General features: G+C 30.8%; 7 protein-coding genes across 11 annotated transcripts in view; 3 read left to right on the top strand and 4 right to left on the bottom strand.

Annotated features, from left to right (window-relative positions):
* LOC137832017 (endoribonuclease Dicer homolog 2-like) overlaps positions 1-4,157 on the bottom strand; it is a 15,854-nt gene extending 11,697 nt beyond the window's left edge. The window contains exons 1-5 of one of the 2 annotated variants that reach the window (XM_068639968.1): positions 4,022-4,157; positions 3,597-3,701; positions 3,289-3,466; positions 3,015-3,128; positions 995-1,129 (exon numbers count right to left, since the gene is read on the bottom strand). In XM_068639968.1, coding sequence (XP_068496069.1) covers positions 995-1,129; positions 3,015-3,128; positions 3,289-3,466; positions 3,597-3,679 — 510 coding nt within the window. In that variant the 5' untranslated portion in view covers positions 3,680-3,701; positions 4,022-4,157. Of the gene's footprint in view, positions 1-994; positions 1,130-3,014; positions 3,129-3,288; positions 3,467-3,596; positions 3,702-3,831; positions 3,876-4,021 lie in introns of those variants that run through there. The other variant, XM_068639969.1, reaches the window with a different exon arrangement.
* Positions 4,158-6,549: 2,392 nt separating this feature from the next.
* Positions 6,550-19,320, bottom strand: LOC137832015 (endoribonuclease Dicer homolog 2-like). Of its 3 annotated transcripts, none has more exons than XM_068639965.1 (23): positions 19,115-19,320; positions 18,504-18,610; positions 18,226-18,403; positions 17,973-18,086; positions 17,139-17,273; positions 15,816-15,900; positions 15,653-15,717; positions 15,010-15,150; positions 14,643-14,771; positions 14,430-14,550; positions 14,222-14,321; positions 13,180-13,375; positions 12,940-13,100; positions 12,545-12,763; positions 12,186-12,400; positions 11,821-12,092; positions 11,329-11,735; positions 11,139-11,242; positions 10,595-10,788; positions 9,916-10,125; positions 7,714-8,121; positions 7,197-7,475; positions 6,550-6,992 (listed from the first exon to the last, which is right to left on the bottom strand). In XM_068639965.1, exons 2-23 carry the CDS (start codon positions 18,584-18,586, stop codon positions 6,630-6,632), a joined length of 4,179 nt encoding a protein of 1,392 aa, XP_068496066.1. In that variant the 5' UTR covers positions 18,587-18,610; positions 19,115-19,320; the 3' UTR covers positions 6,550-6,629. The 3 variants fall into 3 exon arrangements, with proteins under 3 accessions (XP_068496066.1, XP_068496067.1, XP_068496068.1); XM_068639966.1 differs by having other exon boundaries at positions 18,935-19,278; XM_068639967.1 differs by lacking the exon at positions 19,115-19,320 and adding an exon at positions 18,755-18,893.
* A 6,735-nt stretch (positions 19,321-26,055) lies between these two features.
* LOC137832014 (protein POLLENLESS 3) lies at positions 26,056-29,329 on the top strand. Its single transcript, XM_068639964.1, has 5 exons — positions 26,056-26,467; positions 26,778-26,990; positions 27,338-27,486; positions 27,582-27,650; positions 27,744-29,329. Exons 1-5 carry the CDS (start codon positions 26,261-26,263, stop codon positions 28,981-28,983), a joined length of 1,878 nt encoding a protein of 625 aa, XP_068496065.1. The 5' UTR covers positions 26,056-26,260; the 3' UTR covers positions 28,984-29,329.
* Positions 29,330-30,423: 1,094 nt separating this feature from the next.
* On the top strand, positions 30,424-35,414 carry LOC137832013 (histidinol dehydrogenase, chloroplastic-like). Its single transcript, XM_068639963.1, has 13 exons — positions 30,424-30,742; positions 30,823-30,875; positions 30,977-31,049; positions 31,529-31,630; positions 32,035-32,136; positions 32,254-32,325; positions 32,397-32,459; positions 32,603-32,644; positions 32,950-33,009; positions 33,120-33,230; positions 33,939-34,109; positions 34,628-34,718; positions 34,909-35,414. The coding sequence occupies exons 1-13, from the start codon at positions 30,545-30,547 to the stop codon at positions 35,184-35,186; spliced, it is 1,416 nt and encodes a 471-aa protein (XP_068496064.1). The 5' UTR covers positions 30,424-30,544; the 3' UTR covers positions 35,187-35,414.
* Positions 35,415-36,761: 1,347 nt separating this feature from the next.
* Positions 36,762-40,541, bottom strand: LOC137832012 (pentatricopeptide repeat-containing protein At1g51965, mitochondrial). The gene is made up of 2 exons (XM_068639962.1): positions 39,677-40,541; positions 36,762-38,600 (listed from the first exon to the last, which is right to left on the bottom strand). Exons 1-2 carry the CDS (start codon positions 40,409-40,411, stop codon positions 37,395-37,397), a joined length of 1,941 nt encoding a protein of 646 aa, XP_068496063.1. The 5' UTR covers positions 40,412-40,541; the 3' UTR covers positions 36,762-37,394.
* A 760-nt stretch (positions 40,542-41,301) lies between these two features.
* On the bottom strand, positions 41,302-50,503 carry LOC137832011 (uncharacterized). Of its 2 annotated transcripts, none has more exons than XM_068639960.1 (11): positions 50,249-50,503; positions 50,057-50,134; positions 49,369-49,464; positions 49,189-49,264; positions 49,008-49,094; positions 48,816-48,889; positions 48,620-48,727; positions 48,393-48,530; positions 42,430-42,535; positions 42,006-42,211; positions 41,302-41,761 (listed from the first exon to the last, which is right to left on the bottom strand). In XM_068639960.1, exons 1-11 carry the CDS (start codon positions 50,315-50,317, stop codon positions 41,693-41,695), a joined length of 1,107 nt encoding a protein of 368 aa, XP_068496061.1. In that variant the 5' UTR covers positions 50,318-50,503; the 3' UTR covers positions 41,302-41,692. The 2 variants fall into 2 exon arrangements, with proteins under 2 accessions (XP_068496061.1, XP_068496062.1); XM_068639961.1 differs by having other exon boundaries at positions 49,369-49,461; positions 50,249-50,417.
* A 3,440-nt stretch (positions 50,504-53,943) lies between these two features.
* LOC137833134 (homeobox-leucine zipper protein HDG11-like) lies at positions 53,944-58,630 on the top strand. Its single transcript, XM_068641505.1, has 10 exons — positions 53,944-54,199; positions 55,696-55,813; positions 55,915-56,106; positions 56,214-56,630; positions 56,713-56,808; positions 56,902-57,102; positions 57,198-57,378; positions 57,465-57,739; positions 57,858-57,947; positions 58,120-58,630. Exons 1-10 carry the CDS (start codon positions 54,057-54,059, stop codon positions 58,501-58,503), a joined length of 2,097 nt encoding a protein of 698 aa, XP_068497606.1. The 5' UTR covers positions 53,944-54,056; the 3' UTR covers positions 58,504-58,630.
* Positions 58,631-71,426: the final 12,796 nt, after the last annotated feature.

The following is a 71,426-nucleotide window of genomic DNA, read 5'->3' as shown; positions in this document are numbered from 1 at the left end:
ACAAATACAGGTTTAATGCAATTATGTGACAATGTATAGCAACCAATGACATGCATGAGGAAATAGTTCAATTAAGTGGTTATTGATAACAGCTTATCACATAGGCTTATTTTGATAAGATTCACAGTGAGGATTACTCAAATAAGCCAGTAAAAACTATAACAAAGTTATAAGCTACTTTCATAGGCTTAACCAAACACCTGCATTTCTGTTTGATTTAATGCCCTAAGAAGCCTAATTTATGTAAAAACTTTCAAATGGAAAATCCATGAAGGGACTTAAATGTCATTTTTATTGAACAGTTTCCAAGGATGTGTGCACACTACATGCTTGGGGAAATGGTTCAATTAAGTATTTATTAATAACAGCTTATCACATAAGCTTATTTCTATAAGATTCACAGTGAGGATTATTCAAATAAGCCAGTAAAAACTATAAGAAAGTTACAAGATACTTTCATAGGCTTAACAAAACACATGCATTACTGTTTGATTCAATGTGCAAGCAAAGAAGCTCATCTTATGTAAAAAAGTCTTTCAAATGGAAAATCCATGAGTGGACCTAAACGTCATTTTTATTTCTAGGAATGTGTGCACACTGCATATATTACTGTATAAACCTTCTTAAAAGTTGTTCATAGGCCTAATAGCTGACCCACATAATGATGGACAGTCATTTGTTATTACTGGTATGCAAGAAGGAAAATATTTGAATGTCACCAATCATCCACAGCTCATACGCCAGTGCAATAGCCTGATGAAAGAATGCTTAGTTTTCCCCTTTACCCTTGTCCGCTAATATTTGGAACTCTTTGTATTTGTATTACCCGATAAAAATGAATCTTTAAGGTCAAAGACTTAGCAGAGGTAGAAGGTATATATATAACAACATATTAACAAAGGCAGCACAACGCAAACATATTGTAACAAGAATTAGAAAGAAATCCGAAGACACAACTAGTTAAGAGAGAAGACGGACAAGATGTAACACTTACAGTCATGATGCAGGCGTAAGGGTGTTTACCCCTAGCATGATGGCATTCATCCATTATTAAAACCTTGATCATATTCAGTTTGAAGAAGCTATGTCTCAAGCAATTCAGCAATATTACAGGAGTCATGACAAGCACCTATGCATTCAAAAGCATTAGTGATGGAAATTACCAATTATCCATGCAGCATACAGAAAATAAACGACAGAAACACCTTACTAAAATTAAGAAATGAAGCAATGCGCTTCATATTCAAGCCAATTGAATACTTTAAAAAAGAAAACAATTGTCTTCTTTTACATTTAATTCAAACATAAAGAAAGAAGACAAAATTATCTTTGACCATACTATAAGCTTTAACCCAGTACAAACCTCAAAAGTAAAGAGGAAAATGTCAAAATTAGACAACATACAAGAAATGAATTCCAAAACTAGCAAAAAAATTAGTGTGCCAAATGGCGAAATGTGCATCATATTCAAGCCAATAGAATATTGGGAAAAAAACAGTTTTACTCTTTTCCATTTGTTTCAAACATAAAGATAAAGACAAACCTAAAAAATAAATAGGAAAATGTCAAATTATACAACATGCAAGAAAGAACTCCACAATGACCAAGAAAAAGAGTGTGACCCAAGGCCACCAATTAAATCAATGAAGAAAGTTGAGTATTTCATATTCTCTTCAAAAGTGGCATGAGGTGTACAATAAGTTCAGAAACTAAAAACAACAGGCACCCAAATGGGGGGATGTTGTGTAGTATTGCCATTATTACTTAACTCCATGATTAGGACAGGATTATTTAGACTGATTTATACAGTTTTTATTGTCTAGCGATTCCTTCAGGTTAGACATACTCCATAATGGTTTTAAATAGCACCCCACTGTAGCAGTAGAGTGGAGCAGCCCCTATCCACCACAAGGGGTGCCATGGCAGAGTAGTTTAGTGTAGCAGCTGGAGCAGACTAAATACCTGGCTAGGCAGCAGCTGTAGTAGCACTATATATTGATTCCAAAAAACCCTTCTGAACAATGACATTAGAGCTTTTTTGGGGGTTATTTTAGGTATTTATTTTAAAATGGAAATAAATATCTATGTAGCAAAATTATAAAGAACCTTAGTCATTGATAATTGATTAATCCTACCAATGGAAGGAAACTTGTATTTGATTTTTGTTTAGTATTTACTTGTATGTTTTGTTAAAAACACCAATGAATTCTAATTGTTACTCCTGAATGCCACTGATTTCGATAATATCTGTCATTTTTTAGAATTTATAAGTATATATTAAACATTATTTAGATTATATAAAAAAATTCAAAATAGAGACTATTCCACTTTTTTGGACTGGCCACCAATGTCTGCATGGTGCGTGGCTTTTGTTTTATTGTGAGTTATTTTTCTTGTTTATCTTATGTTTAATGTATCTGCAGGTCTATAAACATAATTTTCCATGCATGCATAAGTCTTCCGAGCTGAGTGACAATCTTTGACAACCCACTCCAATCCTTGAGTTTTACAAAACTTCATGCATTGAATGAGTGAAACTAAAGTAGGGGAACAGTCAAACAAGATAATTTCAAACATGTTCCATCAAATCCCTTACATTTAATTTAAAATTGTTTGAATTTTCAATTTTTTCAATGGGAATGATGAAAGGGAAAAAATAAATAAAATAAAAAAAATATATATATATAAATAATAACAAATCATTGAATCATATGATTTGTATCATTACAAAATACCATGAATTCATTCATGTATTGTAAGATACAAAGTCATTTATGATTCATCTTATAATATAGATCAGTTGGTTGCTAAATTGTATCGAAACCAAGAGATTAAAATCATGAATCAAAAGATTCTGATAACTACTGATATAAACTTTCAGCTACCCTTTTAAGTGGGGCGAAACAGGAGTATCTCACGCATGACACAAACAGATGGGTTATGATTAAGCAAAAAAAGATCTGTAAAAAGAACAAGGCAACTTTCCATCTTGATAAAAATGCAAAAATCATTACCTCATGTTTCTCGGTTTCTTGTTTCCACGTAGCACCATCCCAATAGTCAACTCCCATATCACCCCAATACATTCCCACTTTCAAATCAGTATGCATTTTCACAGCTTCAGCTTGCTAAATTTACAAGTAAACAGCAATAAGTTAAAAATAACAAAGAAAAAAAAACGCACCCTGAAGCAGTGATCCATTCTATAACTCCTCAACCAGTACATGGCAATCAAAATAATGCATCTCAAAGTTGCAAAAGGCAATCATAAGATAGGGAATGGCATACTTGAGAGACCAACACAACTTGGGGAACCAAGAACACTGCAATGAAAGGAGAAGGTTTTCGTAGATGATGAGCATAGCTACGAAGAAGCATGATGGCTATCAAAGTCTTGCCTGAACCAGTCTCCAGGTACACTATGGTATTCTCCCGAATAGCTTTGTCCAATGCTTCAAGTTGATAGCTACAGAAAAACACAAAAAAAATCAATCAAACATCAATGCACAGAGAGATAATTATAACAATAATACATTCAACAATGCAAACACACTCAACACTAGACGTGTAATCAATAAGTCTGCATTTAAACTCACCTTCTAGCAAATGGAAGTACATCACACGTAGTCTCTTCCTGCTGAGAATGAGTATCCATTTCCATTGAGAGAACCTCTTTCATGGTTTTTTCCTCTTTGATCAACCTACACTCAAATTCCAACAAACCCATAAAAAAACGATCCCTCTCCCAGTCACAGAAGATGCAAAACAGCAAAACAACTACAAACCCAGAACTCACACACACAGATAGAATAAAGGGTAGTGCAAAAATACTCAAGGTTTCTCCTCTTAGAAGTGAGAGTGAGATGGGTAGCGTAAGTGCCTAGTTAACAGATTTTCCAAATCAAACAGTACAAAAGAAACCGTACATTAGAGTCATTCACATTGGACCATTTGGTATACAAAAAGAACAAATTGGAAAAGAATGAACAGATGAGAAAATGGAGAAAAGAGATGAATGTACCCCTGCTTCTCTTTTTCTTTTCTCTAAAGCTTGCAGTGGAAATGACCTCTTGTGGAGTTCATGATCGAATAAGAGACTGTGAAAAAAGGGTTCTATGCAAAGAAAAAGTTGAGCTGAAGAGCATTAAATTTAAAGTAAAACATTATTTTAGATTCTTATGGATGAGTGAACTTTGATTTAGGTATATGTATGTATTTTTCCTTTTCTTTATACAATTGAAATCATAATTTTTACTCTAAAAATTATTTTAAAATACATTTAAAATAGTATTAATAACAGAAAAATGGATAAAAATAAAATATTATTTTTGAAGTTAGATATTAGTAAAGTTGGGCATAAAGCTTACGAAATATATACCCTAAGCGGGAAGGTACCAGAATGCTCTCAGCGTGCACAGCGCTGCTGAGGAAAATAAAATATAAATTGCAAGTTTTTACTTAAAATAGAAAATGTTTATTTTAAAATTATCATAATAGATTATAAACTTGTATATATTTTTTTCTATATTTTTTATCTTTATATTCATGAATATTTTTTTATTTTCCAAAATAATTACTTATAAAATTATAAATGTGTTATCGTGTAATTATAATAATATTTTAAATAGAAATTAAAATATTCTATAAATATTTCATTATCATTTTACTTTTTATTTTAATGGAAAATTTACAAGTATCACTATTATATAACTATAAACATTACAAAATTTAATAAAAAAATATCATTATTTTTTATGCGTAGAATTTTTTATAATTTTAATGTGAATTTAAGTAACATTTTTAATTAATTTTATTATAATATTTTATTATTATTATTATTATAAAAAAAAAGGTAGACTCACCTTATACACAAGGAATTAATTATGTAAGTGGATTATGTTTTTAATTATATCATAATATTAGTAAGGTATTTATTTTTATTTAGTATATTGTAAATAATATATCTATTTATTTTATATTTAAATAAAAAATTGTGTACTTATTTTTATTTTATTTTACTTTTTATTTTTTCATTTCATCACTTTTCATTATTCAATCTATGTAAAGGCTTAATCTTTTTTTATTATTAGGAACAGATTTAAATAGTTAACAATGATAATAAGCTACATTATTTTAAATTGCACAAATTTTAGAGTGATACCAGAACGTGTGAGGGATCTCTGAAAGTAATAATATTCATGCATGCATTTTAAGTAATAATAAAGAGTCAAAAACGTAGTTTGAAACACTTATATTTTCAACATGCATTCTTCAAAAAATTAGGAAGTTGTTCCTTTGACTCATACACAATCTTTAATGTGTATGCACCAGTTGTTCTTGTATGTACCATAAGAGAAATTAATGTATATTTATAGAATCTAATAAATTTTAGTTATGAGTCTATATTAAAATAAACTATAAAGCTAATATCAGATTACAATATTTTTTATTTTTAATATATTTATTTTTTTATTTTTATTTTTATTTTTTTATTTTTTTTTATCAGCATAATATATATGTCCTACAGAAGATTAGTTTGTTAGTTTCTTAATAACCAATTAGATCATATTATTTGCCATGAAAATCCTATCAAAACTGAAAATGAAAATCATGAATTAATAACCTCAATTTATGTTAAAGTTTAATATTGTTCATGTTGAAAGATGATGAGGATGTGCATAGCATATAAAAACATCAAAATGTTGCATAAACATAAAGTGAATAACTATTATTTATGAACTTAAACTTGAAGCACTTTCTACTAGTAGAGAAATAAATGGAAAAAATACCTAACAATACATTAAAATTAGAATGACTTTATCATTTTATATTGTATTTTTTTCGGTTATATAAGTTAAAAAAAGGTTTAAACAAAGTAACCTATTTAACCAATTTATATAAAATCCTTATTTGTTTCATCATTACTTTACCAACACAAATACTACAACAAACTAACAACAAATAACAAAAATACTGCAACAAACTAACAACAAATAACAAATAAAGAATACTTATCACGTTTTTTTGACTTACAAAATCCAGGGTAAAATTAGTTCACATCTTCTATTCTCCTAATGATAGTTTTGAGTTTAAAAATCATTTTAACCAACTAATTTAACCTATCTTAAATTAAAAAAATAAACTAAAAAAAACTTTTTATTAATAAAATCTTCAAATTAATAATAATATTTTCTTAAAACATTATCATTGATAATAAATTTACAAAATTTAATAACAATAATAATGTTTATTTTATGTTATGTTTTAATTAATAAAAATAAATTACTAACTTCGAATAACTTTAATTTGATATTTTACAAATTTTAATTTTATATTAGCAAAAATTCAATAAAATTAATTTCAACATATTTAAATTAATAATAATATTTCTGTTATTTCTTTAATTTTCAATATGATAAGATAGTAATTTTATTACTTTAAATTTAAATTAACAACAGTTATAACTTTAGTATATTTTTAAATCAATAACAATTCTTAAAAACTTCTTTTGCATGTATAAAAAGGGAGATTAAAACTATACAATATGGGTTGATGATTAATTCTCACAGGACTTGAATCAAATAATAAATTAAGATTACAACATTTTACAGCCAACAGTAACAGTTTTTTCAAACTTGTTTACACAAATGTTCTCTTTCCTTAAGGGAATTCAAAAGTTTCTTGCAGACTATCTTCTTGGCTGTGTCCTTAAGAGCAGAACCTAAATACTCATACTCATGAATGACTCCATCAGCTTCTACCCCCATTTTGTAATTAGTCACACCATCTTTGCGAGATACCACACTTTGTATAATTCTATAGTTTCTTTTCTGACACAATTCATAAAACTCTCTGATAGGATGAAGCTTCAATGTTTCAGGTGTTACAAGGGGTTCCAAGAGTGGCCTGATGCTTTGCCACACAACCTCCTTATCATACCCTGAATCAACAAGAATAGCTCCAGCTAGAGACTCTAAAATGTCTCCCAGTACCTACCAAACCATAGAAAAAATCTCAAGAGTTTTGCTATAAACTGAAATTTATAGAATAGATACACCCTTAACTGTTTATACAGTCAAGTTCACTTTCAGTAAGCTCTTTCAACACAGCTAACCCTAATGATATATGCTAGCATAAACTCAATGCTTAGACAATAATAACCAAGTGAACCTATAAACCAAATGTCAACAACTAACCTTAGGGAGTGATGTCTCTGACTCGTATCCAAAAGTTGATGAAGAAGACAACTTCTCAAAATTGTCAAGTGTGACAGCAATATGCATATGCAGTTCTTGTGAGGCATGGAGTACATGCTTGTGCAATCCATGCTTAATGGTACACCATGCATAACAATCATTATTCACGGAAGCTGATCTCATGTCAGTTAACTGACCAGGGGACATGCCAGGATATTTATTGTACAAATGCCAAGTTATCAAATAATCAAGGACTGAATCTCCCAGAAATTCTAATCGCTGCAAGGAAGGGAGTATATCATTCACAAATTGTGATAAAAGAAAAAAACTTATCAAGAATATGAGAAAACAAGATTGATCATGAAGAATGTGTACAATTACTATTTCAGAGGTCCCACCTAGACTTAAAAAGATAGGCTAGTCACTATTGAATTGATGAAAGTTCATTCATACACAGTAAATAGACGCTAATGTCACTGTCTTGTTTCGATAAATGAATATTAATCACAGTATGTACCTGATAACATCTAGGAACTTCAGGCAGCATGTAGGAACCATGGGTTAGAGCTTCCACTAAAAGAGAACGGTCACGAAATGAGTACTTCAATTGAGATTCTAGAAATTTCACATTTACCAGTTTGTCTGGTTGAATGTCAAAGTGCCTCTCATAGGGTATTTTATCAAAACTCACTTTAATTCCAACCCAATCCATAAACATCAATGCAGCCTTTTCACCACCTGTGCTGAGGAAGGCGCCAATCAGTGCCTCCACAACATCAGCAACGATCTTCCGTTTTAATTTTCTTTTTCCATAAACATAATTCTTTTTCCCCTTGGTAACCAACTCTGTGCATTTAAAACTTCCAGAACTATCACCAGGAATAATCCAGACATTAGGATCAAAAGGCTCATTTCGTATGAAGCCCTGCCAATCAAAAGAATAAGGAATTCAGAATTCTGAAGTTTCAAAATGATGATGCAATCCTATCATGATGTAATGCAGAAGTCTAAAACCACACAAATTCATCTCAGAATGGATCAAGCAAAAGTTAACCAATACAATTCTGAAAACCAAGTTCTATTCCACTATGAGGAGCTCATAGTTCTTTGGGGAAAAAGATTCACACCAGTCCAGAGCCTAGCTCTCTGTACACACACTCAACATTTTTCTGCTTACTCTCCATACTAGTCTTTGCCCAAAAAACCATAGCATTTCACTGTACTCATGTGCCTGCACCACTAGTGAACAGATCACGGCACTCCTTTCTTTTTCAGTATACAAACAGATATTTTCTTCTCAAAGATAAGATAAAATACAAAACTGATAGAAACTGGATCAGATTTACAGCAAGAAAACTGTTTAACTTGCAGAACTCTGAGGGTCTGAATCTCCCAATAATGCCCAAAGGCCACAATGCTACCAAATGATAAGATGATCACTCCTTTCCCTTCCTCATATTAATTGGCAACATGCTTTATCTCTCTAATCATCCCAGTCACCAACTAACTCCTTCTTTAGTGATTTTACTAACTAGAGGGGGATGCATATCAAAAACTTGTACAAACATGACAATCACCCAATCAATCACAATTATAATATTCTATCAAACTGTTAGTAAAAAACAGTATTAATTAACTAACTAAACAGTGAACCACTCGTTACTTTTTGTCATTGTATCAGAAACCAAGTTCTTGTAATTTTTGGAGAAAAAAACGATCTTTATTATTCTCAATTTATCAGAAATTCATGAGATATAGGCAGGGATGGGAAGAAGAAAATATTCACCATCCTGATTAGGAAGTAGATATATGTGACGGGAATTTGGATTTAGGGAGATAATTCCGAGAAAACAAGTAACCAAGTGCAGGGAAATCAATAGCTGAATAATTTCCAGTGCAATTGGGAGAGTGACGAATGAAGTACTTTTTAGAGAAGATAGTTTGTTTGAGGATGAAAATGTGTATCCCATGGAGGCACCAGCCATGCTAATAGAATCAGTTTGTTACACAAAGCCAAGGAGAGAGAAAAGCCTCAAACAAATGTCCACGCTACACTGTCACATCAGTATAGTTTAATAACCCACTGAAAGGGAAAACGTGACATGAAAAAACTATATGTTGTAGAAATAGCATGCAATAACACTAAAGCATGGTATAATGGTATAAAATGGTACGGGTGGATATGGAGTCAGACAGAAAAGCAATGCATGGCGATGCTGACATATTATCATGTCCTCAAAAAATTACTTATAAAATTGGAAACAAGATAATATTAAATGGCTACACCTGCCTTTCACAGCAAATGATTTGTTTTTCAGTAAAAAATGTTATACTTGTAACACAGCATATTAATGCTGTAAGGTAAGGATAGAGAAGAATCTTCTATACCAGATTTCAATAATCTGATCTCGATGTTAACTATCCAAATGTTATAGAATAAAGGAGAATCAAATCAAATCAAATTGAATATTCTGTTTTCTATTTATCAACCTAAATCTCCTGAACCCTTATTTTGAAATTCAAATTTAAAATAAAAGAACATATATCAACACTTCTTCATTACTCATAGAGAATACGATTAAAGAAATAGAACTTCTAAAGCAGAATAAAGACAAAAACATACAATAAAATTTTAAGTGTAAATATGTAAAATGCTGAAAGACAGCATTCATAACAGACCGGAGGATACAAAAATGGAATAAAAAATATGAGAGAGTACCGGAAGTCCAGAACTACACCCTAACTTGCAGAGGGCAGCATTGGATATGATCTTTTCCCGCTTCACACTAAGAAGACCTTCATGGTGATTTTGATAGGTTTTAAACAGCTGTTGACTGGCAGCATATTTTAAAAAAGAATCACCAAGAGTCTCGAGCGACTCATAATGAAAGGCCTCTTTGCACCTTTTTGAGGTGATTGCTTCCAACACCTACAGTGTAAAATGCAAGTACCATTGGTGTAAACATCTTTAAAATATTTGACAGCTAGAAAAGAAAAATGAGAAAGAGAATCCACACATTCAGAGAACATAATACAAATTAACCAAAAGATGCTAACATAAAATATTTCATCCTGACAAGTTTCTTCTCAATCTATTCATTGTGTATCTGCTGAAGTAAAAGGGGGGTAAAGGGAGGGCAGGCCTGAAGGAATTAATTACCTATCTATTCAGAATGGCATGCTTTCTATATCAATTGCTTTCCACACAATTGATTCTACACATACATATATAAAAAGTATACAATAAAACATACAGTAAAATAATCCATTTTCACTACATTTTTTTAATCTAATGTCTATTCAGGACAAATGACAGAAAGATATATAATTGTCAATTCTGGAAAAAAACATGGAAATATAATAATTTCTAAATATAACAATGAGTAGTTGTAACACACCTTGATTGTTTGAATTTCATTCTTTGTGCAATGATCTGAATACATATTTTTTAAGTTGAAAGCTCCGAGCACTGACTCAAGCCGATGCATGATTGATGGAATAAGTGAGAAGGAATAAATTATACTATCTGTTATTGGTGACATTACTATAGAGCACAGTTCTGGGGGTAATTCAACAAAGGTCTGGCTTGCTTCTGAAACAGAACAGAAAACATAAAGTTGAGATTCAGATTGGATAATATATGGGTAGTATTTGAAGACAAGTACTAAACATAGCTGCAATTATTGGGGTACATAAAACAAGTATAGTTTGGCATCATGATATTGATAACTAAATACTCATTAATAGAAGCAGTGTGATACAAATCATATTCATATTAAGTTTATAACAAAACTTTTGTATTAATTAAAAAAGAAAAAGAAAAAACATCTTTCATTCATATTCGGACACAGCAAAGATAGAAACATATAATTGGTTCAATCTCACCAAGGAGAGAGTAAGGAACAAAATAAAATGAACAAATTGAAAAATCAAGGGTCAGACCTCTTTCCTTTCCTTGTCTCAGTCCATGAGAGTAATTTTTAACTTGAAACTTGTGTTTTGCTTTGAGAAGCCGCTGATGTTCAAATTGCAATTGAATACCATGACTGAAAATCGGAGGAAAGAAAAAAATAACACACTCTAGTGGATTAAGCAACAAGAGAATAAACATCAATCACAAATAAGTACTTACTGTTGTTCAAAGTACTTCTTGTATGTAGTAACTTCACCGTTCCTTACCATCATAGGCGAGTTTGTGTCCAGTTCCATTATACCAGTAGTGATATAGAAATAAACCTTGCCACCAGCATGTGAAGTACACACCAATGCATTTTGTAGCTTACAAGCGCAAACTAGACCACTTTTTGTACTTATGTGGGGTTGATGATACTTACACCTAATATTAGATGGATTTACAGAATTAACAATCAACCAATCAACAGTTGAATTTGGACGTTTACCAGTAGCTGGAAGCAGAAGATAATCAATCTCTAGATCATCTTTCAAAAAGCATTTGTCTAAACCAGTTGTGAACTTATTCATACAATTATCTATCAGAATTCTAAGCAGAGTGACCTGAAATTTTTTACACAAAAGAACCTGGAAAACAAAAACAAACAATAAATACAAAGACTTTTCTTAACACTTGCGAATATGCCAAATACAATTAAAGGACAACATATACCTGATCTGAGGAAAGATTAATGGTTCCTTTGTATCTTAATTTTACTGAGACACTACCTCTGTCAAAATCCAAATCAAATTGCATGCATCCAATTTCCGGATCAAGTTTAATTCTTATGGCAAGAAAAACATCTTGCACAGATGTATGATAGCAAAAATTTGGACTGAACTCCATCAAATAACAATGGTATGTTGTGTGACTACTATTTGACACACAATTTACCAATCCAAACGGGGCATAAATTGGTTGGTTTTCATCATAATGTTCATTCCCTGCAACAATTATTTGGTGAGAAATCCATTCAAAATGAACAAATAGGTTTAAAGGAATAATAGAAGGTGAAGAATGAATAAGTCATGAGTTACCAAATTCCTCCACCTCTGCTTCTTCAATGACAATATCAGGAACAAGATTATCTGTCAGAGCTCCAATCTTGTGAAGTTGTTTGCATGCTTCAAGGCATGCAATATTCTTTAAGATTTTGTTGTCACCTTCTACATGAATAGGCTTTAGAGGGCAGCTCTTAGGAAGATACAATGTTCCAGTCTCTTTGTCCCACCTTGGAGCTGGTTTAAAGTACCTGAGAGTTCAATCTAGATGGGATAAATGATGAAAAACAATACAAAAACAAAACAACCAGAATAATGCATAGAAAAGCATATCTTAGGTTTCTAAAATAAAGGAAGAGCGAACATGTAATAAGGGAAGAAATGAAATAACTAACCCATCAGCAGGGAGCCGTGAGCAATATAAGTGAATCAAACTAATGCTAGAACTAAGATTTGCAAAGGCATCAGTGCTTGCAACACGATAAGTTTCCTCGTCAAATTGATCACCTTCTAAAGGATCACATGGAAGGGAAGAATGACGTAATGCCTCCTTCCTCATAATATCCCCACTAGTAAGGTACTTTTCTAGTCGAGAACATGTAGCTGAATCCCCACTGCAATTTCAGAATAAATTAAAGAAGTTTAGGAAAATGTACTTTAACTTGTATAGATTTGACTTTAGAATTTTATCTCAGATTTGACTCTGTAATCGTGTCTCTCAGCTTGATAATTAGCACTGGTGTAAGTACTACAGCAATAATGATACTGAGAATTGTAAAAAAGGAATTACCTGTTAACCATTAATATGTAATCTGAATTTTGCATTCTGGCACGTCCTCGGGACTGTATAAAACTACACACTGTAGGAGATGGATCAAATCTAATGACTAGATTGCAGGTTTGAACATCTAAACCCTCTTCAAGAATTGATGTTGCAACAATGATGTTAACCTGCATATTCAAAAAAATTGTAGATAAGACCTTCATTTGGCTATTACAATACAGTGGATTGTTTAAGAAATCAGCATACCAATCCCATTTGAAATTCTTCCACAATTTTATTTTGTTTTTTCCTAGACTGATTTTGTAATCCAAAATTGTGTCCAGCAATGAATTTAGTCTTCCAGCTATTGATTGTTGGAAGTAAGGTATTCAATAGATCCTGAAGGACAATGGCAGTAATGACCCTTTGCACAAAAATTATGCATCTTATGTCAGTCAAACCCCTGCAATTGTGCATAAAAGAGTTAATCATCACGATGGCATAAAAAAGCTTATTATATTCAATCAAACAAAAACAATAGCGTTATCCCACTGGAACTGCATATATAATCAAAAGGTAAACTAGTTAGAGTAATGAATCTAAAAAAGATTAATAAGAATGGAGTTTAACATATAATGTCACAGTGCAAAATCTGAGAGGTAAGGTCACAATAAAAATGGAGTTTAACATATTAGGTCAAAATGCGATCATTGTGGCAAAATCAATACAGGGTAAAGTGTTCAACACTCATCCCAAACTAAAGCTAGTACTAACAGGCTTAGATTCCACAAACTAGTGTTATCCCAAACTCCACCTGGTGTCACACAACATTTTAAAACTCAACATTATTTCAACTTTATACACTTTCCATAACACATATAACTATTGTTTTCAAAGAAGTACAAGTATTCTAAAGATCCATCAGTTCTCTACCTTTGAATTTTTGTCATATAGCATAAAATATCCAATTTTTTACAAGTTGTCAAAATATTGAGTCAACCTAGTACTAGCCCAGTTATTTGTTAGGACATAATTGAGCAGAAGAATGAATTTCTGTGACAGGTTAAGAAGGTTAAATCCATCCAATGAACACAACTATCCAGAGCTGAAGAATAAAGGAGAAATATGAGACTTCACTGTCTAACCAAGCGACCAACCATAAAGGCATTTAACCATCCAATAAGCTTAAACCGTCTTAACAAGGACAAGGAGAGCCTAGAGGCCAAAACATCCATAAAAATAACCCATGTTACATGATTTCAGAACCACATTGTAAATCTTTAAAAAGAAACCTATTCATGATTATAACCTGTACTCAAGTAGAGAGTCAATAAGACAGCAAACTTTGGAGGTCAACAGCCCCATCTCCACATCAGATTTAATATTGCCACCAATAGACCACTGAGGACCTGAGCAGGAAGAGAGCATTGTGTAAAAATTAATTAGTGCTAGGAATGCAAGCAAAAGATTTATACTTGAAATTTCACCATGTTTCTCAATGGTTGTAGAATAGTTACCGCATGGTAAGTAAGTTTTCAGTGTCTGCACACAGGCCAAAATAAAGTTTTTAACAGTTCTATCCCCAGAATGTCCCCATGAAAATGATTCGAATTCATTTGATGATAAAGACTCTGCAGCCTGTCACATTAACAAACAGCTGTCATCAATTATATTTATGAAACCTTGAAGAATCACGAGTCATAAAGTATGTGCAGAAGAAACGTGAGAACCTTCAAAGTCAACCAAACACCAAGCTCATCCAGGCAAAACATTAAAGCACAAAAAATCTTTTCTATTCTTTTTTGTGCAGACTCAGCAGCTGATTGAGTGAAATCTGAACTTGTTAAAGTGGATACATGCTGAGAAGCAGAATATCCATTGTTAATAATAATAATAAATTCAAGAAATAATAAATTGACATAAAGAGAGTAGCACAAAATAAAAATGACAGTGATTCTGAACTTACAAATACAGAAAGATAATAAGACAGAACTTATAAAGGAGCAGACTCATAGTTCCATTTTTGACACATAGGGATTTTGCTTTTTCTTATTGTTCGAGTTTATATCAAAAGCTGTTATCCTTAAATGTACACACCTGCTCTTTTAATATCCTGATTTTCAATGCTAAGTCTCTAAACAATGCAATTTCAACTCCTTTGTCCCTATAAAACTTGAATTTTGGTGTTGATGATGGTATGAACTCTGCGAGGACAGCTTCACTTACACATGTATATACCTTCATTACAAAATAGATGTCAAAGAAATAATACATAGCAGGAGGACTATATGGTAGCACATCAACACAAATGAGTATTAATCACATGAGAATAAATTATTCCATATTGTCTTATTTCTTCAAATAAATAAAGAAATAACTTTCAAATATAGGTACAGGTTCAAATACCTCTAGGCATGTTAATACATTGAGTCATGGATGGCCACAATTGTTTCCTAAAAACTAGAAAAATAACTGCTAAAAATAACTACAAAGTACTAAACAAGTTAGCATAAATTTAATCATTTTGATACTTCCTCACATAAAACGTATCACTTGGAGGCTCAATCAATAGTATCTAGTCTGTACTGTATCTACATACATATGGTTATCTTTAATTACAATAATTATTTATAATTTACGCCAAGAAGATAGTGGATAACACTCAAACAACACAATAACATGAACAGAAAGAAGAAAGTTAAAAAACTGTACAACAGAGGGAGAAAATAAAAAAGGCAACCTTAGAATGCATTAATGTAATTAGTGTCCGAATATTCTCTGACCAGGATAATTCAGAATTTCCAACTGGATTAAAATAGAAAAAGAAAAAAGGAAATCAACATTAGAGAAAGAAAAAAACTCTGTCAATCCAAGGAGATACAAACTTTCTCTAAACTGTTTACCTTTCGACTTAATTGGAGATGCAGTCATCCCAAAAATTCGAGGGAGATCAGAGACACCTAAATTTAATTGGTGATGATAAAAATCCTGCAAGAAATCAAATCTTAAAAAGGTAACTAACTAACTCATGATGCAGATGAATAAAAGCAAACATCAACTTACAATGCATGATTGTAATTGTCCTCAAACAAAAAAGATACAACTCTTACAGAACAAAATAAAATTATAAAAAGCATGAGACTATTGAAATAAAGTAAGATGATCAATGATGGGTAAGATTATACAGCAATTTTTCAGAAGCCATGCATCAGGTCACACCACCTTATTACATCCATTGAGCTTGCTATGATGGGTTTTTTTGTATTACTCTTGGTAGACACACGGCTTTTGATGCAAAGCTTTTAGCTATTATGAATGTTATTGAATTTGCTCATCAAAAGAAATGGCTAAATTTGAGGAATGAGAGTGATAGTACAAGTCAGTCCATGAATTCGCTACTTCTAATATTGTTTCGTGAAGACAACCTAGATGGGATTGCGGATAGCACAGTGATGCTAGTGCATACTTTTTTTAAAAACAACATCAAGTCCTTTTTCAAATTATCTTGGAAAATGCAGTAATTCAGAGTCCACATCAAATTACTCACACGGTAAGTTTAGTACAATTTATGACAACAACGTATTGCAACCAATGGGATGGTTGGCAAAACACAAATATTCAAATAAGAGTCACATTGAAGATTATTCAAAATAAGCCAAAAAATAACATATAAGAAACCCATGAGCCGCTTTCATAGGCTTAACCAAACACATGCACAAGTGCTTGATGTTAATGTCAAGAGCAGTCCATGGAAGTTATGTAAAAAATCTTTCAAACACCGCCAAGTCTATCTATGAATGTACCTAAATGTCTTTTCCATTAGTTTCTAGAGATAAGTGCACACCACATATATAACTGTAACAAACTACTTATAACAGTTGTTTATAGAACTAATAGCTGACCCACACTGGACGATGGTCTTATATTGTTATTAGTATTCATGTCATAGAAGAAGGTGGATACTTTAGTGACGCCTCGCCAATCAACCACAGCCCACACATAACCGTACCCAGTCTGTACACTAGACTGGTGATCGAGGGTTTAATTTCCCCCCTTTGCCGCTGTGCACAGACTGAATCTTAAGGACACTTTAGAAAGGTTAAACGTATATTTCAACATATTAATGAAGAAGTCAGAGTTCACATATATTATCATGATAAAAATTAGTAAGAAATTCAAAGATGCAAACCAGTGAAGAGAAAAGAAGGAGATGATACAACACTTACAGTCATGATGCAGGCGTAAGGGTGTTTACCCCTAGCATGATGGCACTCGTCCATTATTAAAACCTTAATCATATTCAGTTTCAGGAAGCTATGCCTCAGGCAATTCAGCAATATTGCAGGAGTCATGACAAAAACCTATACACTCAAAAGAATTACTGACAGTAATTACCAATCATCCATGCCGCACACAAAAAAAAAAATTCAGAAGCATCATACTAAATATCATATTCAAGTTGATTAGATGATAGAAAAAAGAAAGCATTTGCCTTCTATTCCATTTAGTCAAACATAAAGATAGATGCAGAAAACTATGTTTAAGTTGTCCTATAAGATCTAAGCCAGTACATACTTCACCAATAAAGAGGAAAATTCAAAAATTAGACAATATGAAATAAATTCCAAAAGTAACAATAAAAAGAGGTTGTGGTCAGGTGTTGATCAATAAAATCAATAAAGAAAATGGAGTATTTATTGTGTTCTCATGGAAAGTGGTATAGGGTGTCAAGAGAGATTAGTTATGTAAAAATATCAAGTTTAGTTTAGAAACTCAAAACAACCATACTTTTTTATTTGCATGATTAGGACATGCATGTATAGATTTGACTTTACAGTTTTTCTTCTCTTCTAATTCCATAATGCAGTCTATACATATGATTTGTGATCACCCCTCTGTGCTTACCAAATTAGAAATAAGCATTCAGCCATCTTTTCAAGTTAGGGGAAACAAGAACATACCACACAAGGCACAAACAAACAGATTATGAATAAGTAGAGCATGTTCATAAGGTTAACAAGGGCATCTTTCAGTCCTGATAGGAATGCAAAAATGTTCACCTCATGTTTCTCCATTTCTTGTTTCCACATAGCAGCGTCCCAGAAGTCAACCCCCATGTCTCCCCAATATGTTCCCACTTTTAAATCTGTGTGCCTTCTCACGGCTTTAGATTGCTAAAGTGAATGAATAGTAACAAGTTAAAAAGACAATGAATACAAAAGGCTAAGTAAAAGTACTGATCCGTCACAACAAATAATGTATCTCAAGTTTGCAGCAGAAGACATCATCATCATCAGAGAAAAAGTGACATACTTGAGAGACCAACACAACTTGGGGAACCAAGAACACAGCAATAGAAGAAGAAGGTTTTCTCAGATGATGAGCATAGCTGCGAAGAAGCATGATCGCTATCAAAGTCTTGCCGGAACCAGTCTCCAAGTACACTATGGTATTCTCACGCAAAGCATGATCCAATGCTTCAAGTTGATAGCTACTCAAAAAACAAAAACCAATAAAAAACAATAATACATTAAACAATGCACTCACTCAACATTAGAATGTTAACAGCAACATCTGTGTATTAAAAACACCTTCTAGCAAATGGAAGAGCATCACGAATATTGTTCTGCTGCTGTGTGTTGCCATCTATTTCCCCCTCTAGTGCCTCTTCCATGGTCGGTTTGTCTCCTTGATCACCCTACATTCAAATTCCAGTGAAAGAAAAACACCCCATAAAAAAATATCCTTCTCCACGTCACGGAAGAATCAAAACGCAAAAGAAGTTCAACCCAAAACTCAAAGACACTCACTGAAAAAATGGGTAGTGCAGAAGGTTCTTTACCTGATAAGTGTGGTGTGTATTTAACACGTTTTGAAATAACCATCAAATTCCAGTGAAAGAAAAACACCCCATAAAAAAATATCCTTCTCCACGTCACGGAAGAATCAAAACGCAAAAGAAGTTCAACCCAAAACTCAAAGACACTCACTGAAAAAATGGGTAGTGCAGAAGGTTCTTTACCTGATAAGTGTGGTGTGTATTTAACACGTTTTGAAATAACCATCAAATTCCAGTGAAAGAAAAACACCCCATAAAAAAAGATCCTTCTCCACTTTACGGAAGAATCAAAACCGCAATAGAAGTTCAACCCATAACTCAAAGACACACACTGAAAAATGGGCAGTGCAGAAGGTTCTTTACCTAAGAAGTGTGCGTGTGTATTTAACACGTTTTGAAATAACCATCAAATTCCAGTGAGAGAAGAACACTCCATCAAAAAAAAGATCCTTCTCCACATCACGGAAGAATCAAAACCGCAAAAAAAAACTCACTGAAAAATGGGTAGTGCAAAAGATTCTTTGCCTGAGAACTGATAAGTGTGAGTGCGTATTTAACTGGTTTGAAGCAACAGTGGTTACTACTTCTTTCCCAAGTAACTTGCCAGAGAAGGAAATAACACGTGGCAGAAAAGAAGCGCCAAAAAGGGACACTCTTACTCTTAGTTTACCATTTGGTTTGGGACACAGAAAACGTATAACTTTCCGAAAGGTATCTATAGATACAAATTTATATTTTTTATATAATCACATTATAACTTTTAATATTATTATTTAATATTTTTTAATTTTAAATTTATTTTTTATTATATATTTATTTTCAAAATTCATCAGATAAAAAAATTGTATACAAATTTAGAATTAGGGTCAAATTATCATTCTCTAAAAAAAATAATCATAAGTATATTCATTGTCACTGTTTTAGCTGTTTGGGAACAAGATTATTCTCTTACTCTCACTTTAGACCATGTGATTTGGAATACCAAAAGCTTAGAACTTTCATGGAAACTAAACAAAAGTGTGTCACTCTCACTGTTTCCGCTGACACATGAATATAACAGAATATTTCTTCTGTTAGAATTTCAGAAATTTAAAGTTCAATGAATACCTTTTTGTTTTCTTCACTTTCTTCTCTTTTTCTTTTTTCCCCTCCTAATAGTATTGAGTGTGGATTCATGATTAAATGAGAATTTGTAGATGTACCTGAACACAAGATTAAGGGAAAATAAAATAAAAAACAGTGAGTATGATGACATAATTCATATTTCATTATTTAGTAAATAAGATAAAATATAATGGTACTTATGTTCTTTTATCTAGTATTGTCATATTTCATTACTTTTCCTTTTTTTTTCTTCAATCCATGTGGGAAACACTCTATTTATTCACTATTCATTTTTTTTATTCATATCTAAAATTATCTAATTTACTCATCACAAAAAATATAAATAGAAAATTATATGAAAATCATAAATGAATCCAATTTTTAAACATTTTTTATATGATCAAAATTCCTTTTCAAACAATCTTCTTTCAAAATATTATAAAAAAATATAAATAAACAAAAATCGAACAAAAATAACAAAATAAAAAATATATATATTAAAAGAAATATTTCTTTCTTTCTTTATATTAAAATCAAAGAAGAGTATAAAAAGTATATAAATATTTTCATTATAGGTCTAATTAAGTAAAATAAAGAGATAATAAAGGTTAGAATAAAAAAAAAGCTAAATATTTATATAAAGTAAAATAAATAAGAATTTGAAAAGATAAAATTGATATTAACTTTTTAAAAATATTTATATGAATAAATAAGATATGCATCCATAAAAATTTATTAATGGATGGATTGGATCACATTTTTCTGAAATAAATAGGACTGAATTGACTTTTTACTTAGATCAGGGTATATTAGTAAAAAAATTATTCAATTTATTATAATTGGGAATAAAAAAAGTTCAGGCTCAGCTTTTCAATCTTAATCCATATTGAATTCAGGGTTGTGAGACTACAAAATTTGTAAATAAATTATTGAAGTTAAAAGTATAAATTAAGAAACAAGCTTTGGTAATACATTTTTTAATTTATTGTTTGTTGAACTTTGTTGAAAAGTACAAAATACCCAAAAATTGTTATGTCTTAAATCATAAAACAAATCTTCAAAATAGTGTGTTGGAAAATATGTTATGTCATTTTTTTATTATAAGACTGAAAAAAAAAACCATGTTTCCTACTTTTACTATTATCCCCAATCTTAGCCTTAATTAAAGAAGATTTTGTCCTTACCAGTGTGAAGTTCAAAATCTTTGAAGAGGAGTATTAAGAAAGAGTAATTGACGACTTTGTCCCTCCAATATTTTCTGAATAATCAACTCCTCACACCAATCACTATTTTGTTGAGCACAGAAATGAACTTGGATTGTAGAACCAATTTGCAAGCGGCAGAACTAGGTTTAGATGAAACTATTGCTAGAGTTTCACTTATATACACTGCTGTATATGTACATGTATTGTAACCTACACTTAAATTAAAATATTAGAATACGTTACACTCTTTATCAATTAATAAAAAATACAATAAAAATAAAAATACAATGGGAGATAAGATTAAAACATTTTAATGAGAAAAAAATAAGGTATACTTGCCTTTTTTTCTATATTTAAAGTTAATATTTAATTTAATATAATATTTTTTTTAAATCAATTTGATCTTAATAATGTAGAATACCAAACATTGATTTGCACACATGATTGAATAAGTTATAGGATTTGAAAAATGAGAAAATAAGGAAGAGAGATGTGACGGAGACACTGACTGTGGTGGACTTAAGGGTAGTGACGACTATGATAATGGAGTCATAGAATTTCTTGAATCCTTGCTTAATTGATTGAAGCATCACTTATAAATTTTTGTTAAGGTGTGATGGTTTGATTATTTCACATTGACCATTGATATCAGAAGGTGATAATATAGAATAAATTTTATTTTAATAATTAATTTTATAAAATTGAAAAAGTATATAAATTTATTTATTAAGATAATGTCAGAGTTATATTAGACAATATATTATAAAAATATTTGTTAGGATTATTATATTACTTCTATTGTATTTTTATCATATCTTTGTTAAATTGTAAATAATTTCACATTTATATATTTATTTATGTATATAGATAAATATTTAAAACAGAAAAATGGATTGATAAAGTTGATAATATATTAATATTATTAGTTTGAAATAACCTAATTTGGTACAATTAAAATAATCACTCAAATCTTATAAATAAACTGACACTTGTATGTATATTTTGTTTATTAATTACTTACTTGTTACATTATCATTATTATACACCACATCCTCATTTTATTAATTAATTAGTTAATTATGCATTCATTACACTATTAATATTATATAATGATTTTAGGGGTCAAACGTTTTTAGATATACCTGGACCCACCATGTTCTAGTACCAGTAAAATAATGTCAATAACATATATAGACATAAAAGAACATATTGAAAACAAATTGGGTTATACAAGATCACCACACCCCTTGTAAAAAAGCATAGTTATATATAAACAAAGTGCAACTACTAGTTATCATTCCACAAATATTTTTCATTTTGATATTTTTATCTCTAATAACTATTTATCATTATTGACATAGTGTACTTGTGTTGGAAACTTTAGAGAAAAAAAACTTTTTAAAAATATTGTTTAGTAAAATAAAATAACATTAACTGTTTTTCTTAATTATCACAATAATTAGTTAAATTTATTTGCATTTAAGTTAGAAAAAAATATAGGGATTCTTGGTATGTAATATTTTTTTTATGCCAGTGGTTTTAATTTTGTAAAAGAAGTCACAGCATTTTTAGGAACACATTATTTATGATAGAAGATTATTAGGTATGTAAATCAACATAGTTATTCATCAATTATTCAAACTTGTAAATGTCTAATTTCATTTGGATAACTAACAAAATGCATATCAAAATCTAAATAAAAAACAATAATTAATAAACAATACAAAAAAGAGAAAATAAAAAATAGAAAAAAAAATATGGACAAGAACTAGAAGGAGATCGATACAGGAAAATGTTTGGAATTTGATAGAAAAAATATTTTATTTTCAGTTATGATTAACTTTGTAACAAAAAGTTAAGAGTAATAAATTCAAAAATAATATTTAGTAAGCCTTTATATAACTCAGTATTAATAAATAATAAATTTAATCCCACTATTAAAGTCACATCGGAAAAAAAAAATTATGCAAACAAGTGTTACAAACCTAAAAACTTAAATTATCATTTTTATCTACAAATACTCTTAATTGTGTTAAGGATACGAGGAAAAAAATATTAAATAAACACCACTATGATTTACACAAATTAATTTAAGTACATAAAAAAAATAAAAGTCATGATAATAATCAAAATGTCACTACAATTTATGCTTTGCTACTATCATTAAAAGACCATCTATGTGGTCCTTTGTATTACCTTCATTATGATGAGTTGGTTCTTGCCATTTTGATTCAAATACAGTGTTATTCAACATCTCTACCAAGTACAACTATACAACATTCATCCCATGTTATTGTCACAACTATTGTTATGGGTAATTTTTAATAAAAAAAAACTTTAATAATAAATTATGTGTGGATTTATTTATTAATTTAAAAAATATTAATATCATTTCAAATAATTAAAAAAAAGTTTTTATTGAAAACTATATTCCATTAACATTAATCAGGTTTATTGATCGAGAGTAGAATATTAACATGTTGGATAAAATATTTTAAAAAAAATTAATTACTATTTTTTATAACTCCCTTAAAGAAGGATAAGAGGAGAGTAGGGGACTGTTTTTTTTTTTTTTTCAAAATAAAATCCAATACATTAATATTAAAGGGGTAAAAGAACTTTATAATAAATTTAGTAATGTGAAAGTAGATAAATTCTTCCTACACACTATGGGAAGGACTACACCACTCATGTGTTTTATTTTTATTTTCTTTCTCGTCCAATTTACATTTTCTCAACCATTGAGTTTTTTTATATTTTACTTGTTTTCCTTCTCTAGGTTTTTCTTCACTTCAAGTCTACTTTTTTCATTTTCTAGGTTTTTTTTTCCCACTTATCCTATATTTATGCTAAGATTTTAGTTAGGAATTGTTCAATCGACCGATAGGTCTTTTATTCAAAATGTTGTACAAATTGTCTATGTTTTTTCTTCACTTCACGTTTTCTCTTTCTCATTCTTTGGATTTCTCTGTGTTTTCGTGCTTTCCCACTTATCTTATACCTGTGCTATGGTTTTTACTAAGAATGATTCAATCGTCTGCTAGGTCATTTATCCAAAATGTGGTACAAAATATCTAGGTTTTTTCTTAACTTCACTTTTACGTTTTCTCTTTCTCGTTCTTTGGGTTTCTCTATTTTCCTGCTTTCCCACTTATCCTATATTTGTGCTATGCTTTTTGCAATAAATGGTTTCACTACTTTTACCCATAATGTTGTACAAAGTGTCTATGTTTGTTCTTCTAATAGATGCTTTTAACAATTTTTTGATACTTTTGTTAAAGCTTTTTTCGACATGGGTTTCTTTGAGTTATTGTAATGTTACGATGACACATGTTACTTTGTTTTATTTTTTATATAATTATTATTCTAAAATTATATAATAGTAAATTTCCATATATATTATTATACATATTATTTGTTATTATTTTAAAAACATTTAAAAATAATAAATTTATATAATAAATATATTATTTTTTTAAATTAAATCACATGTGTTGCAACATGGTCTATCCGTTTGTCATGATCTATCCGTGATCTTTTATATTTTTTTGTCAATTTGATTTATAGGTATACCATTTCCAATTATCATTCTTTCATCTATTTTTGTCTTTCACTAACTATTTTCATCTCTTATTATATGCATGATTTGATATTGTGCTTTGAAATGATATTATGACTATATTTAAAAAATTATAATTTATTTTTAAATTATGATTTTATTTAAATAAACCAAGTCCTTTGCATAGGCAAAGTACTAGTATTGTTTTATTCTTAATGAGAGTTACACCATCTATTCTGTTATTTTGCTTATTTTTGTGTTGGAGAGCACTTCCACACTTATTTGTTGAAGATTAGATTGGTATTGTCACCCTACTTAGGTTCTAGAAGTTGATAAAACATATTTCACTTTTGAGTTGTTGTATTTTGGATTGGGTAATTTATAAAATTTTCAAATTACATCATTTGGAAGATATTATGTTTTATAAATAAATTTTCGACTGCATAATCCATAACATATTTTGATATTTAGAAGTACTTTTTAGATTATGAAATTCAAAATATATTTAGAAAAAAATAACATATTTCAGCTTGTGCAATCTAAGTGATATATTTTGGAATACAAAAATATGTATTTTGGATTATACAATCTAAAATATAAAAATAACAAATATTAACATTCAATTTTGTAATCCAAAAATATGGATTCTACATTATGGAATTAAAAAAAATGAGAGGGTAGTTTTGATATTTTCTAAAGTATGGGGTGTAAAAGGAAAACACGAGGGTGCAGGAAGAATTTGGCCTAAAGGTAAGTTGAAGAGTTATATAGGAGTACTTCTTCCTGCACCTCCATACGTTATTCTGTCACCCCCATAATTTTTGTATTAAAAAAAATTCATGCTGTAATATTATGGATTATGTAATCTAGAAGTCTTTTTTCAAATTTGTAATTAGCTTCCAGATTATATAATCCGGAAGCCTTTTTTCAGATGCGTCATAAGTTTTTGAATTACATAATTTCAGAGTCTGTGGTTAGTTTTCGGATTACATAATCTAGAAATATTTTCTAATATAAAATTAGTTTTTGAATTACATAATCCAGAAATATTTTATAATATAAAATTAGTTTTTGGATTACATAATTCAAAACTATATCCAGATTATGTAATCCAAAATACCATTTTTAAAAAATATATTATGGATTACATAATCGAAAGTTATTTTCGAATCTGAGATTAACTTTCAGATTATTTAATCCGAAATACATATATATATTTTTTTAAATTGTTATAAATCTACAGAAGTAACACAAGAAGAATAAAAAAATATTTCCATGTTTTGTATGGGGTGACACAATAACATATGGAGGTACAGGAAGAAGCAGTCGTAATATAGGTCCAACTGTGAAGCCCACATACAGAAGATAAAACACTGGCCCAATAATCCCAACGGCTAGTAATTATAAAACGGCTACTCTCTTTTACAAATTTTTCTTCCACCTTTCTTTTCTCGTTTCGTTTTCCTTTCACTTTCTATCGTTGAAGCACTCATTGCTGTTGTGCTTTCCCACTCTGTTAAATTGGCTCTCTTTCTTTCTTTCGCCTTCACACCCTTCAACTAGAAGGAAGAAGAGGAAGTGGGGTTCTCTTCTGTTGAAGAATTTAATCTTGTTCATCTGGTTAAGAAAGTTCTTGTCACCATGCTGTTTGAAAGAGGCTCGCCGGCGAGGTGCTTCGTGACGCCGCCGCCGCCGTCTCCATGGAAGACCATAAGTTCACGCTCTCCCAGTGTGCCATTTTCAGAGAGAAAGAAATCACCGAACTCTGCGAATAAAAGTGATATTTTTCATATAATTCACAAGGTTCCTTCTGGGGACTCACCTTATGTCAAAGCCAAGCAAGTTCAGGTAACATATTTTTTTCTTCTTTTTGTTGTTGTTGAATTTGGATGCTACTTCTTCTGGGGGTACGTGCTGTTCTTGCTTGTTCCTTCACTTCTTGGTCCTGAGGTGTTTTTGGCGGGAAAGAAAGTTTTTGTACCATTTATTTTCTTTTGTTTCTTTGGTGTTTTCTTTTTTGTTAATGAATATGATGGAATTCGAGGGTCTAAGTAATTAAGACTCACAGTGTTTTTCCAGTGTAAAGGGATTCATTGGTTTGTTTTCTTTCTTTCATTGGTTTTGTGTAGTGACTTTCAATCTGATTTTTCATTTTCAGTTAGTAGATAAGGATCCGGGAAGAGCAATTTCCTTGTTTTGGGCCGCCATCAATGCTGGAGATCGTGTTGAAAGTGCTTTGAAGGATATGGCCTTGGTGATGAAGCAACTGAATAGGTCAGATGAGGCAATTGAAGCTATCAGATCTTTCCGTCATCTTTGTCCTTCGGATTCTCAGGATTCTCTTGACAACATTTTGGTTGAACTGTTTAAGGTAAAAGCTGGTGGATCCTCTTTTATTTGTGGTTGCTTTTTGTGTAGTTAACTGAACCAAACTTTAAACCGCTTGTGTATGTTGGTACAATCTTGAATAGTGGGGGTAAGACTGTTGGTGTATGTATGTTGTTAAACCTCACATAGTGGGATGAGATTACTGTTGTTGACTTGTTGGATGTATGTTGGTACACCTTAACTAGTGGAATAAGTCAATTATTGTCGTGTGTATATTGATACACTAGTGGAATATGATGACTGTTGTCGTATGCTTTTACGTATGTTGGTACACCTCAACACCTAGTTAGACTCAAGACTATAATTGTTGTGTGTATGTTGTTGATACAGAGGTCGGGCAGGGTTGATGAGGAGATCTCTATGCTTCATCACAAGTTGAAGCTAATTGAAGATGGCATAACCTTTGTGGGAAGGACTACAAAGCAAGCAAGGTCTCAAGGGAAGAAGATTCAAATAACTGCTGAGCAAGAGATATCGAGGTTTTTCTTTTACATCCGTGCTCTTTTGTCATTTTACATCAAGTTTATGGACCTTGTACCTTTACTTGACTTTGAATTTCTCTCTATTCATGTAGGATACTGGGCAACTTGGCCTGGGCTTACTTGCAAAAAGAAGACTATAAAACTGCTGAAGAACATTACCGGTGAGCTTTTTAAGATGCAATAAAAAATGGACTTTATATTTTGTCTTTTTTACTTTGAAGAGAAAAGTAACAGTTCCTTATTTGGTTTTACAGTAGAGCATTGTCTTTTGAGGTTGATAGGAACAAGCAGTGCAATTTGGCAATATGTTTGATGCATATGAACAAGATCAAAGAAGCAAAGTTTCTACTCCAGGCAGTACGCACAGCTACAAAAAATAGAAAGATGGACGAGTCGTTTGTTAAATCATTTGAACGCGCTTCTCAGATGCTAGTTGAGATAGAGACATCATCATCAGAGAATGCATCATTTTCAATGACGACGAGTTTGCCTCAGTGCTCTTCACTAGGCTTTGAGAACTCAGTTAGAAAGAGCTCTGATAGAGTTAAGAGGACAGAAAACCAGTCTGACAAATCTGAGGGGGATGTATCTCATGCCAGGAGGAGATTGTACCAATCCCCTGATCCTGGTAGAAGACACCTGAATCTGTATGTTCCCACAAAGCCGAAAAGATGTTCATGGGGCTTTAACAATGGATATCGAAGGGGAGATTTCCATTCAGATTCTAAACCTTCATCTGGGACTCCTCCTAATGAAAAGCATGTCACAAGGACGCTAAATTTAAGAGAAAGTGGTTTGTCTTCACCTGCCAATGAAAAGTGGAGGACAAGTACACTGGAAGATCCTGCTATTCGAAAGAATAAAGATACAAAAGTAATAATCTCTGATTTGTTGCACACTTTGAATACAGAAGCAGTTGTGGAGTTTACTGAGAAGGAGAAATCTGCTGCAGGAGACAGTAGCCATAGATCTATTATGTCAGAATCACATGCCATGGTTGAGAATGGTACCGATGACTTTGCTTCAGGAAATGGAAAACCACACGAGAAGAAGAGTTGGGCAGACATAGTAGAAGAAGAACAAAACGAAGAGAATGACTTCTTTAGTGGATATATCAATTTTGATGGTGAGAATGGTGCAGAAGTGTTTAATGATGAAAATGAAGACTCCAACATAATGTATCAAAGTCCTTGGCCACAGAATCAGCCTGAATGGTCAAGCAAAAAGCTTGAATCATTGGAACAGAAAGATGGATACCATCCATCTGGGAGTGTCATTTTGTCAAGGAATCCAACAGCAAGGCGTTCTCTGTGTTTCAACCCGGAACTGAGTTCAGAATCAGCCTATGCCATTCGCACATCAAAATCACCAAAAAAAGCTTCAAACTTGGAAAACCGGGACACATTAGTAGGGGAGAAGAAGCTACCAAGGAAGAGCAGGTTACAAGTGTTTCAGGATATTACTCTTTTCCCTGAAACCCCACGATTTGCCTAAGATTTATTTGTCTCTACACAAGTATCCTTATGGATGGAGAAGGATCACATTGTTAAGAGTTATTGGTTTAATTACAGGATCATGGATCACATTTATTGAAAGAATTTGTCCATCAATGTAGCTAATTCTTTCATTCAAATAATGTTTTATTTGTAATAAGTTCTGTAAATCCATGTTCATCTGCCAGAATTCTGTAAAATAGTTGCCTCTGGTATTGAAACTGGAAGAGAGTGCCTATTTCTGGTACACTCAAAGATTGTTCTTCAATTTTCTAGTTTCATTACAGACACTATGCACTGCTCCTTCTACAATCAATTGAAAAAAATTGTGCTTCTCTTTACACTCAGATCGTTCTTCAATTGTCTAGTTTCATTACAGACATTATGAACTGCTCTTTCTACAATCAATAGAAAAAAATTGTGCTTCTCTTTGTTCCTATATTATATATTAGGATTTGTAAAATATTTTCATGCTTTCCCTAACTTCAAAATAGTTTCTTTCTCTAGTGGTGCATTGTGAAACTGGAAGAATGACTACTTCTGGTACACTTCAATATTTGCTTGCTTTTCAATTGGAGTTCATCATTACTAATAATTATGCACTGATCCTTCTCACGATCAATGAAAGAAAAGTAGTATGCATTGATCTACATTCTCTGAAAAACCACTTTTTTTATACCTTTTATAATGCCCATTACCAGTAAGAACAGAACCATGCAATTTTGATAATTTCAGTATCTTTTTCATTGTCTGTAGTGGTTTCTTATTTTTTTAAGTGAAAGTTTAAAAATATTTACAGTGTAAAAAACATTAGAAATCATTCCACCATAATTTTTTAAATTATATTTAAAGTGATTTTTGTTAATTAATAATATAATTTTTCCTAGTGTTCTTATAGTGTTTTAGAAACAATTAACTTTCTTCTTCTCCATTCAGTCTCTCGAATTTTAAGTGACGTCTTGGACTTATGAGTTGTGGATCAACTTGAACTTGTTTAAACTTGTAATTGTCGTACCTTATAATTATTGAATATATTTTAAGCGTTTGAGTCTATTTATTAACTTTTAACAAAATATTTTCTTATTTCATTATTTATTTATTTTAGTTTAACTTTTATTATGTTAACAATGTTTCAGCCCATTTAATTAGTCAGTACACAATGTATTAAAATTAAACCCTTAGAATAACTATTATAACATTAAAAAATTTAATTGTATATTCATTCATAATTGAATAACAAAATAATTGTTTATACTATCAGTATATTTTTTTTAGATATTCTTTTGATTTTCGTATAAAAATAAAATTCACACAATCTTTTTTATTTTTCTAAACTTTTCAAGTGATGACAAATACTAAAATTTCTGTAATCAATACTTAAAAAATCATCACTAAAACACCAATCATTCTAATTAGTTTAAAACTTAAAAAATCATCACTAAAATCAAGAATCACTCATAACCTTAAACGGAAGCGAAGACACAAGCGAACATAGCAGAGTGGTCTCTCTCACTCAGTCCAACTCCGACCACAAACAATTCAACAACGTTGTTTCCACCACCATGGAATCTGCGCTTACAGCTTCTAACTGGAACCGTTCTCTGATTCGAATCCAAAACACTAGGCCGCGCTTCGGTACCACGCGCCCCACTGTAATACGGTGTTGTATCAACTCGTTTCATTTGTCCAAACTCACTCCCTCTGAGCTTCAGAGCCTCAAGAGCCGACCCCGCATAGATTTCTCTTCAATTTTCAATGTGGTGAGTAATGGGTTATCCTCTTTCCCTTTCCTTTCAGATGGGTCACTCTAATTTTTTTTCCTTTTCTTGCCCCTTTTCAGGTTAACCCCATTGTCGATGATGTTCACAAAAGAGGGGACGTTGCAGTTAAAGAGTTCGCCTCTTCTTCTTTGAATGTCATCTATGATCTTGTTCTTGTTTGTGTGTGCTTTGTTAACTTCTTTGCTTATGTAACTTCACCTTTGTGTTTTGTAGGTATACTTCAAAGTTTGACAAAGTTGAACTTGAGAAGATTGTTGAGGCTGTCTCGGAGCTCCCTGACCCTGTGGTATGTTTGTTTCAATATGCATACCTTGTCAGGGCATGTTTGAATTGAAAAAGAAAAGTTTTTGTTTTCATTATTTTTCTTTTACTTTTAATTATGAAAATCTCGCCTTATTGTATTTCTTGTTTTCAACTATTTGTATAGAAAATTGTGAAAACACTGTCAACCAATTAGAAATTGTCATTCATGACAAGTTTATTGAGTTTTTGTAAAAACTACTTTAGAACTCTACCTAGATTGGTTGACAGCACTAAACTCTCTCAGTGCATAGGAATTGATCTTTAACTATTTCAAATACAATTTTTTGGAAAGAAATGAACAAAGCAAAAACAGAAAGTCTCTCGGTGCATAGGAATTGATCTTCAACTATTTCTCAGTTTTTTGGTTGAAGATGTGCCTTTTATTACTATCCACTTTCTGTTTTAGTGATGTTGGTTTGGGGCAATTATTATATTCTTGGTTTTGTTCCTTTTGTTTTGCAGCTTGATCCTCCCATTAAGGAAGCTTTTGATGTTGCCTACGACAATATTTATGCATTTCATTCTGCTCAGAAGTCACCTGAGAAAAGTGTTGAGAACATGAAGGTATGTCTATGCTCTTGCTTATAGGCTGGCTAGGTTGGGTGGACAACCAGGGGCTTAATGTTTCAAGGCTGCATTGACACTGAGCATAATTAAACTTATTCTTGTGTGTTATTGAGTCAAAATATGAAATATCCGGCGTTATGATCTAGTTAATGTAGCTAAGTCTTGCTGCATTATCTAGGAATAGTTAAATAATACTAGTACTGGAAAGATAAAATGGATATATTATCTTTTTCAGTTGTGATTATGTACTTTTTCTGTCCTTTGTAAATCTCTATTCTTTGATTTTTAAAAAAAAAATTATTATGTCATTTCATTTGGTTATTATGCCTACTTGTTTGTTTGTTCTTGTGTTCTTATTATTACCCAATTTATGTGAATCTTGAGTTTTCTGAAAATCCCAGGGAGTCCTATGCAAAAGAGTTGCAAGAAGTATTAACTCCGTGGGTCTTTATGTTCCAGGGGGAACTGCTGTATTACCTTCAACAGCTTTGATGCTTGCAGTTGTAAGTTGAATAATATTCAGTACCTCTTATGTCTTTCCATATTGTATAGTTTTGATATTGTGTACTTGATATTTATCTTGCCCGATTTAGCTGATGGTTAATTATTTTGTATACCAGCCTGCACAAATTGCAGGATGTAAAACTGTCGTTCTTGCAAATCCTCCAACTCGGGATGGCACTACATGCAAGGTGTTTATCTATTTTGTATGGAAGTTGTCGTTATGATGTTCTTCTTGCTCTGACCAATGTTTTTTCTTCAGGAGGTATTGTATTGTGCAAAGAAGGCTGGGGTAACTCACATTCTCAAAGCTGGAGGAGCACAGGTTTGAAACATGATAATATAAGATAACATTTATCTGGTTTTGTCATCTGAATCTATTATCGTGATATTTATCTTTATTCTATATGTTTGTATCATTCTTTATAAATTAAACCGTGATTCATATGCCATTTCTCTTCATTGTAGGCCATATCTGCTATGGCTTGGGGAACAGAAACTTGTCCAAAGGTGGCTAGCCTCTTTTTGACCCATCTTTGTTGTTTGCTTCTCCATGATAGTTAATGGATTCAACTGTATCTCTTATTATTTGTTTTCTCTGTATTAGTAATTTAGTATATCATGTTCAAATAGCATTTCTGTTCATGATTTTATATAGTGAAACTCATTCCATGATAGATTATCAAACTTATCATAACACCCCTTTAATAGATTATGTAATCTTGTGACTAAACTGTACTTAAAATGCAACTAAAAAAAACTTTATACTTTTTTGATAATTTTAATTTTAATTGTGAATGTGATGAAATTTGCAGGTTGAAAAGGTTTTTGGCCCTGGAAACCAATATGTCACTGCTGCAAAAATGATACTTCAAGTAACCATGTTTATATTACATTAAAATATACGATCTGTTTTCACTATTACATTTCGTTTGTTTAATCTTAAATCTTCTTCATTTTTTTACGTTTTGAAAGTCTTCTGCAGAACAGTGAAGCCATGATTTCAATTGACATGCCGGCTGGCCCATCTGAAGTTTTGGTCATTGCAGACAAGCATGCAGTTCCTTCTCATGTAGCTGCTGATTTGCTCTCGCAGGTTTAATAAGTTTTAAAATAACTCCTATTTTCTTTACTTGCAAAACATTATTCACCAATTCTCATTCATTATGGAAATTTGTAATATTTCTTTGTCATTAGCTTAGGAACAAAATTCATGTTCTAGTATAATTTGTACATTATTATAAAAACTTTTATTTCTAGTTTCTACATCATGATGTTAGTTTTTCAAAATTCAATATAGAGAGTGAACTCATAATACCTGTGACATATAGGAACTAATAATTAATTGAAACCGTATCTGGAAAACAACCAAATTTATAAACTAAGGAGATGGGGTATTGAAGCATTTGTTTGTTTGTTAAGAATCTGATTATGATTTAGGGTTCTCTTAGTCGCCATTGAAGGTACAAATACACTACACTAGAGTATAAATATGGAATACTTTTTCTTCAATTAAGGCTAAATCTGCAAAAACTTAAAAGCATACATAAACCCCAAATGACAGTACCTCCTTAAACAAGACCCAAAACCTGCAAAAAATCCAGCACTGATTAGAGACAGTATATTAAAAGTTAATATAATGTTCAAAATCTCAAACAAGCATGCTTCTCCATCATACTGCCAAGATATGACTTGAGGTTGATAAATCATCCCTTTTTGCCTGCATGCATACTTGAAGATGATTCATAACCTTTTAAGCTTCTTGTATACTGCCTACGTATATACTTCTAATTACAATTTTCAGGCTGAGCATGGCCCAGATAGTCAGGTTGTTCTTGTGATTTCTGGAGATGGCGTGGATCTGAATGCTATACAGGAGGAACTCAGCAAGCAGTGCCAGAGTCTTCCTAGAGACAAGTTTGCCTCAAAAGCTCTGAGCCACAGTTTTATTGTCTATGCGCGTGATATGCTTGAGGTCAGTCCTGTTATCTTGTTTCTTTCTTGACCTACTAAAAGCAGAGTGACTTGATTTGGATTAAGAAGTATCAAGGTAGAGAGAGAGAACAATTTCTTCGGAATAACTACACCAGGCTGTTAGGTTTACGTGCCTGTATTTACACATTGCACAGCCAGTGTGATTATGCATAATATTGATTATACTTGTGTTGAGGAGCGATATAAGCTAGTCAAATTATCTTATAAACCCTACAGTGGTTTCCCAAACACACTCTTATTGTCAAGAGAAAATCAAGAGAAGAATAAGAAAGATGACTCCACCCCAAAAATACAAAATAACTTATTATGCACCTCTTTAAATGTTAAGATGATCTCTTGATATGTCATAACTTTCTCTGAATTATATCTTCAATTATTTTTCAATCAACTAATAATTTATAATTATGTTCTGAATCTCCTCTCACGTGTTATGTCTCAATTCACCTATAACATTATTGTTGGATTTTCAAAAGTAAAAGTTAGCTTAACATCTTTCAGGCTATCAATTTCTCAAACTTATATGCACCCGAGCATCTAATTATCAACGTGAAGGATGCAGAGAAGTGGGAGAGTTTTATTGAGAATGCAGGTATGCCTATGGATTTTCCTTTTGTTGCTTCTTTTTTATTGCGGATGATGGGCTTTTATTCCTTGTAAAAGTTACTCGTGTCTGCAATCTTAGAGGGTCAACTTCCTTTTTGATAACCTTATTCTGTATCCTTCTGAGGGCATGACAATTCAAGAATCCTAGATCTAAATGTTTGTCACTGCCTCTGTAGGTTCTGTTTTTTTAGGGCCTTGGACTCCTGAGAGTGTTGGTGATTATGCAAGCGGCACAAACCATGTCCTTCCTACTTATGGGTATGCAAGAATGTATGGTGGTGTGTCATTGGACTCCTTCATGAAGTACATAACTGTGCAGTCTCTCACAGAGGAGGGTCTAAGAAAACTTGGGCCATATGTAGCTACCATGGCTGAAGTTGAAGGCCTTGAAGCCCACAAGCGAGCAGTTACCTTGAGACTTCAGGACATAGAAGCCAAGAAGGTTTCAAGATGAGATGAATCCATTATTCTCTTTATCTCTTGTAAGCTACAACTTAGTTTTGCAAAGTCTAGGGCAATTTGCAAGATGAGATTACCTAGATTTAATTGGTATTAATAGCTTGAGGTTATCATTTCAAGTTCATGTAACTATTGTTGGATTCATGTTACAGATACGACTGCCTAATTAGGCTATCTTAGTTTTGATCAATCAATAAATGCATCCTATGCATTTGCTGGACTATACTTTATTTTTTTTTTATAACCTTGCTCGACTGTAATTGTTATCCATGGCTAATAAAGTATTAGTTTCATGGAAAACTTGTAAAGAGAGAAACCTCTAAGTAAAGAGTGAAGAGAAATATTGTAAGACTAAGGAAAATGATTTCTTAATGAGTGTCTTTAATACATATTAGAACATGTTACCATTTATTAGATTTTTTATTACAGAAAACTTAAAATTTGTACGATTTTATATGTTAATATGACAAATGCTAATTATTGTGTTAATAATGATTAACAAAATAAGAACTATAAATTATTTGTTAGAAACAAAATTATATTAAATTAAGAAAGAAATGTAATTTTATGTGGTTTTTAAGTAATTAAAAACATTTAATATGATTGTTAGAGATTTTACATTGATTATAGATAAAATTAATTTACTGATTTTGTAATGATAAATTAGATTTAAATTCATTATCTAATACAATATTAGAGTCTATTTTAACAAAGTTTGTTGGGTCATCAAGTTGTTTTAGACCTACAAATTAGATTAATTTACCATATATAAGTGGATATATCATTTTACAAGTCTATTACATATAAAAAGTTATCATCATAAACATTATTAAGATTCTTTTAATTAATTTTTATTTTATTTTTACATCCTTAACTAACATGTTAAAATACTTGCTTAGTAATTATTCCTTTTAAAAAAAAGGTTGTATGAATCATCAACTATTTTGTGGGACTTGAGTGTTAGATTGTGTTCATCGGGCAGCAAGGTCTTTGAGCAAATTTATGAATTTCTGTTTAAAAATGTGAATAATCCTCTATTGATAGGTATCGGATGAGATGCTCCTAATTGAGATCTGCCGAAAATAGGTGTTTTAATTTTTTTGAAAGATTAGTACGAGGGACATTTCTTCTCATATCTTCAAAATTTAATCAACACTTTGCTTTCATCCTCAAATGGATAATATGGAATGTAAATGATTATCCCTTTTGAAATGAAAAAAAAAAGCATTGGATGAATTTTTTTAAAATATAGGAAGGTTCAACTTGGTATGCGTTTATTTTACATGGAAAAAACCGAAAATCACCTTAAAAAATGCTATGCAGAGATGTTTTACTTTTAAAGGTAAGCATTAATCACTTTTACTGATTACTTCACCATGCGCTCGTCCAAGTTGGATATGTCATCTGTGGCAATGCTACGATTGTAGCTTTAGCATCCATGCTTGTATTGCCACATGTTTAAAAGGTTTGGATGAGTTTTGAAACAAAATAAGCATAGCAGCAAACGGACTTTTCCAAGCTTTAGAAAACAAACTTTATAAAGATGAACTAGCAGAAAACAATTAGAGAATGTATAAAAACGGGAAAATATTTCATTTCAATTACTGTGATTTACATTATACAATAACATCCTCAGTCTGAGAAAAAAAATTATGTCTGAAGGATGCAAGCTATTTAGCTTTTGATATAACTAAATAATCAGTTAGTATATGGCTAGAAGCACAAGAATCACCGATATAAAACCAAGGAAAAATTAGTGACGTTTCACCCACCAAGGTTTCTCTCACTATTTATGTAAGAATGGATAAATCTATGTAAAGAATCTTTCCCACACAATATTTCTTTTATTTTACGAGGTCAGATGATGGGAACCCTGCCAAAGATGATGTCTTTGGTATTATATGAACTTGAAACAGACCCTATCACAAAGAATGATACCCTTCATCATTGAACTCCCAAGCGCAAAGTCCAAAATCCCCAATGAAGGAATGTTTGAGTATGTTACCCAACAAACATGCCAGTTTACCAATTCTGGAGCATGCTACAACCATAGGACTTCAAGCATTGTTGACTGGTTCCAACCATGTTCATCGATGACCACAATCATAAAATGCCTGGCCTCAACCACACAGCTATCATAGATTAAATAGCATTAGAAGAAACCTGTGTACGCACAATGTACAACAATTACTTTGTTCCTCTGTCATCTTAAAGGGCTAACAACCCAGCCTGTAATAGGATTCTGCCGCCGAAATCTTAACTTCCCATGTCCACCACTTTGCAATCGCTCGAGCACAGTATACGTAATTGAATCTGGTGTCAACCCTTGCTGCTTAAGTTTTGAATAAAGGTCCACTGCCTCAGCCGTTCTTCCACACCTTTCAAGACAGTCGAGCAAAATATTATATGTGATCAAGTTAGGAGTGCATTCTTCGGCAAGCATTTCATCAAACAAGCTACATGCCATCTCAACTTTATCCGTCTTGCCAAAGCACTCAATAAGTGTACTATAAGTCACAACATCAGGATTCAATCCTTTTTCTTGCATCTCTTTAAATCTCATGTGAGCTTCATCAATATCCCCATTCTTTCCTAGGCAATTAATCAAAGAGTTATAGGAAATGACATCAGGCTTACAATTACTATTCTCTAGTTCTTCAAAAATTTTAACAGCAATGTCTACTCTTCCAGCCCTACCAAAGCTGGAGATCAAAATATTGTACGTAAATATATCTGGTGGGGGGCCATCCAGTTTCATCTTTTCATAAAGATCATGAATATGTGATATTTGTTTCAACCTGCCAAGAGCTGTGAATGCTGTATTATACATGATAGTATCAGTGGTTATACCCTTTTCATGAACTCTGTTCAGAAGGTCTATGGCTTCTGTCATTTTGCCAGCACTGCATAAACTCTCCAACATGGACATACAAGCATCTTTGTCACCCTTGTCATGAAAGTTCCACATGTAGCAAAATAACCTATGTGCTTCCGAAGCATGACCCAATTTGCTTAAAGTCCTAACGAAGTATGCGTATATCTGCTTGTTCATATATTTCTTTGATATATCCACAATGTTGTCTAGCTCATTAAGCTTCCCTTCAGCAACCAGAAGATTCAAAATCACACTGTACGTAAACTCATTAGGCTGACAGTCATTCTCCACCATCTTAGAGAAAAGCAGAATGGCCTTGTCAACCATTCGCCCCTTGGCGAGTGCCTCAATCATAGTATTATAACCAATCAAATTAGGAGTACAACCTTTTGCTAGCATAGCCTGGAAAAACACCAGTGACTCCTCAGTTTTGCCTGCTTTCCCAGTCATTCTGATCATAATAGTGTAAGTGAACACATCTGGCTCACAATATCTCCGCTTCATATCCTCAAAAACTTTATATGCTTTATCCACCTGCCAAAACAATTCATACACATGATAACTGACAAACAGGAGCAACAGATGTAAAATGTACTTCTAAAAACAGTTTACAACACTTGTGGAAGTCAATTAGATGTTCATCATCTATTGATACAAACCTATCTTAGAGCCTGCAGAACAACATGAATGAAACTTCTATGTAGTTCTAAAAACAGTTTACAACACTAGTGGAACTCAATTAGATGTTCATAAATCTATTGATACAAAGCTATCTTAGAGCCTGCAGAGCAACATACCAATGCAAACTTCAGACAAGAAAGAACACACATGGCAAGTTCAGAAGCCTTTATTTACAACTTATTTGGATTTATACTATGATATGAACAGTTGTGTAATAATGCTCAATTCGAATAAAGTTCTACATAACATAAGCACTTGTAGAAGAAGGAAATAAAGGTAGAATGAATTGAGTTTACCCCTTAGCTAAAATTCACCTGTACACTTCAACTCCTATAAAAACCCTTTCATTTAACTTCTCCAAAAGCTGAGGAGCATAAGTTAATCCTAGCATATAAGAAAAGCTGAATTCATTTTACCTTCTTATATTTCTTTTCCTAAGCATTTACAAAGATGTTAATCCAAACAGGATCCAAGAGTTAGACAGAGCTTATGACGTGTTATAAGTTATTTTCAACTTATTTCCATGAACTCCTTACTAAAGCAACTTATAACTAATATGAATACAATTTAATCATATCTTTCCTTTGATTTCAGAAAAATTTATACAAAGTGGTAACATGATGAATACGTTTACTAAGATGTTTGAAATCCTGAGCAACAAGCTGGAGCGCTAGACAATAAATATTAAGGTACAAACTTCATAGAAACTATTAGAAAAAAGAAGATAAGTTTCTCCACAAGTTAAAAGTAGTCTATCTAGAAGTTAAAAATGAAAATTTAGAAAATACATCTTCTACAAATTAATTTATACATAAACTAATTTTATATTATGGAAAAACTAATTTAAATCTCTTAGGAGGGTGTTAGAGTAGTTAATCCAATCAACAAGAAAAACCAGAAAGAAAGGAGAACAGAAAGCAAGTGGAAACCTTTTCATCCTTGGCCAAAGCATCCAAAAGCATGTTGTAGCCAAAAATGTCCAACTTGTACCCACGCCTAACCATATCCAGATAAACCTGAAAAGCAGTAGAAGAATCCCGGGACCTCAAGTAGGCCTGGAGCAAGCACTTGTAGGTGTAAGCGTTGAGTCTGAGGTCCCACTTCTTGACGAGCGCAACACAGCGTTCCAAGTCCTCGCCGGAGCCGAAGAAGCCGACGAGGATGTTGACGGTGGAGATGGAACCGCGGACGGCATGGCGGTGCATGTGGGAGAGGAGGTCACGGGCCTGGTCGAAGCGCGCTGGGTTGGTGGACTTGGAGAGGATGAGGAAGAGGCGGTTGTAGGTGAAGGACTCATGGCGGAAATCGGAGGAGAGGGAGGGGCAGAAATGGAAGAATTTGAGGGCGAGCGAGGGGTTCTTTAGGGTTTTCAGGATTTCAGAGGCTTCGAGAGGGGAGAGGGAGAGGGAGAGAGATTGGAGGTAGTCGGAGAGGTCGGAGAAAGGGTCGGAGAAGGAGGAGGGCGGTGGGGAGAGGAGGATTTGGGTGGCTTTGCAAATGAGGTCACGGCGGGGGAGGAGGTAGCCTCGCGGGTCGGAGGGGAGGGGCGGCGGCGGAGTCACCTCCGCCGCGAGGGAGCGGCCAGTGGGGGCGGAGGAGGTGATCCTGGCGGTGTACTTTGTGGCGAAGCGGCGGCGGAGATGGAAGAGGTGTGGAGTTTTCATTTGTGGTTGGGTTGGGTTCTACTTCTTCTTCACCATGCTTGCTTGCTTCCTCTTCCAAAATGCAAGCTTTTGTAATTTGCACAAGAGGAATATTTTAAAATTAAGGAAAAGAAGAAAATGTAGATAAAAAGATGTAACATTTTTTTTTGTATAATTGTTTATATTAATTCTTCAAAATCTATGTTACAACATTTGTTTTTGTAACTTTTCTGTCCTAAAATCTTAAAGATGCATACATTATTGCATATATATTTGTTCACTATTTTTAGATTTTAAAATTTGTTTTATTTTAAACTAGTATTGCATTTATGTTCTAGCACAAATTAATTACGTATTGTAATTAAAATTATTAATGTTATTATAATATTTTATTTTAAAAGTTTGAAGATATTTTAATTGTGAGATAGATCATATTATAATAGATAATATAAATATTGACATCCATGACTTAAAAGGATAAAAGTGTGGATTATTTAAAAGGATAAGCACAATTTAAATTATTTAATTTTATGGATATCTTCGAAATAAATTGTAAATTTATAATATTATTAATAAAAAGTAAATTAACTAATTTTATTGGTCATAATTAAATGTTGATTATTTATAAAACACTTATTAACTGAATGAATTCTTATATTTAGATAAATTGGATATTAATCCATAATATATTTATTAACTGAATGAATTCTTATAATAATGAATAAAATAATTTAAAATAAAATTTACCAGATTAAAATGAATTAATGTGTTATATGAAATAATGAATCAATTTTACGATCCATACAATCGATTGCCAACCGTATAGAAGTGGTGGGGTGGTGTTATATGAAAATAAAGGTGTGGTTGTTATTTAGAAACGAGAAGATAAAGAATGTCTCTGTGAAAATTCATTATTCTACAATAAAATTGAAATTATTTGGACGAAATGTGAATCACAAGTTACACCCATTATTGTAAATGGCTGGAATAATCACACATCTATGACTATCTACGCCCACCCTGATTAAACACGGGGGACAGTGCTTCACATTTAAACATTAATACAATAATCCCCTATCCTCTAGACCCAAATCCTCACTGATTGGACTAGTTTCCAACGACTGATGAGTATAATTTGCTACACCGGTGGTCCATTAAACACAAGTAACTGATGGTTTAACATTAATATAATCATGCACACAGATTAGAGGCATCAAGAAAAAGACCCCCAATTACAAGGTTCAACGGCACCCGGGTTCTACTTCGTTGGTTTAAAAGATTGGTCTTGATTCGCACCCATGCCTAATCAAGCTTGACATTAGAATAAAGAAGCGTGTCCCTTGTGAGCGGCATATTCAGGAGGTAGCATATCTGCCAGCAAACAAATAAATTAGTAAAATATTATACAACAATCTCAACATTACTTATCCACCATTGTATCGTTACCCTGAATAATTTACCCTGTCCCAGCTGTAATCAAAATAAAAATTCTTCCAATATTCAGCTAGGCCTTAATGATATTTTAAACCATCCACAAAAGGTGTTTCTTTCAATTTTCATGCTTTTATCTAATTATATTATTATAATATTACTATTTATTTTATCTAATACTTACCCCCATAAGGGTTGAAACGAGCAATATAATTCCAGTTACCCAAGCAAGGGTTCTCCTAACCAGCACCACTTCTGGCAATGTTGCATTCAGTGCACTTGTTTCGGCCAACCATCGAGCAGTATGGCGAGGAGTAAAGATCACATCAAATTTCTTTTCCAACTCTTGTGTAGTAGCCACATGACAATAGATTATTCCAACAATTTGACCTGCTCAGTAATTGATCATTAAGAGGTTAAAATAAAGCCAATGAACTTTTTATATCAATATTATTGACATCTGATGATCAGAAGAATGAATGATTAGCTGAGATTGCTAGTTATTTGACTAGGCTTTCTATATTAAAAGCAAATCATTGCCAATATTGCAAGGCTTTAATTTAAAATAAAAAAGCATACAGCAATTATTTAAACACGGCAAAAGTCACCTTCATATGCTTCCTGCAATGAACTAACTATCTTTGACAAAGTTGTATATAGCAATTCAACACCATGCTCAGCAATATTTTCAGTTTCATATTGCTCTTTCAAAACCTGGCCCATGTTAGTCAACAAAAAAATTAAATTTCATCTCAATAGCAACAACAACCAACACATATTGCAGAAAAATATGAACAAAGCATGTATCAAATTATGCCATAGACTGAAGAATAAAGTGGAAAGTCAGTGTATACTTTGCTGATTATCCGTTATGTTCACAGACTTAATAGCAAAGGAATGCTCATTGTCTCAAGTATGCAATATTACTTTTGTTTTCTTTTTACATATATACATAGCTAAAGAAATAAAAGTAGTAATATAATCAACGCTCCTTTTGTCATGGTACTGAAATTAGGAATTCAAAATTTACTGTGCGGGGAGACCCTAAGCATTGGAGAAATATAATGTCTCAAAGACATCAGTGATACGTGTAAATTGAGAAAAAGCATTAGGAAGAAAATTGACTCTAATACTGTGTATTGAAAGAACTGTTTTTCTTTCAAACTTGCATCCATATGCACATAACTTATCATGTCGCTATGTTATCAACCAAATAGAAACCAAGTGTTAACTAAGTATTGGGAAAAATGTGTAGCTTGGCAGGATACAAATTTCCCAGGTAGCATAGTTTATGTTAAAAACAAGTGCATTGGATAATGACTAGTTCGGGGGTGAATGCTAGGGTGGGAGCCTTGGAGATGTCTCCCGCCATGGGAAACCGTTTTAAACACCATTAGATTTATTACTTTTTAATGAAGGGCTGTACTTTTTCTTCTTCTTTTTTCATCAATTTTTCCTTGAGCATCCGCTTCTCTCTCATCAGTCATTCTCTCATCAATCATCCAACTTCTGTCCTGATGGTGATATCAACACCAAAGTGGCAACCAACAACAGCAGCAATGGCACCAAAGCCCACAAGCCTTGATAACAAAAGGTTTTTCTCCATTAGCACCACAATGACTGTTGTGTACCACCCCACTGATTCTCAACATGCACTTTGTCAGCCATAGCCTCCCTTTCTTTTCAGATCCGGACTTGACACATATTTTCTCCCTAACCACAATCACCAGCCTGGCAACCTCAGATCAAACAAAAAAGATACCTAAGATCTAATAGGAAAACGTAGATTGGAATTGCAATATTGACATTGTGCACATTCATGAAGAATTTCATCATGATTGCATTGAAAGCACGAAGGGAATGTCACCACTGTCTTTGTACTCCAAAGTACATCACTAGGGGTGTTCATTGGTTGAATTAACCGATGACCCAACTTGACACAATCCAACCCAATTAGATTGGATTGGATTTCATTTATGAGTGGGTCAAACCCAACCCAACCCAACCCAAAGTAACCCACTCTTATATAGGTTGGGTGATGGGTTTAGTATAGGTGACCCGAGACCCACTTTTATACTTGTGGTATGGACAAATTGCGTTATATTATTCTTTTCATGTCTTGAATCAGTTTAGAGAAACTTGTTATAACTTGACTTATTACTTAAAGCCTTGAATTAATTTTTGTAAAGACTGTTATTTCTCAATTAGGTTGATACTTGAAAATTACAACTTCAAACAAAAAAAAGAAAGTTTTTAAAAATTAAACCAACCCACCAACCAGCTCAAGAGTGAGTTGGGTTGAAGTGGGTTTAACATAAAAAATGCATAAACCCACCTAATCCGATGCTTTTTAGTGTATTGGGTAATGGGTTTGCACATCAACTAATGGTAAGGGGAGAAATGGCGGTGGAAAAAAGGACCAATGGATATGTTTTATAGAAATCCAGCTACTGCAATAGAGAAGAGTAAAAAAGAAAAACTAAGGCAAGCTAATATCGAAGAAGCATGTGACAAAAATTTAAAGGCATCAGTTCATCAATATATTGCACAATTCGGATACCAAGCAGACTTGTCATTCAACCTTGTGAGCTTGAAGAGTTTTCAAGATATGATTGATGTTACAAGTGCTGATGGACCTAATTTGTCAGCTCCTAATCATGAAATTAGAGTTTCACTTCTCGACAAGGAGGTTGAATACATTGAAAAGTTGTTGAAAATCATAAATTAAAATGGAGCAAACATGGTTATTCTATTATGTCAAATGCATGGACTGAGTGAAAACAACTATGTTTGATTAACTTTTTGGTGAGCTCCCTTGCAGGAACAATGTTTGTCAAGTCCATTGATGGTTCTAGAGTTGTAAAAAGACAGGGAAAAAGCTATTTGAGAGTGGAGAAGATTGGAGAAGAAAATGTTGATCAAGTTATCACAGATAACGGAAGCAATTATGTGTTGGCTAGTAAACTATTGGGAGAGAAAAAGCTTCATTTCCAATCAAGGTTATCAGACTGAAGAGTCTACTTAGACTCGTGGGAAGTAAATTAGTAAGAGTCTACTTCATATAAAAAAATAATAAAAAAAATATTCATGATACCAATTCCATAATATTGAAATAAACAAATTCATGCAACAACAAAATATTAGTTTCATGCTTTCATCCAATATCTATCTTCCGCAGAATTTTTACTTCTAGGGAGTAGTGGAAATACTGAAAATGTACCACCATTACAAAAATTTGAACCACTTCCAGACATCTTAAAATTTTACTGTGTTGAAAAAAAAAAATCAAATCAATAAAGAAAATAATTTAATTCCAAAATAACCAATCTTATTTCAGCCCCAATCTAAAAAAAAATGAAGCCCAACCCAACTTAAAAATAATTATTATAATTCAAAAATCCGAGTCAGCATTTTGCAACCATGGTTATCAAACTCGTGAGTTGACTCGTTAACTTGTTCGAGTTTACGTTCCTACTCACCCTAGGGGAGTTAACTCGTTAGCAAACTCGGTGGACTCACTGTAAACTCGATGAACTCAATTGAACTCGTGAGTCTGTCGCAGTGTTGACGAGTCCAAAGGGTTTTTTCTTTAAACCCATAACTATGTTGTTTGTAAACCAAAAATCAAATAAACTCATCTCTTTTGTTCGTGGTAGCCTTTTCGTGGTCATGTTTGTCTCGTGTGGTGGTCCTATTCATATCCTGCGGTGGTCGCATCGTCTTAGTTCGGACTTGTGATGGTCGCGTTCGTGTCGTGCGACAATTGCATCATCTCAGTGTTGTCTTTCGATTGTGTTTCGGTGGTCATTGGGTTAGAAAATTAGGGTAGACACTGCAATTCTTTTTTTATGTTGGGGGTGCATATGGACTTTTTTTTAGTTGGGCTACAGTTCTATTATAGTTGGAGTGCATATCTGCAATAATATTTGGGATACTTTGTGGAATTTACTACTAAATGTAGTTTACTTTAGTGTTGTACAATTAATTACTTTGAATAATTATATTATTAAAATATTTTTTTTATATAAAGTAAACTCTTACGAGTCTACAAGTCGAGTGACGACTTTGACAAAGAATCAAGGAAGACCATAACCCCAGGTGAGAGACACTTGAACACTTTCTAAATTGCATTCAAATATAACGGTTACATTGTATGTTACTTTCTCTACTTTTATAGCTTAATGGTGGAAGAATTATGGGCACGTAACTCCCAACTCACAAAAGCTAGCAATCAATATTTTAAGATTGACATGGTTCATTGAGATGTGTGCACAATTGGAGTGTGTTTGAGCAAGTAATGATTATTGTTCATGACATGACTCATTACATTATTATCTCTTTTGTAGAATGTAGAAAGAAATTAATTCACATTTTACTTAATAGTAAAGTAGATCCATTAAAAAAAGAATAGGATAGACAACAAAAGGTTGCATGATTTGGTTTTACATAAAGTAAAACCAACAACTAGCTCAAAGATACAATATTAGCGATGAAATAGACCATGTTGTACTAAATGACATTGATGAGTGTAATGAGTGGTTAGTGGGACAAGTGGATGATGATGACGATAATGATAATGAAGAGGAGGGAAATGAGTTGGTTTTTGACAACGATCCCACTTTCAATTGGGCAACTTCTTATGAAGCTTCAATAATTTATACAAGGAGACAAGCAACCAATAAAAGAAAGCAACCATCAAGTGGTGGTAATGTTATTGGATCTTCCCATGCTTCTAAAAAAGGTCCACGTAAAACTTCAACCCCAACAAGAAGGGGCAAAAAGAAGATCCAAATTGGGGTTGAAAATGAATTGCATGATAGCTTTGATTATGAGTTTGAAAAATTACTTAACATTGAAAAGAGTTTCTCTGAAGGGGAAGTGGAGGAGGGATATGCCCCATTGGATAATATTGAAGACAATTATGTTGGAATCAAAGAAAGAGTCATATATAATTAGAAATTTAAGACATTTAATTTATGTTTTTTTATTTATTTTAAGTTTTGAACTTGAAATTTGTGATGTTTTATACGATGTTATTCTTATTTGAATTTCTAGACATAATATTATTATTAGTTATGGTAGTCTCTTTTATTATTTTTTGCTTTACAATTATATTTCTATATTTTTTTAAATTATCTATATGTATATATTGTAATTTTTTTACCGCAATGCTTCCACCATAACCCGTTATGGTTTCTATTATAATTTCATAAAAGATTTTTGGGGTCCTCGATATTTTCCGTTATTTGATATCAATAACACTAGTTGATAGGATGTGGTGAAGTAGGAGTGGGCAAAAATAATTGGATTGAATTGAACTTTTAAGATCTGTTGTAAATTAAGCTTGAAAAATCTAAGCTGTTTTTAATAAAAACTGAACTAAACCACTTTGTTAGTTTAGTTTTAAATAATGAACTACTAAAATAGCATTTAAATAGGAGTTTAATGCACTGCTGAACTGAATTGTTTTATGGCAGATAAAAAATGAAAGAACAAACAAACATGAAAGTGTTGTTGTGTTTTAGTTGTACAATATCAAATAACAAAACAAAATAAACAGCATCAAAACATGAAACAAGATAAACAAAATATTTTTATTTTGAAAAGTTCAAGTCACTGACTATGTATATTAGAAATGCAATTCAACTTCGTGAAGAATTATCTTAGCTATTACTTCTTTTTTAAACCTGTTGCTATATACCGAAGTGCAGTGACAACATGAAGAGTTTTAGAGAAAAAAAAAGTCAGATTTGGAAACCTTAAAAGCCTGCAGTATTTGTATTTAGTAGTAGCTTTGCAATGTCTTTTGTATTTTATCTAAAACATGTTATTAGGTGTAATGAACTGGTTTGGGCATAATTCAAATCAATTCATTTAGTTATGAAGTTTAAGAATAAGAAAAGTGTTGATTTGAAACTGAAAAAAAAGCATTTTAGAATGCACTTCAGTTTAGAGCAAAAAACAAGTTCAGTTGGGTTTTAGTTGAAACATTTCAAATAAAGTTCACAGTTTAGAAACAGTTCAGATCAATTTACTCAATTTTTTTTTTCAATTCAGTTTAGTTCCTTAAAACTATTTTTTCAGTTTAATTCAACTATCACACAATTCAATGCAGTTTAATTTTTTTTAATACCCCCTCTGGCCAAGAAAGCAGCCATGTAAACACTCTTGCTGATTGTTCTATTGTTAATGTTATATTGCGGAAAATGATGGAAAGCCGATAGACAACTATATAGCAGATAATGTTGCACATAAAAAATTATGTAAACTATGAATTTATGACAGTAATGTAACTTTACTCCTAATACATAATTGCCAGCAGTTATTGGTTACGCATAACTGCCATCCTATAATTTGTAATACAGAACTAATTGCTGCCAGTTATCTTCTACACATAATCCTAGAGTTTCTAATACAGATCTGTTTTATATAGTTAATTTCTACACAACTGTCATAAGTTCCCCTAACTCAGTTTCTGTGAGGATAGTGCAAATTGCATGTCCGTTATTCCAGAAATTTAAAGGAAAAAAGGTAAAGAGCAAGAAAATGAGTGAAGAAGAACATGGCATACCTTAAGGCCATTGAAGCATCCCGTTAACAGCTCGGCAGGACTCTTTGTACTCTGCGATAAATCATCATGCAATTGAATTGCTCTTCGGACATTACGCATAAGAGACATAAGATCTAAAACAAACATCCTTACGGCCTTCTGCAAACACACATATGTGGAAACCTTCCAGTCAGTCTTAACAACTTCACATGTAAGCAGAAAAATATACCTTAAAATCTTCATCATACCTCTGACATATGGAAATTCACTGTTGCACCCTTTGCCAATGGAACGGAAAGCACTCCATTTAATGGCACAAGGGCATCAGGAGCATACGATCCACCTATCAAAGATGACTAAGAAAACAAGACAAAGTCATTTTCACATATAACATGATAATATGGAAATAGCTCATAGACATGTATAATATAAATCAAAACTAACAAAATCACTGATTTCTTTGTCAGTCCAGTCTTCAAGTTGATTGTCCAAAGAAACCACAAAAACATCACTTTCATCTGCATAAATTAAAAACAAAATGAAAATGAAATGCTTCTTCCAAAAAATTATTAAATGCCTACCACCAATTTCATTATATTCTCTTTCTTTTTCAAAATGTACATTTAAAAGCCTCACCTGACAGTTGAATGTCAACTTTATCTGAATTTTTACCCCAAAATGAATTGCTGAACGTTGGACTATCGTGGGCAATTGTCCCAAAACCTGTATGCACGCATAATTCATTAAAGTTATCTTTCTATGAAAAAGAGAACATAATATAGAAATTGATTATTATAGTTAATCCAAGGCCAGAGACCATTGATTCCATTCACTTCCAGCAAAAATACAGCACGAGGCCTCTTGAATGGGTTAGGACTCAGAACCTCATTCAACTGCAGAAAGACATAATATTAACATCAATCAAACCTATAATATAAGTATGATGTAACATGACTAATGTGGTGAAAACAGAACACCACTGATGATTTCAAAGGACCTTGGATGAGCTGGCAGCTGAAAGGGTGGAAGGAGGAGCAAAACCAAGCAAAACTGGCACAGCAGCGCTGACATCCTGAAGAAACAATGAAGGCTGCTGCAAAAGTGGAATTTGTACCACCCAGTGAGATCATCATTATTGATTTAAGCATTGAACAGAATGCAGTAACATCAATCGTGAAACTAAGGGGAATATGGAAAAGATGAAAATGAAGAGAATTCAACTTTAAATTCAACAAAAATCAATCTCCACAAAAATTAACAAATGAGAAGATAAAATTATAATATAAGTTATAAGTTATAGAAATACAATTAAAATTGTGTTCTTATAAATATCATTTGGGAAAATTTAGATTGAACTCATTCATACAATATAAACAAGAGAAGATGTTGCAATTCAGTTATCACATATAACGAGAGTTCGTATTCATTCGTCAAGTGTCACTTACCCCGACATTTCCAACACTAACGACAAGGTCGAAGGCTCGTATTACATGATTTATTCATAAGATTCCAAAATGGATTTTAATTTTTTTTTAAAATTGTTCGCACCTAAATTTTCGAAATCAACTGAAAATCGAAGTTCAATAGAACCGAATTCAAATAAACGACTTATGTTCGCATCGATCAGCGAGTTGAATTGGAAGGTAACATCAAATGCATAAACGAGACAAAGGAGGAATCTGAACCTCGTGGTTTGATGATCTGCCGCGAAGGAATTGATGACTGGAACTATCAACGAAGATGAGTGAACCAGAAGCCTCGCCCTGCGATAACACAAACAACCGAATAAAAAACAGAGAAAATCGTTAGATCGAAACCACCATCGAGTGCGTACGATCTCGCCAGATTGAAGAGATTACAGAGAAAGAGAAACTAACCCTGATTTGAGGAGAGAAGAAGGAGACAATGAGGCAGACGCTCCAAATAACGGAAACGCGAAACTCCATCGCAGAGAGAAAGATAGAGAGATCCAGAGGTTCTACTTCAGCAACGTGCTTCTTTGTTTCTTGCAATAATGAAACGACAATTGCACTCAGAAGACAGAGGCTAGTTTGGGCTTTCTTACATCTCTTGGGTTGGGTTCAAATTTCTTTTTGCACCCTTGCTTTTTTCTTGAAGTCCCAATTGTTTCTAGATAGAAACATTTTGAACTGTATAATTTAAAATGATTTGTATTTCATACATCCCAAAATTACTAACTGCACCCTTATACCGAGAGAAAAAGACTAAAATACTCATCTTTACTGTACCACACAATCGTTATCACTGTGTCTCGGACTATGCCTTCCTTCTTCACTAAAGTGTGTGTTTGGATTGAAGAGTGGATGTGTGAGAATTTGAGGGAGTGGATATATGAGGATGTGAGAAGAAAGTGGAAAGAAAATGAGGTTGTTTAGATTGAGGTATGTTAGAGTGGATGTGTGAGACAAATTTATGGGGGTTTGTGAGTGATATGATGGTTGTGAGGGAGTTTTATTTTATTTTTTTAAATTGTTAAATGTTACTTTACAAATTTATCCATGCGTATTAAATTTTTTTAATAATGAAATGAGTTATTTTTGTTTAGAAATAAACAACTTTCACATATTTCGTAGATTTAAAAATTAAAATTAGAAAATAAATAAATATTAAATATAAATATATATAATTTAAAATTTATAATAAAAAAAATTATTCAAAAAATAAATAAAACTTCAAATAATTTCTTAAAATATTAAACATGCATTATAAAATTAGAAAATAAATAAAAAAATAAATTAGATCTTATATAAATAAAAGATAATTTTTTTTTATTAAAAACCATATAATAATAAAAAATAAAAAAATACTAAAAATATATAACGTAATTAACAATAGAAAATAATTTCATAAAAAACTATTATCAAATAAATTACAAACTCATAAATATAATAATTATAAAAAATATATTAATATAAATGCAACAACAAATTAAATAAAAAGAGAACTTCAAATAATTTATTTAAATATTAAATATATACTATAAAATTAAAAAAAAAATCACATCTTATATAAATAAATAAAATACTGTTTTTTAATATTAAAAACTCTTGTAAATGAATGAGGGTAAATTTGTAAATAGCACATGTTGATGTGGTTTTTCCTCTACATCTCTTCATTTTGAGGGGAGAGGATATTTACTGTTCACAGGTATATCCTCTCCTTCTATTCCTTGCAAAACCTTGGATCCAAACCAATAATATCCTCTCATTTCTTTCCTTGTGAACAGTACATCTATGGAAGCAAATAGAGCCTAACACTCTCTTCTTTGAGAGGAAAAAAGAACAGAGAGATGTTCCAAAAAAACTCGTTTCAAAAATTATTATATATATTCTGAAAATTTTGTTTGAGAAATTTTGTTTCAAAATACATCTCATATATCATAGAACTTTTTCCCAAAAGCTTTGTTTTGGAAAATTCATTCCAAAAAGCATGTTATGAGTTTTGGAAAGTTGGTTTAGGAAAACTTTTTTCATAATGCATTTTCTATATTATTGAAATTTTATCACGAAAATCTTAAGAATTTTCTTCAGGAAATTATATTATAAAATTCATGTGTCATAAATTCTGGAAAACTGGTTCTCCAAAAGATTTACATGATAGAAAATGAGAAAGACACCTTTTTAAGGATAAAATGGTTATTTTAAAAAACTATAGTGGTGCAGTTAGAAATTATTAGAATATGGAAAGAAAAATCCTCTAAAAATCTATCATGAATTATATAATTTGAAACTAAAAAATACATTTTGAATTTCACAATAAAAAACATAATTTAAAATATACAATACATATTACATTTTCAGATCTGAAATAGATTTTAGATTAAAAAATATATTTTAAATTATATAATTTAAAATATTTTTATAAATTATATAATTTAAAAATACATTGTAATTATACAATCTACCTTATTTCTAAATTACTTTATTAAAATCATTTGTAACTAAATATTTATGGGTGGTCCGATAGAGATTCAATAGCATATGATATGATAAGTCCAACAAACTCTCAGTAGATTTTCTAAATGGTTTTGATACCATATTAAGAAGTGAACTTTAAACTTAATTTAACCTTATAAATCAGTTTATAAGGTAAAGTTTGCACTCACTTATATATTAAATGTAGTCATCTCTATAGTCGATATAGGATCTTCAATGGTATTAGAGTCATTTTATGCCTATCCTAACGATAATTTGTTGCACTTATCAAACCATTTGTTGTTGGATCACCCATAAATATATAGTCTTACGCACGAGTTGTCACTCTCAGTGGAAAGGACGTGTTGGAGATTCCACATCAACTAAATATAAGAACATTTCATAGTATGTAAGTTAGTGCAAACCTTATCTTATAAATTAGTTTATGAGATGTAGTTAAACTTAAAATTCAATTTTAAAGCAAGCTAAGTTAACACTATTAATGGATGATATGATTCCTATGATTGGTTAGTACAGGCTTGAGTTTTTGTCATTTTTCAAACTTTTTTTAATAAATATACCTAACAAAAAAAAGATATAATAGTCATTTTAAATGAAATAATTTTAAAACTTTAACTTTCACACTATTCTATTTTTTTTAATTATAAAAATCTCCATTTTAATTTTATTTCTCTTCTTTTATTTTTCTTGTTTTATTTACTCTCAATATTATTTTTTTCTACAACAAACACACCTTTAAAAACATTAATGAGCATTTAACATATAATAAATATATTGAAAGTCATACTAGCAATCATTAAATAAATGTAAAACTGTTTCACACTCTTATAACCTTTAATTTCTTTGTAATACACATAACTGTTAGTACTTATTAAATGATTTTATCAGCCACATTGATTACTTTCTTTCCAGTTCAATTTTTTATTATTTTAATAAAAATAACATAAATTTAATTCAATTAATGTTTGTGAAGACAATTACTCGGAGTAGATAATATCATATAATAAAACCAATATAAATAAAGGGTTCATTTAATGAGTTTTTGCAATACATGAATAAAAGAAATCCTCAAAAGCAATACATATTGATTGCTTACAACTTTCAATTTGACTGGCTCTGAGCAATAACTCCCGTCAAGCCAATAACATTAAATTAAAAGATTCTATTCATTACAAGTGCAAGCACAAACTCAACCCCACCACCTCCATTTTTCTCTAAAACCACAAAACCAAACCAGCGTTTCAATTCACCACGTCCAAAATTCAGTTTCAGTGAGTTTGTTTTTTAGTTTCACATTTTCCCAGTTCTCTCCCCTTTTGCATGCAGATGAGTTGTCATGTGCTTGCCACAAATGCACCATGCGTTACATTCTCAGTTTTGAGTTTTTCATTCAATAATACATTTTTAATTTTTATCATTCTGTACTGATTTGTTTTTTTCTACACCATATAGCTGTTACTAGGTTGTATGATGATATGTTATGTGGGGTTAAGCCTTTAATTTACGTTCACCATTAATCTAAGGAAAAAGGTGGTAAAAATCTCATCATTATTTTCTTCAGCGGATTTTACTGCTTCTGTGTTATTGAAATGCAAAGTGTGTGAGGTCATGCAAATTGGCATCTATAAAGTCCCTTCTTCAGAATTCACAGAATCACCACAAAAAAGGGTAAGGCTTAGGAAGAACCAAACTCAGAAGTTTAGTCTCTTTTGCAGGTGAATTGAAACAAATGGATTTTGCCATGGGAGGTGCAGGTGGATCTGGGGATGATCACCATAATCACAATCACAATTACAGCCACAATAAGATCTCAAACAAAGGGAAAAAGGCCTACCATGGTCACAACGCTGATAGAACATCTAAGCTTGAAGAGTAAGATGAGTTTTACTTATGAACAACTTCTTTATTTTATTTGTTTTTAAGTTTTGAATTAAGAAAGATATGTAAAAAGGGTTAACCTTGTCTCATTCTACAGCCTACACCACAAGATCTACCTAAAATTTGTGCAGTTTTGATCTATTTCAATTGTTTATGTTCATGATGAAAATCAATAATTTTTGTGGCCGGCTTGGTCTTGCTTTTGCTTTGTTTAGTAGTTTTAAAGGAAAAAGCTTTGTGGATCAACTTTTTTCAGGAGACATTTGGGTTTAATTAAGATCATGATTTTTTTTTTGTTTCTTTTTCATATTTTTGTTAATTTTAATTTGGGAGTAATTGTCTCCAGATTTTTTGTTGTGTAGTAGGTACACAACACAACGAGGTGAGTTGATATCATTTTGACTTTTTTTTTGTTTTTGATCTCGTAAAAGATGAGAGTGGGCATGGCATGAGTTTAAAAAATTGAAATATAATTCATTTCCATTTTATTTAGTAGGTTTAAGAAACATTTTGAAAAAAAAGGGATTAAATAGTTGAATACATTGTATTTATACGTCTAACTTATGTGGGTTGGATTAGGTTGTTAATCCCTTTACCATATTTTACTTAATTCAACGGATTATAATTGAGTCGAAACTGATTGATTCATTGGACCTTATTTTAAAAAAAAAAAAAAAATTAATTCTAATGTTATTAATGTTGTTGGGAAAAATCTTAATGACTATAAAGTATTTGGTCAAAATGAGTTTTCTTAATCAAAATTAAATTACAATAATAAATGAATATTTACAACTTTAAATTTAATTACCATCACTATGTTGCATATCTTTTCCATCTATATATGAATTAAATATCCTTTTATATGCTATGGTATCAACACTTAAAATGTTCCAAGCCTTAAATAATTTTTTTTTTATTGTAAAAAAATTGGATGTCCCAAACAAGCCTTTCATTGAAAGGTATCCACTTAAATGCATTTTTTGAATATGAATATTGTGAACAAAATATTCCCTACCTTTAATAAATTCATTTTATACCCCAATTAAATACTGATAATTTAGTTATAATTTTTTTTTTCAACTATCGATCTATAATCCCTACCTTTTCTATATTTTTCATAAAAATATTACTTTAACAACAACATAAATATAATCGTTTGTAATTTTTTTTAAAATTTTATTTTTTCATTTCTCGCATACATTTACTAAAAGATTATTTATTCTTCTACTTCTAACAATTGTAGCAATTTATTATTGGGTTGTAAACATCTCAACACTCATTTTCAATTGTAGAAGTATTATTAAATTTCACTTCACTTTCTTGTTAATTTGAACATGAATTATATTTTAGATAGTTGTTGATGTCTTGTCTTATGTCTATATATAGTATATTCTCTCTCTCTAGCTTGTGTAATTTTTTTAGGGGTATTCGTGATTCAAATCACCTTGCAATACTATCTATTAACTGTGATATTTATTTTGGAATTAAAGAATGTTTCGCAAGTGTCCACATCCAACTAAAAGCACAAGATGTCAAATAGCAGAAGAACTTGGACTTGATCCAAAACAAGTAAAGTTTTGGTTTCAGAATAAGAGAACTCAAATAAAGGTAATCTATATATATTTATTTATTTATTTATTTTTCTTTTCATATTTATTAAAAAAATTCTTTTAAGTGATAATAACCATTTTACATCTGTTTGATTCTAGACTCAAACTGAAAGAACAAATAACAGTATCTTTCGTATTGAGAATGAAAGGATACGTAACGATAACCTCTTATTAAGAGAGGCATTCAAAAATATAATTTGTCCATCTTGTGGAGGTCCATCTAATGTCGATGAAAAACGTCAACGTTCTCTGGAACAACTTCGTCTTGAAAATGCTCGTCTTAGAGAAGAGGTTTGTTGACTAGTTTCATTGATTTTTACATGAATTGTTTATTTCAATAACTTTTTTTATTACTACAGTATATGATTCATGTTTATTTATGATGTTTTTTTTTTCAGCATGAGAAGGTGTCTAGTGCTCTAGAAAAGTACATGGATAAACCAATGTTAGACCTAAACATGGACTACACTCTTATGAGGGGATCTTCATCACAAGGTGGCTCAATGAGTGGTTCGTTTCAAGACGAAGATACCATGTCCAACCTTGGGAGAAAAATAACACAAGTGGAAAAAACAATGATGTCACAAACTGCAGTGGCTGCTAAGGAAGAATTAGTTAAGCTTTTGTGCACCAATGAGCCCATATGGGTCAAATCTTCAAATGATCAAAGATTTGTTCTTCATCTTGAAAGCTATGAACAATTCTTTCCAAGGATTAATCACTTCAAGAATTCCCAAGCCCGTGTAGAATCCTCAAAAGATTCACGAGTTGTGAGAATCAAGGCAACTGAATTAGTTGACATGTTTTTGAACTCGGTTAGTACTTATGGCTTTATTAGAATCTCTATTTGTCTGTCTCCATTTATATAATCATATCCATGATTTTTTTACCTACAAGGAAAATTGGGAAAATCTTTTCTCAACAATTGTTACAAAAGCACGCACAATCGAAGTACTTGAAAATGGTTCAAATCGAAGTGGAGTTTTGTTGTTGGTATTCTCATAAACCTTGTGTGATAAGTTTCTCTATTACATTTCAGTTTTACAAAGCAAGAGTGAATACCTCTTTTTTGTGTTGTTTATGCAGATGAATGAAGAGATGCATGTTCTTTCACCTTTAGTTCCATCTCGAGAATTGTGCTTCCTTCGCTATTGTGAACAAATTGAAGCACATTCATGGGTGATAGTAGATGTTTCGGTTGACTGCACCAACGGGAACAACAATCCTAAGTATTGGAGGTTTCCCTCTGGATGCATGATTCATGAAATTTCAAATGAGTTATGCTGGGTGAGTATGCTGCGGTGAACTAAGTCATCACCTACTATGCTTCTATATTATAACTTAAACAAATTTGTGCTATAACACTATATTCTTTCTCCTAGATTTCTTGGGTTGAACATGTGGAAGTGGATGAGAAGATTGAAACGCATCAACTATACAAAGATATCGTTAATAACAATATTGCATATGGAGCAGAAAGATGGCTTTTGGAACTTCAAAGAATGTGTGCAAGATTTTCAAGTGTTGGAGTTGAATGCATACCTAATTACGACTCCTATGGAGGTTCTTAATTATTTCTATCTTTATTCCAAACCTGTTAATACATATATACATACCTAATTAAGACCATATCTGTCATGAATTTTTAGTGATCACTACTCTTGGAGGAAGGAAAAATATGATGAGGTTTTCTGATCAAATGGTGAAAAACTTCTATGGAATTTTAAACATGGTGTCAACTAAGAGAGACTTTCCAGAACATTTAGCTGAGGAGAATATTAATATTAGGATCACTACTCGGAAATACACCAACTCAAGTCTATCAAATGGCATGATTATATTCATTGCTACCACTTCTTTTCGGCTTCCACTCCCCTCAGAAAATGTTTTTGACTTCTTCAGAGATCCAATAAAACGTGCTAAGGTTCATACACTTAGCAACCCACTCTTTTATTTTTTGTCAATATATAATTAATTTCTTGTTAGCAATTTATAATTTTGCATCATGGACTCATTTATTTGTTACCTTTTTGTTTTTATAGTGGGATGTTATGTGTTATGAGAGTCCAGTACATGAAGTTGCACGTATATCCATTGGAACTCAACCTAGCAACTATATATCAATTATTCAGGTACTTTTTTTTATCAGCAAAACTTATGAATCAATCAAGAACAAAACGAAGATAAATGAATGTTTCAATGATATATATATATATATATATATATATATATGTGTGTAATTTAGTTTTCTTTTACTTTATTGTATTATTGATTAAAATTGTTTTAATGATTGATATGAAACAGCCCGTCCACCGAAATGCAAATAACATGGCTATTATTCAAGAAAGTTGTATTGATCCTTTGGGATCATATGTTGTATATTCCCCCATCAATATATCTGACATAAAGATGGCAATAAATGGTGAAGAATCAACAACATTGGCAATTTTTCCATCAGGCATTGTCATCTCAAAGGATGAGCAATCTATTACAAATGCTTCTGCATGGAGCAGTGGAAGTGATGATACAAGAACACACAGTACTCTATTGACTGTGGCTTTCCAAATAATGATGAATGGTCCAACAACTATGATAGCAGAATCAAAGACGGTTGTTAACTCTCTCATGACCTCAACAATACAAAATATAAACCATGCTTTGATAAATGGTTCTAATTTAGAGTTTTAATATTTTCTTTTTCCTTTTTATGAAAGATCATATCGATGGAAGTTTTGCTTCCATTATTTGTTGGGAGTTGTAGGATCTTGTTTATGTGCCATTTTGCATAATGATATAAGACAACAAAATTACCTACATATACTTCAATTTTAAATTATTTATATATTTTTATTTTATACGTATCTATAAAATGATTTTGATTACGAGATAAAGATATTATTTTCTTTATAATTATCCTTGGCATCAAACCTATGTGGTGGGAATTGTCGGGAGGAGATGACAAGATCATGGTATAGTCGAATTTTAGAATAAAAATAATGGATAACCGCAATGGATTTAATTGAGGCGAAGCTTGTTAGAATTGAGTTGTCAGAATAAAATTTTGTCATTCTAGGTGGACTTCAAATAGTATTTTGTCATTCTAAGACCCATTGGGCCTAGCTTTATAAACTTTCTTTTATCTATTTTCTTCTGGCAATATCTTCCTGCACCTCCGTGTTTTCTTTCAGCATCTCCATAGAAGTGAAATGACAGTTTTATCATTTTTTTCATCTGTATTGTTGACATCATTTCGAATTCTAAAATTCAAAATACAAAATTGTATGTTTCAAATTCTAAAATTTGAAATTTGAAATTATATTTCGAATTTTAGAGTTCAAAAGTCTAGGAATTATGCAATTTAGAAATGAATTTTTGTACCTTTTGTTCAAGGGTGATTTTGAAATTGAAGGATTTATGGAGGTGCAGGAAAAAAATATGGAAGTAGATAAAGAAATTGCCTTTTCTTCTTTTTCCGTTCTTCTTTTTTCTTTCCTTTCTTCCTTTCTTCAACTCCTCTCTGATCTAATTTTCTTTTAATTCAATTCTTATTTTTTTTTCAAAATCAAATTCCATCTTACCAAAACTACCGTATTGAAGATCAAATATACTCAAACAAACTTCAATTAAGAATAAGTGTTTTTTCTCTAAATATTTCAATTCATTTTTTTATTAGTATTGAGTTTAATATTGGTTTGATCAAGTGAAAACATAATTCTCTAGTTTAATTTAGGCTTGATTTTATTATGTTGTTTTAAGTTTAATTTTAGCATTTTCTCTAGTTTTTGCTTGGAGTGCAAGTCATTTTTAAGTAAGAAAGTACATTTGATAAACTATTGTAAATGAAATAAATTTAAGAATTTAGTTGAACATCAATCTGAATGAGTATAGTTATATTTATGCATGTTTGATGTTTGAAATTAGTTGATAATCCTTTTATATATGATTTTCAAATGTTGAATGATGATATGTTTAAGTTAAATTGGGTGCATGAGGTAAGAAGAACTCACTTTTTTTTTCATATTAAATTACATATTCTCATAATTCGCTTATATATTTATATTAGTGGGAACACAATGTCTATATTCACTTTTTTTTTCTCAATTTTCATAACAGATAGAAATGTAATTTATATATAGAAATAATTTTAGATGTGTTCAAATTGAAAAACAAAAAATGGAGTAGAGTGATTGAAAGTGAGGGTTATTTTATTTTATGTGAGATTTTGTGTGAAAATGTGTGGGAGTGTGTTCTCTTTGTTAAGTGTGTTTGTTTCGATGAGGGAGGAGGGAGGGGGAGGAGGATGGAGTATTTTTTTGTGTTTGTTTCAAGGGTTTTGAGAGTGGGGGGACTGGATGAGAGAGAAGGTGCATGATATTTTTCACTATTCACAGAATGAAGAGATTTGTGAGACTTATGTAGGATTATTGTATTTTACCTAAATATCCCTGTGCAAGCATTTTATTAGAATATACAAAATTAAATATTACATAATTTTTTTTATTATTTATAATTTTAAAAATATTTAATTATACTATTAATAACAACGTATAATTATAAATAATGAAAATAAAAAAATTAAATTATAATATCAACAATATATATAGTTATATAAAGTAATAAATGAATATAATAATAAATATTATTTTCATAAATTTTAATGTATTTAATAAATTTATTTCAATTTAACACAAAAATATTTTATATTATGGATATTATATATTAAAGACATTTAATTAATTCAAACTTACAAAAAAAAATTATAATTCATTATTCAAATATTTTTTAATAACAATGATAAATTTGTAAACTTACACTAAATCATCATCACAAATTCATTCTATTATTCCTCAATCTAAACAACATCACATATCCTTACACATCGTCTCTAATCCTCACAAATTCAGTCCCTCCCCTCCTCCCAGATTCCTTTCTCAATCCAAACAGAGTCATATAAAAACTGTACATTAATATTAATTTAAAATATTAAAAATTAATTTTTATTAGTAATTCATATGAAATGACAAAATACTTCATTGTATTAATAAAATAAGATATATTAAATAAGGATAGAATAAGAAAAAATTTGTGTGTACCAAACAGTTATAATGAGAAATTCCCTTTATATATAAGTATAAATTATTTAATATTTTAAAAACTTATTTGTTATATTTCAATAAAGTACCTTATAAATATAAATAAAATGGTGGAATATGAATAAATAATAAATAGTTTTATATGACTGAGTAAATAGTTTTATATTGCTTGTTTATAGTTTTATATGACTATATATTTACTTTGTCTCTGAAATCTTTTTGAACGTTATATCTTTGTAAATAGTATGTTATAACGGTTGATAATAGTGTATTACTTTGTTTATGTTGTTTAACTATTTTTTTAAGGGTTGGAGTATTTTTTTAAGTGTTTTATGTTTTATGTTTTTTTTTAATTTATTATTTTTTATTGATTAAAAAAATATTATACACTATTTTATGTATAGTTTTTAACAAATTTACAAAAATATTTATATCATAAAATAAATCTGAATAAGCTGAAATAAACTCTTCTAAATGCACTACACTGTTACACCAATTAGGCAAAGTAATACTAGTCCATTTTCAAAATACACGAGTAAAATAATTAATGTGCAATTTTTGGTTACTTTTTTCAAATAATACATGTCTATTTTTAACTAATTTGTGTCTATTTTCGAAATAAATAAATAAAAGGCCGTTTGTTAGTTTTAAATCCACCTTCCCTTATATTTTTATGAAATACGAAATATTTTTCTGCTATTTATTTTAAAATGGACACACAAGAAATTCGTAAATAGATTCATCGTATTATATATCATTACTCTTTCTAAAAATTAAATATTTATATATTTATTAGGACGTGAGCGTAAATATTGAAGAATAATGACAGCATTATATTTAAATCGTTTTTTAAAAGCTTTTTTTGTTTCTTATTTAAAAGTAGAAAATTATTAACTTTTATTTTTTAATTATATAATTTTTTACACATTAAAAATAAATAAAAAATAATACAAAAAAATTAATTAGATTTATAATTAAGAAAGATAAAAACGTATATTAAAATGTATAAATAATCTTGAAATTATTTTAATTGCTTAAATAAAATATTAAATATTTTAATTTTATGATATGCCTTTTTTTAATTATTGATAATGTTCAATTAATAAAAATGGCAAAAATAAAGTAGCATTAATTCGGAAAAAATATAAAAAAAAGCGTTTTAAAAAAATATAATAATAATAATAATAATAATAAAATAATAAGTAAAATTAAAAAAAAGGAAGAGAAGATAACATTAGAAAAATGATATCTTTGGATATTAAAAGTGTTTAAAGATTTAAAACTAAAAAAAAATTGTTAATTATTTCCTTTAAAAGTAAAATTCAACGTTTAAATATGTACATATATAGTTTAAGTTTTTTTATTATTCCTCTTTAATTTTTGTTTTAAAAAATATAAATTTTTTAAATAAGTAAAATAAATGTTTATTTTAGGACTCAACTAGGATTTATCCCCATTTGTAACTTAAAAGAGAAAAAATACAAAGGGGACAATGAGTACCTCATCATCGACAAAAAAATTGTAATACTTCATTCCTAAATTAGTGTTCTGACATAGCTTCGTTTCCAAATTTGTTCATCCTTCAAATTCCCCAACATTTCAAATTGAAGCCTAGGACTCCAATATCCTTCGATATTGTTTGTGACTGTCACTTCTTGTTGGACAACAGTTTCTCCAACCACAATCTTTTCAGTAAGCAGTGCAATCTCAATATTCGTTTACAAAAATTTTGTGGAAGAACTTGTTAGGTCTAAGTATAAGAGAGTCTTATGCATTCAAATAGATCCTTTTTTTAGATGTGAGTGTTGAATTTCTTCATTTTCATTCAAATTTTGCATGTTCAACCTTTTAAGATTTAGCCTTTAGGTGAATATATAATGTTAATATATATATATCCTATAAGTTACTTGTCATGTTTTGGTCCATGAATGATAAGGTTTCTATTAGTGAAGCAAGGTCAAATTAGGTTTAAATTAAAACACATATTTATTGTTTGCTTACCTCTATTAGAAAGACACGACATTATATTAAGAGCAAACATTGTGAATTTAAAGCAATAAAGAATGTAATGATACTCATAAATAATGTAAAATTGGTTGTGTATAGTATATGGTTGAGACACTTATTACCGTAAATGAAGATGAATATTCCTTGTCTGATGTGATGCTTTAATGTAGCGTACGTAATCGCACGTAATTGTAATGAAGAAAGAGAGGTTTTGATGAACCCTAATTGTAGAGAAAAATAAATATAAAAGAAACTTTTATTCACTTGTATATTAGAGAGTAAAATACATGGTGTATATATAAGAAAAAGATTAAGACCTAGCTGAAACAGAAAAGAAAAGTTGGGTCAAACAAACAAAGCCCAATAATTTAAAATAGAAAATTAAATATATTAACACCCCTCAAGCTGGGGAGTAGATATTTGTCAGGCCCAGCTTGGATTTGAGAGTAGAGAATTGTGCGGAAGCAAGGGGCTTGGTGAATATGTCAGCAACTTGCATTGCAGAAGTAATGGGTAGTAGTTTGAGGAGACCAGAGTTAAGTTTTTCACGAACTAGGTGGCAATCAATTTCGATATGCTTGGTTCGTTCATGAAAAACTTGATTGGAAGTTATTTGAAGGGCAGATTTATTGTCACAGTACAGGGTTGCAGGCTGGGAGAGAGGTAGATGTAAATCCTGAAGGAGGTAAGACAACCATTGTAACTCACATGTGGTGGTGGCAAGGGCTCTATACTCGACTTCAAAGGAGCTGCGGGAGATAGTTGACTGCTTCTTTGATTTCCATGATATTAGGGAGTCTCCTAAGTAGATGGAATATCCAGTGACAGATTTGCGTGTGGTAGGATATGTTGCCCAGTCAGAGTCACTAAAACCACAAAGGTGAAGTGAACTAGTGTGAGAAAAATATAGTCCTTCACCAGGGGTGCCCTTGAGGTAACGCAAAAGACGTGAGACAGCTTGCTGATGATGAGTTGTGGGTGCAGATATGAATTGACTTAAATTGTGGACAACGAAGGCGATGTCTGGTCGCGTGTTGGTTAAGTAAATTAGACGTCCAAGGAGTCTTCTGTATTGAGAAGTGGCATCAGCATCGAGAGGTGAGCCTTGGTCGGGAGAGAGACGGGAGGTGTGAGTCATAGGAGTGGCCACAGGTGCAGAGTCAAGCATGCCAGTTTCTTAAAGGAGATCAAGAGTATACTTGCGTTGACTTAAATGAAGACCAGTACTGTTGCGAGCAATTTCCAGTCCCAAAAAGTAAGTGAGATTACCTAAATTTTTTATCTTGAAGTGATGGTGAAGGGATGCAGTAATTGTATTGATTTCCTCCGTGTCATCACCAGTTAAGAGCAAGTCATCAACATAAACAAGAATAACAGTGAATTTATCATTATTATATTTAAGAAAAAAAGAGTGATCAGCAACAGAAATAGAGTAATTATTTGATAAAAGAAAAGTAGAAAGTTTGGCGTACCATTGGCGACCAGCTTGACGAAGGCCATACAAAGACCGTTGAAGCTTGCAAACATGCTGGGGAGAAGGAAGAGAGAGGCCAGGTGGGGGGTCATGTATATCTCTCTTCGTGGAGATCACCATGAAGAAATGCATTATTGACATCAAGTTGTTTGTAATCTTTCATGTGAAGGGTGTCCTAGTCTATAATGCCATAGTGTTTTGTCTGTACCATATTACGAAGTGGACTTTAAGCCTAACTTAACCCCATAAAACCGGCTCATAGGATTGAGGTTTGCACCCACTTATATACAATGAAAGGCTCTAATCTCTAGTCGATGTGGGATCTCCAACACACCCCCTCACGCCGAGACTGCCAACTCGTGCGTGTGACTATATATTATGGGTGGTCCGATAGCGGCCCGATAGCGGGTGACACGATAGGCCCAACAAATACTCGCTAGGATAGGCTCGAAATGGCTCAGATACCATATTACAGTAAATGAAGATGAATATTCCTTGTCTGATGTGATGCTTTAATGTAGCGTACGTAATCGCACGTAATCGTAATGAAGAAAGAGAGGTTTTGATGAATCCTAATTGTAGAGAAAAATAAATATAAAATAAACTTTTATTCACTTGTATATTAAAGAGTAAAATACATGGTGTATATATAAGAAAAAGATTAAGATCTAGCTGAAACAGAAAAGGAAAGTTGGGTCAAACAAACAAAGCCCAATAATTTAAAATAGAAAATTAAATATATTAACAACACTATATAATATACGGTCAAGTGGTCTTTCAATTATTAAGGTGAGAACATCTCGATAATCCAAAACAAAGATTTTTTAAGTATGAATTTATAGAGAATCTGTACTTTATGTCTTTATAGTGCATAGATTAACTATGATATCTACGATAATTTAGGTTGATTAACATTAAATTAGTTCACCAACATTAAATTAAATTACACATTTAATACTAACTTTAGTGTCATATGACATTTTATACATACTCCACATTTTGAACAAAAACATAAACAGAAATGTATTAAGAATTGACATCCAAAATATTAAAGCATACAAATAACAAGTAGGATGATATCTTCCCGAGCATACAATACAAGAAAAGATTGCCTATCGGAGGTGTATTGGTGTCATTTATGTATAATGTTGGATTATCATTTATTTTGAATTGAGTCAAATTTTCGTTGATATTGAATACGTAATGTCATTCATTACATTAACACGAATTATTTGAATAACATTAAAAGGTGTCGCTTGATAAAAAAAATTGAAAAATGAAATCTAAAAAAAATGAAAAATGGTCATATTGCCGTTTGATAATGCAAGTTTTGAGATTGTAATTAACTTTCAATATATTATTGTTATTATCTTTGTTTGTTATTTATGTGGGGGTGGGAAACGCAACATAGACTCTTTCTTCCTACACCTCCATACCTTCTTGTGCCACCCCAATACTAAATATGAAAATACCATTTTATCCTTTTTTTTTCACCTCCTTGAATTTAAAAAATAAGCCTATGGATTATGTAATCCGGATAAATTCCGGATTACATAATCCGGAAGTCAATTTCATATTTAGAAAAGACTTCCGGATTATGTAATCCAGAAGCTAATAACACATCTGAAAAAAAGACTTCCGGATTACATAATCTGGAAGCTAATCTTATGTATAGAAAAGACTTCCGGATTATGTAATCCGGAATCTAATCACAAAAGACTTCCGGATTACATAATCCAGAAGCTAATTCTGAATTTAGAAAAAGACTTCCGGATTATGTAATCCGGAATATTGAAAAGGGTATTTTTGGAATAAGAAAAATTTATGGGGGTGGCACAAGAAGGTATGGAGGTGCAGGAAGAAGCAGCCCGCAACATAGTATCCAGAGATTGGGTGTGGGCTCTGTTTTTGGGCTTTCTTGGGTTTTTATTGTTTCAAGCATGCCTCTCTGGAGATATTTTTATGTGCTTTTTATATTGGATTGATATTCCTTGAATGTTTTTTTTTTTTATCGATAAGAAATATTTTTTTTTTGTTATATATAATATTTATTTATATTTTATTCTAATATATTATTTATAAATTATGAAAAAATAATTCCATCTTCTTAATAAGAGAGGTAACAAAATATTTATTATATAATATCTAATTATATATTTTTCCAATATATTCTTTATAAATTATGAAAAAAAGAGTTTTATTCCATCTTCTTAAGAAGAGAGGGGTAAGGTGATTATCAATTTACTTTTTGGAAAGTATTTTTTAAGAACCATTTATATATAATGTTCAGATTGTACTGTGTCCCATATATATGCAATTCGTAAATAGATTCATTGTATATCATTACTCTTGCCACAACTTATTAGTTATCTATTTACTAGCATATGCATGTATCGAACAGATGGAGAAAATGACAACATTTCCCGTAGTTTTTTTACCGTTTAAAACAAAATTTGTTTGATTATTGTTTAAAAAGTGGAAAAATATTCATTATTATTTAATTATATCCTTATTACACATATTAAAACAAACAAAAAATAGTATAAAATTATTACATTCATGATTGAGAAAGAAAGTATATATTAAATAAATATAAACCATTTTGAAACTGTTTCAATTGCTTAAAGAAAACATTAAATATTTTTAATTTGTTTATATGTAAATTAAAAGCACATATTTAATATTGAAAAACTACAACCAAATGTGTGTGACGATCAACAATCACAGTAACAATCAAAGCTGAAACAAAGAAAAAGGGCATACCATGCACAATTCTGATAAAAAAAGTAAGATGAATTTTACTTCTTTCTGATCAGTTTCAGTTTTTTCTTATAATTTTAATTTGCTAGGTTTTGGATTATGAGTGAATGATATATAAGAAAGGGCTAATTGTCGTAATCCACAGCAGATACAACAAGATCTACAATTGATAGATCTCTTGCTCAATGGAGCAATCTCTATCTATCTATTCAGTTTTTTAATCAGGTTTTTTTATCTTTCATATTTTAAGAGAATCTAATTTTTCTATTTATTTCTTTTAAAGTTGAATTAGTATCCCTTCCTATTTGTAAGTCTCATAATTTTTTTTCCAAAAACTTAAAATGTTTTATTAAATATTTTCTATTCCACTATATACTGTTTTTTGAATTTTCTGTGAGGTTTTTTTACACATTCTCTTGGTTATTGCTACTTGATATAATTATTGATTTGTATAATTAAGCTGATTATGAATATTTTGAATATCTTTTATACTAGTTTCTTGTTTTTTAGTAATCGTTTTAAATGGTGAATTTATTACTTCTTAATTTTTTTTTTCAGGGAATTTTACTTCATCTAAGGAAGGAATTACACTTATAATTTTATTGGTAGCTGTTTTTCACAATTTTTCGATCATTTTACCATATTTATTTGAAGGTTATCTAGATAAACCATTAAAAAAACAGATTTTGTTTATGTACTAACTACAAAAACTCATAATATTAAAAAAAATAAAAATCTACGGGACCTAGTTCAGAAAATGTCTCTATTATAAAAGTAAGATTATAATATTTGTTTCACGAGAATAACACTCAATCTCACAAGGATGAAATACAAAATCTTTCTAGTCTCTCACTAGGATTTCTAATCTCACACTATGGTGGATATCTCCTATCTCTTTTTCTCTTCCTCAGAAGTTCCCTTTATAAAATGAGAGAAAGACTTATTCAGAAAGAGATTAATGCTCATTATATTTTCAAGAGAGTTACAATTCCCAAAATACTTTTTAATGACCATCATTGAATATATTCAATGGATTAATCTCCCATCAAATTAAGGAGAGATTCCCAACATTTATCTTTCTTAATTGACTTAATTGAGGGTATCAATAATTCAACTTCCCACAATAGTGTTAACAATATTCATTGGTCATAATCTCCCATAAAATCAAGGAGGGATCCCAACACTATATAATTATCAAATTTATTTATCCTACACAAATTTATTTACTTTAACTTTATTTTGATGCTTGCTCACTTTACTCAATTTTAAAGTCATTCTGCTAATTTAAACAGACTTTGGAACAGTACTGCGTATGGAGCAAAATGGTGACTTTGGAACTTCAATAAACGTGAGAGATTTACTTGAAGCACAATGCCACCTGATTGTTAAATCGAAGGAGGTAACTCATTTTAATTTTTTTTATTGCAAATCTATTACTATTTATTCATTTAATTGAATTTGCTTTTAATTAACATGTGACCTTAGTAAGCTATATGGTTATAGATGGGTATTGATCCATCTACAAACCTTGTCAACCCAACTTCATTACATTTTGATGTTTTCGTTTAAACCATTAGTATGGTTAAATTTGTATTCCCCCAACTATACCTAATTAGGTTCAGGTTTTAGGTGGTAAGTTTTCAAATTGAGCTTAAACAAATATAAATTAGTATAAAAATCTTACACTAGAAAAAATATTTTAATTTAAAAATCCTTTTAATGATGGATTGACAACTTTTTGTTAGTCAAGTCATGAAAATAAATAAGTTTTTTTTTTTATTTCACAAATTGTCCTTTAATTAATCTATTATATTTGATTCAATTTTAGTAATTATTATTCTTTGAAGTAAGGAAAAATATAGTTGAAATTCTCACACTTACATATAAAAATATTTTATATAAAAATATTTTATATAAAAATATTTTATATATAAATATTTTATATATAAATATTTTATATATAAATGTAACATCTTATAAACCGATTTTATAAGATTGAATTAAATTTAAAATTTTATTTTTAATAAATAAAAATAAATATTCTCTCAAAATATTAAAAATTTCAATTTAAATTTTGAACATTCTACAATATTTAGTAAGGGAGAACGATGGTTGCTCCGAAGTACACAAATCCAAGCTAGTGAAATGCTATGATTATATTCATTATTAATTTTCTTCTACTCCTTCTAAGCAATGTGGTTGACTTTTTTTTATAAATTCAATTTGTTAAGCTTAGAAACTAAACTTCTCAAAAACAATTTAGTAATATATAATTAATGTTATTGTTAGTAAATTATAATTTTGCATTGAAGCCTCATTCATTCATTAGTTATTATCTTATGGTAGTATCTTGTGAGTTATGAGAGTTTGGTGAATAAGATTGCATGTATCTATTGGAACTCATCGTTGCAACTATATACAAATTATATATTTACTTAATTAGTACTATATTAATTTCTAGAAGGATACTTGATTATGTATTGACATTATTTTATTTCTTAATTAGTCATTAATTTATAATGATTTAAATAAATTTGTAATCTATATAATATATGATTAATTTTTTGTCGTAGTATTTAATGTTTTATTTTCTATTTTAATCCCTCTTAATTTATTAGGTTTTTTTTGTAAAGTTCTTTAAAAGAAGCAAAAGTTGTAAACCAAATACAAACAAAATAAATAAATATGATAAGGATTTCATATTCGAGTGTGTGTATATAGTATGTATATCGTGAATGCACAATTTATTACTATTGTGAATTAATATATAAGTATATGGAAGATATATAAATATATTATATTGAAATTGCTTACCTTATATAGGAATAGTCAAATACTTAATTTTATTATTAATGCTTTTGACATGAATTTGATTAAATTTACTTTACTCATTTAAGTTAATATACTTTACATACTTTGGGTAATGAGTGAGGATCAATTATCCTATCAATATACTTGACATTGACATAAAGATGACTATGTTGAAAATTCATTTCCCAATGTTAATTCTTCATCACATTGTTATCTTAAAAAAATCACAAATTTATGATAAATGCTAATTTTTTCTATTATAAACAATTAAAAAATATATAGGGTGCTCTAATCTTTATAAAAAATTACTTAAAATATTTTAAAAAATATCTACATATACCATGAAATAAAAATCAATTTTAGAGACAAAAATAATTAATTGTTATAGTGACTAAATTAGATACCAGACTAAAAAAATTTTGGTTCTAAATTAATTTTTATTATTATTAAATAATTTTTAAATTAATATCTAATTAATTACTAATATTTTAACTACCAATTATTTAGATTTATAGTGTAAAAGTTCATCTCATAACAAAATTGTAAAATTGTGTCACTAGTGATTAGTGAATAGTTGTAATGAGATAAAATTATATCATTGATAATTATTCTATCAAAAAATTCATTGCAAAAGGAGGTTGTAGTGTATTAGTGTGCACTTTTGTATACTCACACCCAATTGTAATAAGATTCGTCAAAAAAAATAATTTAAGAAACAATCAATAACCTTATGAATTCTATCAAGCTTGTGAATTTCTTCTTCAAACGAACAAAAATAAAGTGAAATAAATTGGGTAAAAACTAATATAAAGTAAAAAAGAAATAAAAATATAAATTATAAAGAACATTTACTAACAATGTGGTAAACTTTTCAAAAAAATCTAATGTTCACGCACTCATATATGCACATGCCTATATGATATTTTCATAGTTTAAGTTTGCTTTCACTTACATAAAAAAAAAACAAACGTATAGATGAAAAAGGAAATAAATAAAAAAAAACTATTTAATATATAGTTTTTCGTCAGGAAAATAAACAATGAAGTAAGATTATATCTTAAAACTCTTCCTTGACATAGTTAAGGAAACAACAATTTAATATTCACGAAAATCATGAAATAGAAACTAATTTTTAGATACCAAAATAATTAGTTGCAATAATAACTAAATTAGAGACCATTTTAAAAACTAAAAAAAATTTTGATTTATAAATTAGTTTCTATTATTATTAAATAGTTTCTAAATTGATATCTAATTAGCAACCAAAGTTTTAGAAACCAAATTTAGAAACTAAATAATTGGTAGTTAAAACTTTGGTTGCTAATTAGATACCAATTTATAAACTATTTAACAATAATAGAAACTAATTTAGAAACCATTTTTTTTTTAGTTTTTAAAATGGTCTCTAATTTAATTACTATTGCAACTAATTATTTTGGTATCTAAAAATTGGTTTATATTTCATA

Source organism: Phaseolus vulgaris, chromosome 6, assembly GCF_000499845.2.
Source record: "Phaseolus vulgaris cultivar G19833 chromosome 6, P. vulgaris v2.0, whole genome shotgun sequence".
NCBI lineage: Eukaryota > Viridiplantae > Streptophyta > Magnoliopsida > Fabales > Fabaceae > Phaseolus > Phaseolus vulgaris.
This window is presented reverse-complemented; position numbering and strand designations above follow the sequence as displayed.

Bases quoted from the DNA above. Each gene is read 5' to 3' on its own strand.
- LOC137832015 (XM_068639965.1), bottom strand. From the start codon at position 18,586: ATGGAAGAGGCACTAGAGGGGGAAATAGATGGCAACACACAGCAGCAG. The intron at 8,122-9,915 runs GTACTCTCTCAT...TTTGATTGGCAG, and splicing joins GGTGTAGTTCTGGACTTCCG to GGCTTCATACGAAATGAGCC. The intron at 6,993-7,196 runs GTTAGTTGTTGA...ATGGTTTGGTAG, and splicing joins CAGAGACATCACTCCCTAAG to GTACTGGGAGACATTTTAGA.
- LOC137832014 (XM_068639964.1), top strand. From the start codon at position 26,261: ATGCTGTTTGAAAGAGGCTCGCCGGCGAGGTGCTTCGTGACGCCGCCG. The intron at 26,468-26,777 runs GTAACATATTTT...TTTCATTTTCAG, and splicing joins TCAAAGCCAAGCAAGTTCAG to TTAGTAGATAAGGATCCGGG. The intron at 26,991-27,337 runs GTAAAAGCTGGT...TTGTTGATACAG, and splicing joins TTTTGGTTGAACTGTTTAAG to AGGTCGGGCAGGGTTGATGA.
- LOC137832013 (XM_068639963.1), top strand. From the start codon at position 30,545: ATGGAATCTGCGCTTACAGCTTCTAACTGGAACCGTTCTCTGATTCGA. The intron at 32,645-32,949 runs GTGGCTAGCCTC...TGAAATTTGCAG, and splicing joins GAACAGAAACTTGTCCAAAG to GTTGAAAAGGTTTTTGGCCC. The intron at 34,719-34,908 runs GTATGCCTATGG...CTGCCTCTGTAG, and splicing joins GAGTTTTATTGAGAATGCAG to GTTCTGTTTTTTTAGGGCCT.
- LOC137832012 (XM_068639962.1), bottom strand. From the start codon at position 40,411: ATGAAAACTCCACACCTCTTCCATCTCCGCCGCCGCTTCGCCACAAAG. The intron at 38,601-39,676 runs GTTTCCACTTGC...TTGTTTTGGCAG, and splicing joins CTTTGGCCAAGGATGAAAAG to GTGGATAAAGCATATAAAGT.
- LOC137832011 (XM_068639960.1), bottom strand. From the start codon at position 50,317: ATGGAGTTTCGCGTTTCCGTTATTTGGAGCGTCTGCCTCATTGTCTCC. The intron at 49,095-49,188 runs GTCTCTGGCCTT...GCGTGCATACAG, and splicing joins GGAAGTGAATGGAATCAATG to GTTTTGGGACAATTGCCCAC. The intron at 42,212-42,429 runs GTGACTTTTGCC...ATTACTGAGCAG, and splicing joins ATTGCAGGAAGCATATGAAG to GTCAAATTGTTGGAATAATC.
- LOC137833134 (XM_068641505.1), top strand. From the start codon at position 54,057: ATGGATTTTGCCATGGGAGGTGCAGGTGGATCTGGGGATGATCACCAT. The intron at 57,379-57,464 runs GTTCTTAATTAT...ATGAATTTTTAG, and splicing joins TAATTACGACTCCTATGGAG to TGATCACTACTCTTGGAGGA. The intron at 57,948-58,119 runs GTACTTTTTTTT...GATATGAAACAG, and splicing joins ACTATATATCAATTATTCAG to CCCGTCCACCGAAATGCAAA.